This window comes from Anomalospiza imberbis, chromosome 2 (genome assembly GCF_031753505.1).
Source record: "Anomalospiza imberbis isolate Cuckoo-Finch-1a 21T00152 chromosome 2, ASM3175350v1, whole genome shotgun sequence".
Lineage (NCBI taxonomy): Eukaryota > Metazoa > Chordata > Aves > Passeriformes > Viduidae > Anomalospiza > Anomalospiza imberbis.
The window spans coordinates 82,823,758-82,895,846 of record NC_089682.1 but is presented as its reverse complement, the minus strand read 5'-3'; the positions used below and the strand labels follow the sequence as shown (position 1 = coordinate 82,895,846).

At 42.2% G+C, this 72,089-nt stretch overlaps 2 long non-coding RNA genes across 2 annotated transcripts; both read right to left on the bottom strand.

Moving 5' to 3' along the window:
* Positions 1-19,179: 19,179 nt before the first annotated feature.
* On the bottom strand, positions 19,180-19,830 carry LOC137466907 (uncharacterized). Its single transcript, XR_010995332.1, has 2 exons — positions 19,751-19,830; positions 19,180-19,658 (listed from the first exon to the last, which is right to left on the bottom strand). It is a non-coding gene; the product is annotated as an uncharacterized lncRNA (long non-coding RNA).
* A 35,628-nt stretch (positions 19,831-55,458) lies between these two features.
* Positions 55,459-59,309, bottom strand: LOC137466899 (uncharacterized). The gene is made up of 4 exons (XR_010995329.1): positions 58,959-59,309; positions 58,012-58,073; positions 57,436-57,581; positions 55,459-55,994 (listed from the first exon to the last, which is right to left on the bottom strand). It is a non-coding gene; the product is annotated as an uncharacterized lncRNA (long non-coding RNA).
* Between the last annotated feature and the right edge of the window lie 12,780 nt (positions 59,310-72,089).

The following is a 72,089-nucleotide window of genomic DNA, read 5'->3' as shown; positions in this document are numbered from 1 at the left end:
TACAAACTACAGATAGAGGGAAAAGTAAACCAAATCCTGGCTTGAGAAAATCTCAGTGCTTCAGTGTGAGGAGTTCTTATCTTTGGTTGGTAAGATTATTATTTTGTACACGGTTCCCCTTGCTTCTGGATCACGCTATTTAGTGACCTCTGAGGTGGCACACAGTCCCTGCATGGGTGTTCCTGCATCCCTGAATAAAAGAGGGCAGGGAGTAAACCAAGGATCGGGTCTGGCCACCCACACTGCAAAGAACAATCTGGTAACAACTCTCTCTAGGGCTACTCCCTGCCAGACCAGTATTTGGTAAGGTTCCTCCCCACTTCCCATACTATCCATCCCAACCAACACCATCCCTTCAGCACCTGCAGCACCTTCCTCACCTCTGGGCATGCAACACCCTCCATCCACCAGGTCTGTGCTATAGAAGCACCACTCTGCTGGCATTCAGGACAACCCTTGTGTTATCCAGAATCAGTAGTTTTATCTTAGGGCCAGTGGGGCACCAGACAGAGCCCAGGAGAAGCTCATGGCCAAGAACTTGGTGGGGTGGTGACAGGCAAGCTGTTTAGGGGGTAGGGGCTGTTATCAGCCTCTGCATGAGCCAGACTGTGCCCCCTGGCCTGGCAGGAGGCAGAGATGTCCCTCATGAATTTATTAGTATAAGCATAAACTTTCTGTTTGGTCGTAGCTTTCGTCTGTCATTCTTGTGTCTCATTTGAGCTCTCTGGCATGGCTTCTCTCCTATAAAATGAAGATGATACCTGTCATCTGCTGCATAGGCAAAGGCAAACCATAGTTCCATGCATCAGAGAGTTGAATGAGAAAGGAAAGGATTAAAGTTGCTCAAGCAAAGATGAATCTGGCATTTTTGAATTTTACAAGTGAAACACTGTTCTTGTGGTATAAACATTGTTGTCACAAATGCTTTCCCAAGCAAGTGCTGAGTATGAGACCAGGTCATACACTGCTTGACCAAGCAATACTTTGTCTTTGATGAGCAAGTGCTGTTGCTTGAGTCATTCTGAAACAGACAAAGGAAGCAAGAGAGAAATCATGAGGGAGGATGCAAATCAAGGGTATGGGTCACTGCTGTGTTCCCACAGACTCTGTGCTCTTGGGCAAGTGGCTTTGGTTATCCATTTCTAGAAATGTACCTTTCATGCCTGCTGCAGCTTACCTGGGGATTTGGGGCCCAAATAACACTGAAGTGCTCCCTCTTTCCCACAGAAACCATAGTGTGGGAGGGCAGAAGAGATTTGCTGCACACTCCACTCTTGGCCCAGTATAGTGCTAGGATGTAGCTGGGGTATATGTTTGAGTCTGGGAATTGTGGAGAGACACATTTGGTGGAGGGGGAAGAAGGAAGAATAGCCAGCTTGGTTTTGCTGAGTCTCTAGCTGTGGTACAGCAAAACCCAACCTTCCTTAGACAAGTCTAGTGTCAGTGATGGTCACAAACTTGAGAAAATTTACTTTAGTATAAAAAGAACACTAATAGCAATCTGGGCTTTCTGCTTCCTTCCTTTACTGCTTTGTTAAAAGGTCAAGGACAAATGTTAAAGCACTAAAGAGTGTGCAGCAAGTGTTTCCTTTACTCAATTTCACCCCTTCAGTGTGTTAGACCACTTTGTGTTAACCTGAACTACTTGCCAGAAGATGCTGCAGTTTCTGTGAATAATGGGAGACCTGCTAAGAACTGATTTGTGCAAAGATTTTTGGTTTACACTGAACAAATGGAAGTAACATAATTTAGTTTTTTGAGCTTTGACAAAAATAGAAAGCAACATTTACAGTGTTTATTTGGCAAAGAAGTTCTGGGTTTGGACCAAGGGCGCTTAGGTTTTGGCAGTTTTGAGGTTGCAGTTTTTCTGTTCTTGAAACCTTCAGTTTTTCATTGGGAAAGTTGATGTCTTCTGTGCAAATTTTTGTTAAGCTGAAAAATCCCCTTTCCTGGGATAACAATTTCTTGGATGGTCTTCCTCAGAGGGGATCTACTGGCAGGTGCTCTGACAAGAAGCAGGAGGATGGGAAACTCTGAAGGAAGTACTTGTGTGTCAGATGCCAGCAAGTGAAAAAACATCTAAAATATCACAGAATCATAGATTAGTTTGGGTTGGAGGGGACCTCTAAAGATCATTTAGTCCAACCTTCCCTGCAACATGCAGGAACTTCTTCAGTTACATCAGGTACCTCAGAACCCCATCCATCCTGACCTTGAATGCTTCCAGGGATGGGATATTCATAGTCTCTCTGGGAAACATGTTCCAGTGTTCCTCATAATTGAAACTATATCTTTACATCTAGTCTAAACCTACCCCCTTTTATTTAAAAACCATTACCCATTATTCCACAGCAACATGACCTCATAAAAACTTTGTCTCCATCTTTCTTATAAACCCCCATTAAGTATCGAAAAGATGCCCAATGCTTCCATCTTTTCACCTGACAGACAGTATTATTCTTTTCCCTGCTCTTCAGCTGCTCCACCATGGCATGTACTTAAATACAACCTGTTTCAGTGCTTCACCACCCACACAGTAAAGAATTTCTTTCTAACATCTCACCTAAACCTACTCTCTGTCTGTCTAAACCCATTCCCCCTTGTCCTGTCACTATAAAAGTTGTAAGAAGTCTCTCTCCATCTTTCTTGTCAGGTCCCTTCAGGGTGGCTGCAATTAGGTCACTCCAAAGCCTTCTCTTCTTCAGGCTAAAGAATCTCGATTCTCTTACCCTTTCCTCATAGGAGAGGTGTTCCAGCACTGTAATAATCCCAGTGATCCTTCTATGGACTCACTCCAATAGGTCCACGCCATTCCTGTGTTGAGGACCCCAGAGTTGGATGCAGCACTGCAGGTGGGGTCTCACAAGAGCAGAGCAGAGGGGCAGAATCCCCTCCCTTACCCTGCTGGCCCCACTGGTGGGGTGGCAGATTTAGAGAAAGAACTGATAACAATTTTTATCTACACTACACTTTTTCTACTTTCTCTCCCTTTCTTATTTTTCAGTGATTTTCAACATTTTGCTTTATCCCTGGTTTTGTCGGATCATGCATTTACCCTAAAGCCAAGAAGCCGCTTACCAACAGACACGTGTGACATCTGTGTGTCACCCAGTGCCAAACAGGCAGCAATGCAAATCCACTTGCTGCGAGAGGGGCCTCTCCTCACCTGGATGATCACAAGTGCAAGGGAGCATTCTCAGCCAGTACACATTGCTTCTCAGGAGGACTGGGGAACATGTGGTGTTACCTTGTACCTCGTGACAGCTGAGCCATCGTGCATTGTGTTCCCAAGTGCAGCTTGTTAGCCTGTGGAAATGTGCTGTCTTCAAGAGGATTTAGGATAACAGTGGTTACTTCCAGGTACTGGCTATTGCCTCAGATCCTTGATGTGTCTGGGAGCAATAAATTGACTGAATATTTCTGCTGTCTGCTGGATGGCAATCAACTGATACTGCACTTTGATCATATCAGATGTGATCATGTCCACTTGACTTTGTATTTAAAGACACAGGTTTCGTCTCTGCCTGGTGTGGCATTAGCATTTCCAACCTGTCTGATTTTGAGATGGAAATTCTACATGTGTCCTTTAAGTAAGAAAGAGTCTAGGCTTGACTCTCTGTCTTACCATGGAGATAGTCCTGCAGCAGAAAAAATCATGGAGTAAGGTGTAGGGTAGGAAGGAGGATGAGGGCAGCAAGCCCCTATAGTGATTCACAAGGAGGAAATTGAGCCTATGTGCAAAGCAGACAGTGCAAACCTGTGCCGTGCCCTTGAGGACTGTGTAACTGGCTCCTGCCCTTATGCACCTCAGCCTGAAGTTCATGTATTTGCAGCACAGCCTATCTGTCATCACTTCATGCTAAGGCAGCTGCTGTCTTGAATCATCACTTACCATTTAAGATCAATTGAAAGAGTCCATCCAGGGATATGTTTTAAGGAGACTTTGGTACCAGATAAGGATGAGTAGCTTGGCTGCCAGTGTTTACCAGCCACCTTCTGCTACTTAGTCCTGTTGCATGATCTGAAGCACAGAAAATGCATCCACTATGCTGCATGGGGTACATGGAACAGGCATCTCAGATACTATGAAATTTGGGAGGTCTCAAGGGTCTTCAGGTAGCCTCCATTTTCTTCTCTACTCAAGTATTTTGCTCTGCTTGGTTGCTCCTCCAGCACCCATGCCTGGAAAATAATGAGTGTAATTCAACCAAAATGTCTTTCTAGACAACCTTTTTCAGAGGATCCTTTGGGTGCAGTTAATGAGGAGAGAGATATATTATTATGCTAAGTTTTTATTTTTCAGAAAAAACACAGTTGAACTCTAAAAACAGAGAAGAAAACACAGGCTGAATATCACAGGGAGAAAAATACCTGGCCATGAAACTCATCTAATCTTCCAAGGGAAATGGTGGAAACCTTATCACATAGGACATTAAAATAGGCAACACAGAGCACTAGAAAAAATGTTGTTGTGAAAGTCCCTTTACTGGCAAGTAGGTGGACTGTTATTACTTTATGTATCTTTTACATTTATCAATCCTTCTCAGAGCTATCCTCTGCATCCTAAAGAAATATCCTTTGGCTGCTTTGTCTCACAAGTAATTAAGTAGAAATGAGTATATCACTAAGTACATTTCAATATGTGTCCTCAGCTGGCTGGAAGTCAACCCGGGGATTCAGGATCTGCTTGTAATTAACATTCCATAGTAAGACTCCACACCCTCTTTTTGTCTCCCTAATTATGTGTTGGAAATACACATTTCTCCAACCATTAGCGATTTCAGCAGAGAAGTTTTAGCTGGGCTTTAAATTGCCCTCTACCTCAATTTAAATATTCCCTGTTATTTTAGGTTTGTAGACATTACACAAATAAACTTTCTCAAGGCGTCACAGGAAAACAAGCCTCAAACAAGACTCAAAAAAAAAAACAAAAAACAAAACAAAACAAAAAAAAAACACCAACGAAAAAACAAACAAACCAACCCCAAACCCAACTACTGAGCTGCCTTCTGGGTTGAAAATATCACGGATTTAGGCTGTGATCTGTTGGCTCTTGAGGGTTTCAATACTGGTAATTAAAGGTGTCACTCCTAATTAGCATGAGAGCCTGTGGATGTGAAGAGTAATTGTGAATCGGGCTGCTCAGAGATCTTCTTTCTGTGAAACTGTCTTTCCTGCCAGTTCATTAGAGCAACATTTTAATGGCAATACATCTGCTAGGGGTGCTTTTCATCACGAAAGCTTGACTGCATTAGAAAACGGAGGAAAAAATGCTTCAGTTGAGGATGAATGAGGGCTTTAACTTGGGTCAGCCAGCAAGGGACTGAATGGCTGCATCTCCAGGTGTGAGAACAAAGTTGTGCACATTGTGAACTTGTCTTTAACAAATTCACCAGTGATCACACTGCTTGCCTGTTCTTATCCAAAGGCTCATGTTCCCTGAGCCTGCTGTGCCCAAGGTGAGGCACAGCTCTCACATCTGTCTAGGGACAGAGAGCAACAGCATCCAGACTGAACTTAGAAAGAAGCCAGAACATGCAACCCTGGATTTTCAGGGAGATACATCAATCCCTGTGAGGGTTGTAAGAGAGTGCCCACGGATATGTGAGGAAGCTGAAGTGTCAGTCTCCCCTCTGGTAAGTAGGAAATGGATGAGGTCCCCTGGCTGAAGCCCCCTGGCTCTGGTCCCACTGGAGCTCCTCCAGCTGAGTACTGCTGCCATACTGCTTGCAGAGCTGTGCTGGGGTAATGTGTGTCTGAAGGCAACCAAAACAGTTTGTTCCCAGACTCCACAGAGCTTTTAGTGCCCTTGACTGTAATGGTAATTAAAAACAAAAAAATCTGGATGAGTCCTGTGGGGCTGCCAGATCCCACAGAGATATCTCAGCTTTTCCTTTATGTTTTATATGGTAACGGCAGGCCTGGTGGTGAACTCTCTGCTGCTACTAGCAAATGGTGACATATGAGATGTCGCTCTGGAGACAGTGAGTGAAAATGTGGCTCTGCTGGAAGCCAGTGGCAAAACTCCTGTTGACTTCAGTAGAGCCAGAGCATTTTGTGCAGTTATTTTCCATGCATAATTCACACGGGGCAGAGAGGGGATGACCGACATCAACCCTCCCAATACTTCTCTTTTTCTCTAATGATTAATAAGTTAACAGTAAGAAAAAGACTTTTTTTCTGGGATGGCTCATATTTGGGAAATCCAATTCTGACCTACTAAGTCTGCTCTGACTGTTTTAGCCTTAAGGCAAATTTGCAAACTGGCCTAGGGAAGCTGGTACTTGTTATTGTTGCTTCAAAGACTGTCTATGTGGGAGAGGGAATGAGATGTGTTGGGATTAAAATACCCTAGCTGTAAAAAGCAGTAATAATTACTGTCTACATGTGGGCAAGTCAAAAGGGGTTATTACCAAAAGAAATTTAAACTCCTGTTTGCAGAGAAAACTGCCTGAAATCCAACATTATTCATCTGTCCTGTGTGGATTGTTTTTAAACAGTTTTCTTCAAACACCACTTTTGTAAGGCAGAGTTTAAATGGATCAAGACAACGTTAAGAGGCTTGGCATCAGGTATGTGATGGTGTAATGGGAATTACAAAAGACAGGTCTGCTCCCAGGAGCCCTGGGGTCTGGGGGACCAGCAGAGCTGCCTCCCATGAGAGTGCACAGCACACACCCTCCAGTCAGGCTGTGTGCTACTCATCTGGTCTTGCTCTGGCTGCTTAAGAGCATCAGTGTGCTCACAGAGCAGCTGATCTTTTTCATAGAGCATTTTGGTGTACTCTCCTAACACAATTAATAGATTCATAGGTTTGAAAAGCATTATCAAATAATCTAGTGTGATTTTATATAGATACTATGCACTTCCATGTATCTCCTCATGAATTCCAGTAACTTGTGTTACACTAGTTCATACTTTCCCAAAATGCATCTGGCCTTCTTCTGAGAATATTGCTGTTCAGTACATTACATAATTTCATGTTAATTATTTTCACTCAGTCTATTCTCATTTACTTTAATGAAAATCCTCTTCAGACTTGTTCATGAAAATGGGAGGAGAATCAATCCACCCTGATGTCTGTGAGGATAACTTCTAATGGAGAAGCGTTGGCTTGCTGCTCTCTGGTCTTCTGCATGGGCTTTCACAGAAAGGCATAAGAGAGGTCTATAATTTTTGTGGGGTTTGGGCTGCTCTGATTTTTCATAAATTCACCAGTTCAATCCCAATCATGAAGATTGTCCTGTGTTGTTGAGAATACTCATTGAAAATGTTTGGAGTATGAAGAGAAATGCATCTCCATCTGCTATAATTAATAAGAGAGTTTCCCAACTTACAGTTGGATGTGTGAGAAAATTCCTGTGCTGGAAAAATACCGACTGATGATGCCACATGCCGTTCCTTTAGCCTCCAGTTTTGTGTTAGAAGTTCAAAGAGGCAGTGTGTGTGTAATACCACTGCCTCATTATAGCTTCTACTGACAGAAGCTACCATGCCACAATTCTGTCAGCTCCAAGATTAAGATATTTAATAGCGTCATTTGCGTTGTCTTACAGCAAGATTCAATCAGTTTTTCATTGCATACATTGTTGGCTATCATTTGATTGGGCAATGCCTAAATGTACATTCAGTTTGGAAAAGCTGTTGCACAATGCCATATTCCCTGTTGCTTCATGGAAACTTGGACTTCCTCTTAGCTTCACTTTCTGTGAGTTATATGCTGCTGGGGAACTGTCTTTGAATCAGAAACCAGTCATGATGAGAGCATCTGTTTTATTTGTGGTTTTGGGTTTTTTCTCTATTCCAGGTCCACAAATTCAATCCAGTGACACATGGTTTTCATTTATATGGTTATCAAAGCCTATTTCTTCATTCACAAGGCAGAGGCAAGAACATTTTCCTTCCTTAAGGTTCTTGCGTGTAAGTCTGGCGAAAAGCTGCGTTTTATTTTGCTGTTATGCATTCCTTTTTCTTACCATCTGCTAAAGAGATTTAGCTTATATAACAACTGTTTTCGCAATTTTTATCACCACAAATTAAAAATCACCTATAGACACAGGGATTTTCTTGCAGTCTTTATCTATTTCACACCCGCCTGTATATGAAGTGCCTTCAGTACAGGTAATCTTGGCAGCTCATGGATCCAAAACTATCCAGCTGCTTTACCGATCTAATGAGAGCTGTATTTGTAGACATGAAGAAATACTGCCCACAAATTTTGCTAAATTTTCACAGATTCTGCTGATTCACACTGAGACGACCAAAGAGGTTTCACAGAATGGCTGCCCTCCTCACCCTCTCCATCCAGCACTGGGGGATGGATAGATAGTACTCCTGCTCTTCTATTCCCTTGAGTACCACTGCCTTCTCTGCTGCTGTCCGTGAAGAGAAATAGCAGCTTGTGGGTTCAATCTATCATATCCTCACACAGATGACCAAAGACATCCAGACGACTTGCTTGCTAAATTTATCTATTTCCCTACAAGTGATTATAAAGAGATGTTAGGTCACCGCCTCATATTTAGGTGCTTTTGGGGTTGACATATTAAGCAGAGGAGACAAATCCTGCCCAAGCATCTGAGCTCAGTGGACTACAAGTGCCTGTTTATTCTTTATACTACTGCTAGCAAACTCCTGGGTGCCCCTTGTTCTGTGGGACCATGGAGCCTCTGGAGTTCACAGTCTGACTCATAGCAATTGATGAAGAGCAAGGGTGGAACCATGAGGCCAGGAGCATGGAAAGAAGGTAATTTCAAATTGGTGACTGAGGCAGTCTACACTGTGCTGACTCCAAGCCACCCTATAGAGATTTTGCTGAAAGCAAACTAGACAGCTGTCCTCTGAGCTTCTCCTGACCAGGCTCTCATACAGAATCAATTAGGTTGGAAAAGACCTCTGAGAACATCGAGTCCAAGCTTTGACTGAACACCACCATGTCAACAAGACCATGACACGAAGTTCCATGTCCAGTCTTTCCTTAAAAACCTTCAGTGACAGTGACTCCACCACATTCCTGGGCAGTTCATTCCAATACCTAATCTTCCTTTCTGTGAAAAAAATTCTTCCTAATATCCAACCAAAACCTCCACTGTTGCAGCTTAAGACTGTGTCCTTTGTCCTATCACTGGTTTCCTGGGAGAAGAGACTGAGTCCCACCTGGCTACACCTTCCTTTCTGGTAGTTGTAAAGAGCAACAAGGTCTCCCCTGAACCTCCTCCAGGATAAACACCTCCAGGTCCCTCAGCCACACCTCACAGGAAATGTGCTCCAGACTCTTCCCCAGCTCCGTTGCCTTTCTCTGGACTTGCTCCAGGCCCTCAATGTCCTTAGTGAGGGGCACAAGACTGAACACAGGATTCAACATGTGGCCTCACCAGTGCCGAGTACAGAGGGACATTCACTGCCCTGGTCCTGCTGGCCACACTATTGCTGATACAGGCCAGGATGTCATCGGCCTTCTTGACTACCTGGGCACACTGTGACTTCTGTTCAGTTGTTGTCAACCAGCACTCCCAGGTCATTTTCCATCAGGCAGCTCTCCAGCCACTCTGCCTCAGTCTGTAGCAGTGTGTGGGTTTGGTGTGGCCAAAGTGTAGAACCCACCATCTGGTCTTGTTGCACCTCATGCTGTTGGTCTCGGCCCATCAATCTGGCCTGTCCAGATCCCTCTGCAGAGCCTTCCTGCCCTCCAGCAGACTGACACTCTGACCCAACTTGGTGTAGTCTGAAAATTTGTTTCCTCATGTGTTTTGTCTCAAGGTGGCTCTATTTTGCAGTGGGCCCTGCTCTGAATGGCATTGGTCTTCCTCCTCCAGAGACCAGATGGCAGGTTGTGGCAGTCCAGTTGATCTGTAAAATAATGCAGCCATCGGTTTAGCTTTGGGTATAAGCTGTAGGTAGCAGTTCTCTCATATAGCCTTGACCTTCTGAGGCTTTCTTTCCCCTCATGAGTGCCACAGTGTGTGTGAACATGGTGAACTGGGTTTTCTCTTGTCCCAGCATCCTTGTAGGTCTGTCCCTTTTGCAATCTGACTGTACTCTGCAAAGACTTTCCTCTGGTTGTCACTTGCAGTGTCTCTTGTCCGAGTAAGTGATCCCTTACAATACTGGAGAATTGCCAGTAGGTCCTCAAGGGAATTGATGTTTGTGTCATCATCTGAAAATTGCTTAAATGGCCCAGATATCAACACTTGCTGCCAGCTGGTCACTTTGAAATCAGCAGGGCCTTTAAATCAACAAGCATTTACTGTCTCCAGTGTTTGTCCTATGCCATGAACTGAGAAGAAGTTGTTTGTTTTTCCTGCTTTCTTCTCCAGCTTGCATTTGTGCCCTAGCTGTGCACTACAGATGTATGAATTTCTTCACTGTCACAATGTGGCAGCTTTCCTGGGTACGGGTGGCTGTGTGGTGGTTGACAGGTTGGAGAGTACCTCCTGCTGTAGGCAGGAGGCAATTCTGTGAGTAAGGCAGAAGTGAAATATTCCTTGGTGTTAATACGTTCTTCAGTTAGAGAGAAATCTGCTGGGAAGGGGTGATATATATATATATATATATATATGAGATCCTGTACTGGGCTATGGGTATTGTTGGATCAGATGATCTTTCTCTACCTCCTTATGCATTCTGTGGTTCAGTACCATGTTAATGACTATACTATAACTGATCAGGTCTTATTTGATGGTCACTAATTGCTAAAAATAGAGCAGAGATGGAAAAAAACAGCCATTACTTTAATATTCAGCACTTCTTACTTGAAACCTTTGTCTGATGAAAACAAAAGCAGCTCTTGGTCTGCATGTTCTGCAAAGTCAGGGTATCCCTGGCATAGATTGCTGAAGGCCAGGTTGTTTTAGTTAAAAATAAACCCAGAGCAACCGTGACAGGCTTGTAAATTAATGTGGTGTGTTCTCTGAGCACCAGCTCCCATCAGGGTTACTCTGGAGATCTCTCAGTGTCGTCCATCATCAGAGCCCTATCGCTCTAATGATGCATTTCATATTAAAGTGCCTCTAGTTGCTGGGAAGAGATTCTGCATGTTCAAATTGTAAAAAGTATTACTGTTGTTAACCTCAGGTGTTCTCTCTCTTCTTACCTATGGTGCCCTGGAGAATAGGCCAAATAGCTTCCACAGAGAAATCCTATTTCATCCTTTGGCTGCATTCAAAACAAAATGTTTTCCTTCACTGCAGTCTTTAAAACTCAGTCAAGATCTTCTGATGATATTTAACAATGAACTGTTCTATAAAGCTGACATTCCCATCCATATTAACCTTTATTAAAAGGTTTTTAGGCTGGCCTTAAATAATGCAATCTGCCCTTGAGACAGAGGTAACCCTGTGATTGCCTTGGCCAGCAGCACCATGGGAAAAGAGCTCTGACTCAGTCTCACTTCAGTGGCTGGTTCCCCTTTGGTCCAAGGGGAATTCCTATATCTGAACTCTTTCCCAGACATAGGTTACTTCCCTCTTCAAATGGGGTCAGCACTGCTCCCTTGCAGACTTTGCTGTGTTTTCTCCATCTTCCTCTTCTCCTGGGCTCTGTGCTCCTCTGCCCTGGTGTATGAGGCTTTATAACAGTGTAAACTGTTACCACTCCTTTAGACAAAAACATCTCCTCTGTACATGCAGAAGCAGGAAGTCAGACGTCTGAATAATCTTCCCACAAATTTCAAGAATTACTCACATTCATTGCCATCTTCTCTGGGCTGCAGTGCCTGGGGCATCTGTGGGTTCTGACGAGAGCTGGGGTCACACCCATCAACTTGAGGAATGGCTGAAACCTGTTTAACCTAGGGCACACACTTGACACTAGTCATCTGCACACCCCAGATTTTGTCCCTGCCTCCCATGCCCCACGAGGTCCTGAGCATCCTCCCAGCCCACCTTTCACACCTACCTACCACTTTGTGGGGTAAAGGGCCTAAGGGCAGGCTTAGATGTGCTTAAAGGTATTGCCCTTGTGTTTTCTGCCTGCGTGGCTGGAACTGAGTTGGCCACAGCTTGTTTGCCTTCATGGTTTAATTGCATAGCATCCTTCTATGTGCTGGCAAAAACACAGCTCTGCTTTGCCATAGAGGACACGAGGCCATTATCAAAATGGTCATGTGGGACATGAGTCTGTGTTTTTGACCCCTGTAGGCTGACTGCATGGGAAAGCATGGATCCACATATGGGGTAGACATGCTTTTGCTCCTTACCTCCAATGATCCCTCTGTGGGGCTGGTCCCCAGAGCAGGCTTGGATCACCACCTTTGGGTTTTGTGGAATCACTCAACCATGTGGGCTTGACTGTAAACATCTGCCTGCTCTGATCAGTTTGAATCATGCCTGTCCTCTTACCTCTGAATTGGCCAGCAACCTCAATCACCCTCTTCTGAATACACTTGTGATGCTTCAGAAGAAATACCTGGTTCAGTTATTGCAGATCTTCCTGTTGTCTTTGCTGGCTCCTTAGTAGTTGGAATAGGTCCAGCGATGAGGAAATCCTTGGTGGTTGTAGCCTGAGTTTCCACAGTGGTCTGTACCAGAGATTTTGCTAACATGCAGCTGATCATGGTTCTTCATACTAGAGACACATTCCCTAGCATGGGAGCATCATCCTTCAGAGAGAAGGTTAACTTCAGACCTGCTGTGCATAAGGTAGCAAACACGTGTTGAGTAGCTGTGCTGCAGTTCAACAGCAAAGAATCATCAACTGAACATCAGCGTGCCAACTAAATCATAGTACTAAGTGCCATGTCCAGTCATTTCTTGAACACTTCCAGGGATGGCATCTCCACACTTTCTTGAGAACTCTGTTCCAATCCTTGACCATCCCTTCCATGGAGAAATTCCTCCTGATGTCCAACCTGAACTGCTTCTGGGGCAGCTTGAGTCCATTTCCTCTTGTCCTGCTGCTCATTGCCTGGGAGAAGGGGCTGACCCCCACCCTGCTATAACCTCCTTTCAGTCACTCGTGGAGAGCATTAAGTCTCCCCTGAACTTCCTTTCCTCCAGCCTAAACAACTCAGATTCTCTCAGCCACTTGCCATATGTCTTACTCTCCAAGCAGTTTGTCTTATACATTACAGAATTAAGGCCAGAAATTCCTCAGCTCTGTCCTCCAGGCTGCCTTCCTAGAGCATTCCTGTATTTCAGACTTCTGACAAACACAGTGATGGTGGGAGTGGATGGTGGCTTAAGCTGTCTCTGAAGATCCTGCTGTCCTTCTGTTACCTTTTGCATGAGAAGCTGCTATAACATACATTATTTGGAATGCAAGGCATCTTTGTTCCTGTCTGTTGCAACGACCCTACTCAAGGCCAGCACACAGGCACTGACCCATGTTGTTAGAGTAATATAAGTAATAATTATTTGAAGTTTGTGAACCCACGGGATGAAAACCACATACAGTATTTGCTACAAAACTGTTTTGATTTGAGAGATTCAGTTAAATACTGACTCAGTGGTTAAGATATGTAGGCTGGGATTATGGCGATAAACAGTTCAGCATTACATCAGTTAGTCAGAAGCAGCAATGAAAAAGGGCCCACACTATTTGTAATGCCTCCCTGATGTCATTTAATTGGAAGGACCTGGGTTGCCAGAATGCATGTTGCGATGGTCCATGCATAATCTCTGGTGGGTGGGGGGCAGATTTCTACTTTTACGCCATTGTTTTTGCCACAAGTAATGTTTTAAGTGACTCCTTTATCCTTGTCTATCAGTTATGTTTAGCATAATTAAGGCTAATTATTAGGTATGCAAAAATCTGATTCTGGTGGGAATAAGTTGTACTCACCATATTTACTCTCTCCATGACTGACCTTTTCTGTGAAAGGCTTCAGAAAAAAGGTGTGCTTGCCCCTGTGTGGAATGGTTTGTTGTGCAGTCCAACACACTTCCAATTAGTCACTACAGTGTAAAAATCTCCTGTTGACTTCAAGTATTAAAAGAGAAGAAAGATGAAGTTTATACAACGCTCTGAGGCACATGGTGTGATTCTTGGGGTTGTGCAGGGCCAGGAGTTTGACTCCTTTTGTGTCCCTTCCAACTCAAGATGTTCCATGCTTCTATGAAAGAAGACACGTAGTTCTGGTTTACAGGCTGCCCATCACCTCACTGGTTGATACAGAAGAAGGACCTCTAGCTGCCAGCCTAGAAAGCAAGGCTAGTCTGCCAAAGACATTCTAATTGTTCATATGTCTGCTTTCCATTTCCAGCTATTAAACAACATGAAAAGACAACTGTCAACAGTGAAAATATTTCCCTTGTTTAGTGCTGCATGTGGTCTGGGGCTGTTGGCATCAGTGGGATATTATCCCTTCAGAGGGGCTGTGGCTCCTGGAAGAAGCTGGCATAGTGGAAGAGAATTCTTTGTGAGATGTATTTTTTAAAAGACATTCTGACACCTGATGTCTGTGAAAGAAAGTGTAGCTATGAGGGCTACTTCTCACCAATGCATGGCTGCCAGAGTCTGTGGTCAGTCTGGGGCAGCAGCATTTGCCTCTCCATGAGATGAGTCTCTTGGGTGTTAGGCCAGCTCCACTTGGACTCAGAGGGTAAGTGGTACCACATGGCTTACATGTGGCTGTCTATATGGCTAAACTTCTTTGCTGTCAGAAACTGGGTGGTCTCACCCATGTTCCCTATTAGCAAGGATGCTTAGTCTGTGCCTAAATTATGCCCAGACACTGCCTGAGAAATCAAGCCAACTGTAGTAGGGAGGATGGGAGCCTTTAAACTCTTTTGATGATTTCATGCTCATGTTTGAGCTATGCCCTGTCCTGGATCAGCTTCCCAACACAGGTGTAGCCTGTGACCCAGGTGTAGCCTGTGACCCAGGATGGCCTCTTTCCTAATTCCAGCTTGCAGAACATAGCAAGAAGCTGGAAGAAGAGGGTGTTGGGTCTGTTCCACAAGCTAATCATATCTCATGTGACTGGGGCAGGTTTTGGTGGGATGCCCCTCTGGGAAGAAGGTACTCTGTGATGCCTGACCTATTTTTGCCTAGTCACCAAGGGGTGAAGTCTTTGATATACCCTGTTAAAGATGAGAAGTCTGTGTGAAGAGGAGAGGGAATGACCACATGGCTAAGGCTTTAAGCTAACTGCTACAAACATACATATTTTTACAGATTTTGGTCACAGAATATCCCCAAAATGTCTTGAAATAGAGAGTTTGGAGTGAGACAGGAATTTCTGGAACTCTACTGCTTAGTGTTGGCCATTTTTTCTGTACTAGACACCTTTATTTCCTAGTGCTTTCTGAACATGATAAATAACCCTCAGGTGGAAGTGACAGCTGAACCTAGGAAAGATTGAGAAATTCAGATTGGGCAAGCAAACTCCCAGTCTTCTCACCCACTCATTTCACACTGTCTCTGAGGTGTCCTTTTCCCCTCCACATATCCACTCTCATGTGGGTTCTTTGTGTCCTTAAGGATGAGACCCCAGCTGACTTTTGCTCTTTCTGAATTTAAACTGAGGTTCTGTGGTATGAAACTCCAAATTTGCTTAGTCATTGGAGGTGGAAATGCGGAATTTTCTTTCTAAGTGATGGCCTGGTGGGTATGGATGTGTCCAGGAGAGTAGAGACCATCTTATGGCTACTGGGTGAAATCTTGACTGGTCTCAGTGCTTGCTCTGCATGACCTGGGAAGGAGTCTCCTTGCAACCCCTGCACTGTGGTCATGGTTGCATCTGACCTTGCAGCTTTGCCAGCCCCTGAAAGGTCCCAAGGACTGCTGGGGTGTGCCCTGGGGCTGACTGCACTTGTGAAAGTCCTGAAGAGGCAGATCAATGCTCCTCCAGTCTGTTTCGTTTACCATAATGAAGATTACTGAGTAGGAAGAGAAGCAAGCCTCTTGCCTATTCAGGAGTTTCACAAGCGTGGTGCACTCATGTTTCTGGTGATGGGAAAGCCCCAGAATGTGGGTTGGAGTGAAGGGACAGTGCAGGTGATTTTACAAAAGTCCTGTCCCTACCTCTTGGGTAAGCCTAAGTTGCATGAAAATCTATTTTCACTTGAAGGCTTCTATATACAGCATTTAGATATGTGATGACTACAAGGAGTGACTCAGGTCTCTCTAACGACTACCCCACCTGGTATCTGAAAACAGTCTGAACCAGGAGGGGATCCTGGGTACTGTTTCCTGAGAAACATGCCAAAACTAGGTGGGAAATGGGGATGGGCTGGGCTGGGTGAAGTCACAGTGCCAGTGGCAGTGCCATGCAGGCCCTTTATCTTCCTCCCCTCTGCCCACCCATGGCAGTGAGTCTGCTTCTGACATGCACTGACCACATGTGCCAGAGTAAGCCAACAGGGCAGCTGAGAAGAGGCAGGAGCTGGAGAAATAAATATTTAATTTGAACACCTAGATGCTGCATTGCACTGGGCTGTCTAACATTATGACACAGGATACACAATCTGTTACCCAGCCGGAGGAAATCTGTGTACACAGAGCCATGTGTGGAAGCTGTTCCAGCTGATGTGATCAAAATTGCCCATCCCTAGCACAGCCCTCGCTGAGCTGGATTTGGGGCCAGAGGTATTCCCAGAGATTAACATGACAGATGGAAATATCTGAGACTACTATAAATAAAGATCATATTTGATCTAGAGATGTCACTTTCCCTCACCTCCCTCTTTGAACAGTCTGGGGAGAAGGATGACTCTGAGCAGGAGCTGTGCAGAGCTGTAAGGTAATATGAAATTCCTGCCAGAGCTGCCTCTCGCGCTTCTTTGATTACAAGGGAAACTTGTGGAGACTAGCCTTCCCAGGCTAATGTTAGCCTTCGTGATTGTTGCTCTGGGCTCCCTCCGTAGTCATTGAAGAGACACCACAACCCACCCATGAGCTGCTGTTGCATGACCTTTGGAAACTTCATGTCTTTAGGATAGGTATAGAGGGGAATGCTCAGTGAAGGCAACTAAGCAGGATCCTCTAAGTTGGTGGTGTGGATCCTCCCTAAGATCTTTTGTGGTGTCTTTGGATCAGTTTCATTCTGTAGATCATCCTCCAGATTAATTTAAGTGACTAACAGAGCTTTGCATGTCTGTGGACCTTCTGATAGTTTCAGGTCAGTAGAGCATGACAAGATACCACCATGAAGAAGAGTGGTTATATCAAGCAGACTTTGCCTGGATGTATTCTTATTTTAATTTTCAGTGCAGAAGCAAAATTTTGGATCACATCTTCTGGAAGAAAAATCAGAGATGTTCAAGATTCTTTGTCATCCTGACAAGCACAACTCAGCTTTTTCATCAGTCAGGTCAGTTTTCATCCCCTGAGGGATGATTTTAGGCTCCAAAGCATGGAACAGATTGTACTGGCTGTGTGTGTAGGGCAAACTTACTCTCACCCTAGGGGATAGTCTTGGAAGACCTCTGAAGGATTTCCAGGAGGAAATGAGACACTGTCTCTGTCTTGATTCAGCTCACATTCTGGGTCTGAAGGACATGGTACTTGGTGTTATATCTGTGTGCTTTTCCTCCAGATTTGGGAGGCTGGTGTTCTTGCAAGCTGTGAGAACAGCAGTATTCCTGTGTCCTGGAGATCAGCAGGGCCTGATGAAGGACAGGCAAGATTTCATTGGGTGATCCTTCATGCCTTACGTGTATTGAGTCTGATTTCATTACACAGCCTGCCCCATATGTCTCGTGTTTATTTTCTGGTACGGCTCATTCCCAGCAGCCCACGTGCCTGCTTACATACCGCTGCAGAAGGCAGCTCACAGACAACAGAGGAAATAGCTCTGTTGGCATGTCTTTCCTATCTCATTTCCACCCTCAAATTTTTCCCTAGTTTTAATCCCTGTTGTCTGGATTCCTTAAGAGTCTCTAGAAAACCTCACCCTTTGGTACATCCCAAGACTTTTCACCCAGAAGTCCAAGGGTTAATATCCTTGGAGCATTGGGTTGGGAAGCAGCACAAGTCTGTTCATGCAGTTGACAGTGCCCTTTTATTATTGCTTCTATCTCTCCTATCAGATATCTCACTCTTAACAGAGTTGTTATTTAGATAATTAGTTAATGCAGGTTATTTTATTATTGTAGTGTTATTTGGTTTGATTGCATGGTCAGCTGATACATGTCATAAAAGCAACAAAAGCATTAAAAAGTCACGTAATTGGCAAAACTGAACTGTCATTGTTGTGGAGTTCAGAGATTTGCAGAGAGAAGAAATATACAGACTCCATAGAGACACAGGTCCTTCTGTGAACCTTGGATTTCGCTTCCTGGCATTTATTAGTCAGGAAAATGATTGGCATTTCCTCTTCTGTGTTTTAATTTTCTCTGCTTGGGCTGTATTTTCTGATCTTAGCTTTAGCCTGCAGAGGAAGGCACATCAGTCTTGTTTATCTTTGCCAGAGATTCCTTCGTTTTGGGAACCACATAGGAAATAACTTTGAATGAAGGCAGACAAGAGGCTTTAAAAAGCATCTATCAAGTAATCAAGTGGGTCCATGTGTCATATTTCCTGACAATCTATTGCCTTGGTATCTGCCATTGGCACACATCCCAGTGCTGTCAGAGTAGTACAATCCTATTTTTATTTACGTCCAGTGGTCCTCTATTAAAATACTTTATCCAGCTTTGTCAATGCAAAATCCTAGCAAATTTCATCTTCTTAAGCTTTTGAGATTTCCTTGTGCACCCTCCTGACACATAAGCTTGTGAAAAATGTTTCTTTCTTCATCCCTGGTCTGAAAAGCTGCTTTTCAGCCCATCCTAGCAAGACTTCTTCTGAGACCTGTACAGTGTTGTCTTTGTTTGTGTTGTTCTTCTCTAGGCTCGGGTTGAAGCTGTGAGTGGAATATTCCCCAGGGTTCTAAATTCTGCCCAATTTGCAGCCATGTCGACCTGCAAATATTTCCTCCAGTTTGAGATTTTTGGCATCCCAAATTTCCTGGATGTGCTTACATCATCCCTGTGCGGAGGAGGACTTGGCTGTATGGCTTAGAATGTGCTCTGTGTAATTGAACAAGTTCCCTCAAAAATACCCCAGCAATTTTACCAGTTCTTGTGTGGGGTTATGAGCTATGTGATGTAGCCCTGGGGCAGGAAAGGAAAAAGCCCTCCCAGGAGGCTGCTCCTGAGCTTGACTTGATAACTTTGGGGTTTGCCACAGTTTGAGATAGTGGGGAAAGAAAAATATAAAGCAAGAAACAAGGTGTTAAAGCAGAGACATGCACAGACATATAATAAATGATAAATCTAGATTTTTTAGAATGTGGCTAGAGGAAGTCAATCCCTAATGCAGTAAACAAGCTCCAGTGGGTTACCAGCAGACAACATCCAGAGTAACTCTATTCCAAACATGGGCACTGCTGCAGTCTGAATTTGACCTCGGAAATTTTGTATTGCAGTTGCTGCTCAAAAAGAGGGATTTTAGAAACAAGCCCAGCTGCATGCAAAGAACGCTTGAAAGTTCCTTCACACACACTGCCTTTTCAAGGTGCACTGCTAAAGCTCAAAGCACTGAAGAGGAAGGCTCCTGACAGCTTTCCAAGGCTCTGAACTTTGAACATAATGTTTTTAGGTCATTGCTTACAAGCGAAGAGCACCAAGCAAGGCAGACAAAGGCGTATTAGCTGGACCTCTTCTCAGTCTCCTGGGAGGGACAATGGGTGCAGTTCACAAGCAGAGGCACACAGCTGCAGCTTGCTGGTTGGGATGCTGCACACAGAGGAGAGATCAGAATTCAGAGCAATTAAGCACGTCGCCTGATTGTTACTGACAGATTAAAAAAACCCCTCTGCCAGCTTTACACATTTGAGGCCTCTTGTCTTTGTGAGTCAGGAGGCAGTTCCCATCGTGAGACACGCTCTGTAGTACAGGATGATTTTTGGCAAAGTCTGGATGATTGTGAGCCAGGCGGGGCGGGGACAGCATTCCAGTTTTATAACACAATTCCATAATAGGAGACAGCATTCTTTTCATATTAATGTTCATACAATAGGAATTTTAAACTCCAGCTTTTGGGTTATATGGGGGTAAAAAGCCTCTTTTAATTGCCACAACAACTTTATTCTATAATTCAATGAACAGGGCTGCTGGTGGACCAACCACAGAGAGTGCAGTGGGTATTTTGAAGGATGCATTCATTCCAAGAAACAGCAAGCTGAAAAGCACTGATGTAGTTATGCACTAGCTGATGTCACCCTGACCTCCTCTTTGGATGGGTTACAGGCCTTCAGTTTACCTGCTCTGACCCCAGGGGAAATTCATGTCACCACTCTGCACACTCCTTGTGAGCACAGTGAAGTACCTAGCACTGCTTCTCTAGAGTTATCAGACCAAAAGATGTGTAGGCATTTCCATGCCTTTTAGTAGCAAAGGTTTTGCAGAGTGCAATGTGGGGCTGCTCCAGGACCATCCTTGCCATGCATTCCACCAGGGACATTTTCTGCCTTGCCTGTTCTGGTGGTGCAGAGAGGAAGCTGAGGCTTTCAAGATGTTACTCATCTCCTGACTTACATCTTGCAGTGTCTTGCTGAACAGCTAGAAGTTTTAAAGATAAATTTCTCCTGCTGGGGTTTTGACTGGTCTTTACATGTATTGAGGATTTACATGTATTGGGGTTGAAATGACCCTTGGAAGAATGGCAGAGTGGCATTTGAAAACAGGAGATGGAAAACCTCATTAAGCACACACAGGAAAATCTGGTGAATGCCAAGAGTGGTCTGGTATGTGTGTCCCCACACAATGCCAGTGTGAAAGGGGATGTTCAGTAGTGACCATTTTATAATGCTGGGTTGATATTTGGATACTGCCAAATGATAGAGAAAATGGAAATTCTAGGGATATATGTGCATGCAGGAGAGTGCAGCAGTAAAGCAGATTTTGGTTTTGAGGCTTGGTGCTTTGGGTATCTGCAGTTTTTATGTGTGTTAATAGAGAGGCTGACCTGCACACATGTTCTTGACTCAGCCTTAGTCAGCTCAGGAGAACTTCTTCTTAAAGAAGAGCTTGCAGAGCAAGGGCTGTGTGAAAATATTTCTTTCTGACAGCTTGGCTGTGTTCTTCAGAGCAAGCCTGGCCGTGGTGGCACTGAGCCTCTCTGAAGGCAGTGCATTCTCTGAGTTGAGGGTGGCAGCCCTGGCTCAGGGTGAACTGGAGATGGCCAGCTGGGGAAAGGGGTGGATCAAGGCTTGACGTGCGTACAACCCAATCTTTAACAAAGAGACTTCCTGCCTGAGTTGAAACGTCTTGCTGGATTTCCCTGCCTTCAAACAAGAGCTGTGTGCACCTGACGTCACTTCCCCTGGCTGCTCAGTGGATAACAGGATGAACCTGCACTGGCTCTGAAGCAGACATTCCACTGTGTCACTGGTTATTGTGCTCTTCCATGGGGCAGGAGATTCTACTGCCACAGTTGTTTTTGAGGTTTATGCTCCACACACACTTTTCCCCTCTGCTCCCCAGCAGTTTGAAAGGAAGCAACGTAGGAACTTGTGTGATGTGCTTGCAGGCACACAGCAGCAATGTGACTCATCAATAGACCAGGCTTTGGGAGCTGGTGCCTGTTACAGCGTGAAGCCAGCCTGCTTCTTCACAGAGCTCCAAAAGGCAGCTGGCTATGTCAAAAGGGCAGAGAATAAAGAGTGTAGTGTAAAATGGAGACACAATTAGGCAAAGATAAAAAGGAAAAAAAAAAAACAACCCTATAACATTTTTCATCTCTTTACTGAAAGTTCCCTCGGGTGGTGTTTGCTGAAACAAATAGTTCTACAGTTTGCTGGTATAAAAATGGAACATAGATTTTGCAATAATGCTAGGTTATTTTTAAACATCTGAATGAACAGTCATAAAACATCTACCTTGGTATGGACCAAGTTCATCATAGGATATGTCTTTATCACTTTGTAGCACTAAGGAAATGGCATTTAAGTGATATCTCTATGAACCTGTTCCCTTTAAACCTTCAAGTGTTTCAGCCTCATTTCATGTCTTGTACTAAACATTAGTCAGTGAGGAGGGAGAGGCTAATTTATTGCAAGTCATTAATCAGGAACCTTGATACAGTTATGTATGTTTCAGAGCATTTTAAAAGGAACCTGGTTTAGCACTGTCTGCATATTGGACCTGGGAAAATTTAGGCACTTCTTTGAAAAGATCAGTAAATATTTGGTGCCTCCATTTGATTTCATAAAAACACAGAAAAGATGCAAAACTTGGACAATGACACCATTGCTTCTGCTTATCTAGCAGGTGATGCTGCTCTAAGTCCCAGTAATTAGGTTACTTTGGGTGGTACAGCTGTGCCTGTAGCTGTGGGTTGCTTTTCTATCACTGGAAATCTGTGCTGTTTCCACTCAACAATGGAACTTGGAAGACGTGGAGAAAAGTGTATATCAGACATTTGAAAACAAATACTGTCCTCTGCTTTGACATTGCTTTAAACATTACTATTATTCTGAAAGGACCACAAGAGTCAGCAAGATGTAGATGTTGACATTTCTGATTTCACTGTATTCAGAGGTTTTTGCAAATACGATTGCATTATTTGATTTCTCTGCATTTCTTTTCATTTCTACAAAGAAGGCAAATTCATGAAATGAGTGCCCTTATTCGGTTCCTAGTATTTACCTGTGCTGCCCACAGCTGTGTTCACATAACATGGGATGGCAAGGTCAAGTTGTAAACACAATTGATACTCTTGCCCAGGGTTATCACCACTTGGTTATCATTCAAGGTCATAATCTGCTTATCATTTATCATGCAACAATACCAAGAAAATAGTCACTGTAAGCATAAATAAGAATAACATTAATACTAATAATTCACAATACTGAAGATCCCATTGCATATTTTTCCACATTTCCTAGCATTCATTAAAAAGAACCCAAAAAAACCCTGTTTCTGTTCACTTCAAAGCACAAGTGTCAGGCTGCTCTGTTTCTGGACATCCTAGACAGTTTGCAAGACCAGTGCCTTAGTGTGGTTACTGGTCCTGTGCCTTTGGTATTGGCATTCAGTAGAGAAAACTCTTCAAAGTATCCATAAATATTTTGTTGTAAGCTATGCTGTCTTGGCACTACCACATAATAAAAAGAGTTAGTCAGCTGCTAGGAGAAAATCTTACTCATGAGTAGTTAGTTACCTGATATGACAAATGACAAGGTTTGAAACAGATTAGTCAACCAGTCATGATCTTGGTTTCTCCTTATGACAGTTTTCAGAGTGTTTCTGTGATTATCTAACATTATATTTTTTCCTAAGCAATATTTGGTTGATACTGGTAGTCTCAGGACTTTTTCCCTCCTTTTGTTCTTTAGAACACAGTTAATTTTCAGTCCATGTTCACGATGGAGGTCATATCCTTTGAATAAGCCTATTTATCTTTTATGTACTTCACAGCTTCTACTTCTTTTTTATCTTCCTTGAAGGATAACTTTTTTTTTTCAATATCTGTTTATCACTGGAACTGGAGAAAATTTACATTGACAAGATCTCTAATATTCCACTGGTAAGCAACTTAAACCTAGATGCTTTCCCTGGAGTGAGTGAAATGGTGTGGTTATACTGTATATTTGTGTAGCCTTGTGATTTATCTCCTTTTAGTCTGCTGTTCCCTCTAGTTCCCTTGAGATAACTTAATGTTACCCACGAAGGAGCATGTCCCAGCCCATCTGCTTGTGGGGTGTGACAATGATATGCATCTGAATGATGAGTTCAGTGAAATGGGGCCCAAGGAGTCACTGTAACCCTTACACTCTTGGTATTTATTCCAGATTAATCTATGTCAGACCTATGTTGATTAGTTGCCTTACCAATGAAGGACAGGAGGAGACATTCCTGAACTTGTGAATTTTCTGAGGATATTCAGAATGGACTGCAGAAAGAAATTAAGATCTCATTTACAATAATGAAGTCCTCAAAACATTTGAAAGGACAGGAGCAGTATGTTTTCCTTGGGTAGGTATTTTCCTTTAATTATCATGTAATTTGTTTAGACAATTTATTAAGGACGTGTTGGAAGGCAAGTTAGAAGTGAAATTATCTTCCTAGTTTAAAAACAGCTTGTTTAACATTTATTCATGCAGGGCTGGGCCTCCAGATGGTATAAATTGGCATAGATCCATTTAATTTAGTGGATCTATGCCAATTTCCAGCAGCTGAGAATCTTGTCCAGTAAGTCACTTTTAGTCCCATGACTTATGTTCAGTGCTAGAAAGATGGAAAGATTCAGTCCCTGGGGTGATGGCCAAAAATTCTTAACTTTAGCAAAATGAAACATTCTTTATCAGTGATCATCGCAGAGCTGAGTGAGCACATGCCCAGTCTACTCCGAACAGACAAAATGCCCTTTTTTCCCACCTGCCTTTCATTACTGGTGATGTTATCGCTAGAGGCGAGCTTCACCTTAGCCTTAGAGGTCAACATGATACGTTTTACTATAATAGCAGGGCCCTGTATGGTGAGCCTGGGGGCACAGAGGTTGTGAATTGTTCTCCCAGAAGTACTTAAATTGGAAGTTACCAATGGAGTTATGCCGCTTAGTCCATATGTGGATCTGGCCCATACAATATATTTGCTTTGGGAACTCATCCAACCATCAGAGCAATTGTTACTTCATCATCTCATCTATTATTGTACATAACTTTAGACACTGGTTGTGTTGTAGAGATCTGTTATCAAGACAATGACATTCAGACCACAAATGTCAGACTTCTCTATGATAAAACTGGGACCCAGCACAACACTGGCATCTGAAACAAAACTCTGAGAGAGCAGAAGAGACAAAAGTCTCAACTGCTTTAGAATAATCAATAAAATAACACTTAGATTTTTGGAATAATGTGTTTCCTCACTAAAACTTACTCTTGTTGAATGTGTGGTGGGTGACCCTGGGTGGCAGCTAAATATCCACCCTGCTGCTCCCTCAGTCTCCCCAAGTGGGATGGGGGAAAGAAAATAGGAAGAAGAGAAGCAAGAAAACTCATGGATCTAAATAAAGACACTGATTTGGGTATTGAAAAGCAAAGATGTCAAACATTCAAACACTTAAGGAAAGCACCTCCCCACTCTCCTTCCTATAATTTTGCTATTGATATTACCACAGATTACACTCAGTTCCTGTGGCAAAGCACAGGCAGCACAGGACATTAATGTCAAGGGTATAGTGGTTTCTTTCTGCCACTCCTTGTTCCTTACTCTTTTCTTCTGTTCCTCCTTCCTTCTTACTCTTTTTCTGTGCTCTGGTGTGGGTCCCCCATGGGCTACAGCCTGCTCATGGAATTCCTGCTGTGGCATGAGTCCTCCAGGAGCTGCAGTCCCTTTCAGTGACTGTTGTGGAGTCAGCTAGAGCTGACTGGGACTGGCACAGGGCAGCCCTTTACCTTCTGCCATAGAGGTCACCCCTGCAGCACTGCCTTCCTCCTCCACCCTGCTACCAAGATCTTGCCAAAGACATCCAGTACAATCTATAAGCTTCCTTCTTAGTTGAGCAGAACCCTTAAGACAGGTCATTGTGTGGTAGGAATAACACGATACACTTCATTTATGCACTGCACTAAAAGCCTGTGGTAGGGTATCTAAAGAGACAGGATATGGGGCCACTGTATCCATGTCTGACTCTGTATGTTATGATCATTTACCTAATGCCATGTTGCCCTACTTTGTTTCAGTCTTTCACTGAAGATTATGGGGATTCCAGAGGTTGTGCAGAAACAAGCAGAGGAACATACAGCTGTCTTTGGAAGTGGAGAGGCATGGTCCCCTCCTGGGACCATGGAGGTGGTAATGTTCAAACCAAACACCTCCAGGGTAAGGCTATAGCAACACATTATTTTCATTTGTTAACCATAATGCTGGAATGAAAAAAATCTTAAAACCTATTTCCATCTTCATCCCCATGACCAAAAATCGCCACCATTTCAATAACATTAATCTAATTGGTTATTAAGCTGTTGAATGAGTAGATTTTATTTCTCTCAGCTTATTTTCTACTCCTCTTCTAGCTTTAATAGCTATCTGTTTAATATGAGACTTGTTCCATTTCATTACCTTCCTCCTGTTTTTTTTCTTGAGGTGGAACTAATGCAATGCAAATTGTGATGCCTGTCTCTGATTTTTTTATTAAGCAACTTAGGATTCTGTACAGCCTGTGTTGTTGACTGCAGAGCTAGAAATATATTTGAATTTATGATGAAATCCTGGAGTTTGCAGTATATCAAGTTTGGTGGATTTTTTTTTTTCAAACAAGTAATAATATTCAATGATATTCAAGTCTTTGATGGAGGCCTTTTCTGCAAAGTATGTTATACACATATTTTAGTTCTTTTATTTCCACCTGATGCAATTCCATAGCAGCTGCCATATAAAATTTATGACATGGAGCTAAGCACAGTACAAGCTCAGCTGGGCACTAAAGCTGCAACAGTGCAACGTGAAGAACTTCACAGACACTGCTGAACTTCTGTCTGGGGTTGGCAAAACCAAAAGTAGGAAATGAGTTGTATCATACCAGAAGCACTGGGAAGGTAACTCTTGGCACATATTGCTGCCTGGAGAGCTAGAGTTGCTTTTGCAATAAGAGCAATTTCTTCTTCAAGTAAAGAGGAAATAATTTTTGGATTAAGCTCTGCAACTTGTGTGTATGCTCTTCTGAGTACATAGTCTGGTGCTGGAGATTCTGCAAATTGCTGCTTTTGAAAACTATGAATGAGCTATGGTGTGCATGCCCACTAAGGCTTTGGATGTATTTGTTCCTCACATTTGCTTTTATTTCAGTGTATGAAATTCAAAGGAATTTTCTAGCCTGTTTTGTTCAATGCCCTGATCAGTCGTATCCTTTCACCTATGTCTTAAAGACAGAGCTTCTTTATCCTAGTATTTTGAAAGAGGTCATGTTTGCAATCTTATTTTTTTTGATGGTTAAAGACTTTATTCCCAAGTGACATTTTCAATGTATGTATAGCCAGACTCTCTCAATTTATAAATCAGTTATTGTTTCCCTGCAGCAAATGCAAGAATATAAGATGTTTTCCCTTGAGAAGTTTCCTGCAGAAACTTTTTGCAGAAAGCAATACTGCCCCTAGTCCACTTTTGCTTTAATGCTGGGCCAAACTCTGCCCAATCTACAGTAGTGGTGATCTTCCTGGAAGCAATAGAAGAGACTGATGTAGTTCTATGGTCACATCTGGGCTGTCTTCTCCTAAATGAAGCATCAGCTGACTTCTTTTAGTTTTGCAGTTTTAATCTTTTCTGCTGCTTAGCTCATCTATAACTTGGCAATTCCTATCCTTCCCCCGTACTCTGTCTGCTTAAAATTTGCTTTGCTGATTGGTCATTTTTCTTTTGTATTCCCTGTACCCTTCTCCTTATATGTTACAGGGGAATGGATTCACCAGTTAAGATGTCTAATCCTCTCCTTAAAGCTGATTTCCTTCCTTGGAATATGGGCATCATCACCTGGATTAATCCTTAACTCCTTTACTAGAATGTTCCCCTCATCCTTACCTAGAGATGACTGTTGGAAATGAGAAGAAGTCACCATTTAAGGAAAGGGAATCTCTAAGAAGGTTTGGAAATACAGAAGAAACAAAATGTGTAAAATACAGGAATTTGCAATGCAGCAACAAACATTATTCAGGTTACTATTTCCAGGAAGTAAGTTTTTGGGCTTTGCAGCAAGGCCTGTAGGAAATCCTACAGAAGTGTTAGACTTTGAACATATTTGGTAACCGTGTCTGAAAGGAAACCCTCAGGGCAAACCTGACTTGTGAATATTCTGTGACACTGAAGAGAACCTTAAATAACCCTCATGATTCAGGAAATATCAGAGGATACAGATGTGGCATGAATGAATTTGTCTAGCGTATGGAAGGAGGATAAGCCTGATTCTTGAATGGGACAATCCACTTCATCAGAAGAGAAATAATGATGAGAAAAACCCTAAAGAAAATATATCTATTCTTGTGCTGAGTTCAGGGAAAAAAATATAATCAATATCTCTATATATCTTGATTTAAAAGGTCACACTATTATATGTCAATGACATAGTCAACTTCCAGAGAAACTCAAAGACATTTTATAGGAACTGAGATGGTCAAACTCATCATCTTCAAACAGTAACACAGTGTAATTCTTTTCTTAAAACATCGTGTGTGGAGGCTTTTGTTAGAGTAAATGAATGGGTGGTCTGGGAAAGCTGAATTTATTTCGTCCTGGAGTTGTGTTAGAGATCACTGCATGCTTCCTTGTTGTAAGGATGAAAAGGCTGTGCAATATATGGAATTCAAGGCTCTGTGAGCAGATAAATCACAAGAGGAAAAGTATCAGCAGACTATTTTCCTATTTGGATTATGTATTTCTTCTATCCCATTTCAACACTTAAAAGATGATTCAGATGCAATCTTTGGCTGAGAAATTTCATATACAGACTGATGTTGAGAGGCTTTCTATTTTCAAGCAGTTTGTTTACTCTTTCTCCTAATGTCCACCACTGGCTATTCTCAGAAGATGTTTGCCAAATTCACTCTTTGTCTGGCCAAGTGCAGCTGTTCTGATACTGCATTCTCAACATTCTTCGAGGATGGATGTCTGCAGACTTGGTCTGTGTGAGGCGTTATAAGGTCTCTTAGAAGGAGCATTTTCAGCATCTGCAGAAAGTCAGCTCAGGCATGAATTGTACTGCCTATGGGTCCCAAACAGCAGGATTACATTTTGGAAGTGAAGCTTGCAAGATAGGAATGTGGAAGCCCTTCTACAGAGTCCAAACCTAAGACTCAGACAGCTTTTAAGGGACAATGGGAGGAAATAAAAAGCGCTCTAAGGAGAGCTGGAGAAATGCACCTGATGTCTTACAAGCCTCATGACCCAGATCTCAGGACTTACTTGTCCTGAAAGAATATGTAACACCAGAGTTTTAGACCAGTACCATATACTGTGGCAATTGGTGTAGAAAGCTAATTTTGTGCATGAATGATTAGTTTGACAAGTTCTGACTCATGTTGAAACCACTAGGAATACTTGGAGAAGTAACAGGTTGCTAGCATGGACAAAGATTTTGAAATTTGCATCTACTGCCCCCTAACTTTGTGCTTGTTTAGGATAATTTTTATGAGTCATTGCTAGTTTTACCCCTCATGAATACTGTGATTCCCCCCCAAACTCCTGCAATTTAATTGTTATGGTAATAATTTGTAATTCAGATATCACATATATATGTGTGTGTATATATATATATATGATCAACTACAACATGTGGTTAAGACAGATGTTTAAAATAAATTACTGAGGCATACTGAGCTACATAAAAAAACCCAAAACTCTAGCATTTTTGCTAGTTTCCCACATATTTAATTATTTTAGTAATTTTTGAATGGATTTCTGATCCATATTGATTGAAAAACTTGTGAGCAAAGTAGGTCAAATCCTTGCTGAAATATTGTCAGGGCAAAGCATGTAAGGTATTGAATTCTACTAAAATTCACAATGTGTTTTTAACCGTCTTTGATAGAGTGGGGATTTTTTTCATAGCTGACCCATAGGGATGTCAGTGATGCTATATACCTGACTTGGAAGTCAGGCACCAGATACCTGACAACAGTGCTCTGACTGTCCAGCACAAGTATCTCATTGATGTTTCCCCTTAGTTTGGAATAAAGCTGGTATTAAAAATCTGGCTGTGGTATGAAAATTATCCTATTTGATGCTTGATGTTGAAAGAACATAATCAAGCCTGCCAATTCACACTACAGTGAAAAAATAGAGATTATTTGAAGTACAAAACAATGGAGATAAAACTATGGTTCCTATGTTGATGTTTCCATGACTTTTGACCTGAACAATGGGTGACACCCTGTAAGAAATGCCAGGACAATATTACAGTCCTAATTAAATGCTGATGTTTTACTTTGAGAGAAATTTTATATTATTATTTAATTTTAAAAAATACAGATAGAGGAAATTGCTCGAGGAAGGTCATGATTTTAATAATGTAGGGAATATATATTTGTACCTTAGTATGACCAAGTGACAACACAACAAAAAAATCATGTTATAGATACTCTGCTGACTGAAGATGCTACAATAGTATTGTAGTGCTGGTTCCTTGTCCTTGTCTGAAGTGGAGGTGCGCTGCTGTACAGAGAGATCTCAAACCCAAGTCTTTAAAGCTCAAGTGACATGCTTTCCATTAAAACAATCCTTGACTTGAGAGGGCATTAAGCCACCTGAGGATCTCCGAGAATTTACACCCAAGTGACCTATCCAAAGTCACAAAGGAAAGCAGAGGCAAAGCAAAGGCCTCTCACATCACTGTTTTGTGCTCTAAGAAGCACTCACTCTCTTGTTCAGTTACAAGATCATTTCCACTCAGGAATTCAGTCCCAGCATCATGAAGGACTTGACAAGTAAGCTGTTTGACGGGAACAAACAATCCTAAAATAAAGATCAGAAATAAGCAAAAATGCAGAGCATAAGGGTAAATGTAAATTCATTTGTAAGGCCAGTAATCTTAGTGAAAAATCATGGGTCATTACAGTTTTCTCAGCTGCTCTTTTTTGAACCTGTTAACTTATAGTATCATCACACAGAAGAGAGAAGTAATCATTGCTCTTGCTCTTCATTATAATTTTTGCCTCTACCTTTTCTGCCAAAAAAGAAAGAACTGAAGAAGTTGTGTCTCATAGGTATGATCAGCTTGGTTTCAAACTGCAGACCCTCATTCTTATTCTGACTTTCTCTGCTTACAAGTTCTCTGTCTGGTATTGTCTTTTCCTAAATGTGCTTACACACCAACAAAATCACCTCTCAGTCTACATTTAGAGAAGCTAAACAAGTAAATCTTGCTAGGACTTTTACTGTAAGGCACTTTCTCCAGTACTTGAATAATTTTTGTAGTTCTCTCATCAATGTCATCTACAAATTTTGCCAGAAGCAGTTCTGTATTAGACCTTAGATTGTTGGAATGCTGCAGAACATTTTATCTGTCATCCACCTGTTCAGAAACATTTATTCAATGACCAGCATCCATCTCTATTCAAGATTGCTTCAGATATTCCCTCCACTAATCCTTTCCTCATTTATCATCACTTTGTTCATATTACCATAGAATCATTTAGCTTGGAAGAGATCTCTGGAGATATCTAATCTAACCCGTACTCAAAACAAGGCCAGCTTTAAAGTTAGAGCCAGCTATTGTGCAGTGCTGCTCTTAAAAGAGTGTGTTGTACTAAGTCAAACGCATTATGCTCTACTCCATTTTACCTTCACCAACCAAACAATGCTTCAGTGAGGATATGAAGTCTCAAGTTCCTTCCATACCTATTTTCCTGTGTTTCTAATAACCTGAAAATTGTTTGACAAAACCTATTCTACATCATCTAGTGGACTGAAATTTATTGTATTTCCCATTAACTGAACCCCATAGCAAGAAGTAAACAGGAAAATATTTGGTGGGAAAATTTGCACTCATTTAGAAACAAAGGAGTTTTTGCTCTGCCTCACTCTTCTCTTGTTTCCCTACCTTTTCCATGCTAATTGTGATTTTTCTATTAGTTTCTCAGCATTTCCTTCCCCTTGTAACTCTTAAACTTCTTACTGTTTGTATTTCTTCAGCGCTCTCCTTGGAGATCTCAGGAGTGAACTTACATAAATTGACTAGTGTTCACAATGCACAGTCTATGCTATGCATTAGCTCTAGAGCCACAGGTGTTTTAGCTATATCTGTATAACAGATATGTATGCATAACACATACTGGTATATACTGCACTTTCTGTTTTCAAGAAATTACATTTCGTTTTGTGGGGAAACCAGTGCAGAATCATCTTCATGATCAGAGTCCAAGCAATGTCACAAAGTGAGATGTGCTGATGAAAATGTTTGCTCCATGCACCTGGGTGTATTAATTTTTGTGCCCATAAACACTGTTTTCAGACTTCAGGCTTTTTCTGAATGTGTGTAAACTGAACTTAAGTTTAATAGATCAGATGACTACTACTGTTATGACCTACAGTGAGGGAGACTCCAAAAGGGTGGAAATGAGTGGGAGCCCTGCAGAGCTACACCTGAGCAAAGACTCAACACATGGTCCTTCATCTAGAAACAGCCTGTATGATCTGACTTAGAACAGCTACAGTGAGCAAAGTTCCACAAAGTGGAAGGAAAGGCAACAAAGATGTAAGAAAGAACCACAATTCTGCAGGGACTCTGCCTGAAGACTTTGGTTTATGCTTGTGCCAACAAATTCCACGGGACTAGGCCCTGTTCTCTGGCCAGGCCAAGTGGCACAGCATGGCTTACCTCTCCTCAACTCCCTTCTTTCCATCTGGGAAGAGTCTGGTCTTATCACTACTGCCCAGTGGGCACAGAAGCAGTTCCCTAGTCCTACATTTCTGTCTGACTAAAATATTAATTAGCAACAATTATGTGGTCCCCCTTATGGGCTAACAAGACGTTACCCTGATTCTTATGTTCTTTACCGTCTGCCTTTAGAGCTGGAAATGCCATCCTTTCCACCCCACAGATTTGTGATCCAGCTGAGGTGTGAACTTCTGTGGCCATTTGGTTCAGAAATCTTCACTTAGGAGAATGTCCTTTATGGAATGTGTATGAAGGACCCGTGAATGTATTAAGTGGCTTAATTTATACAAGTACACATGCAACCTATGCATCCTATAAAAGGCTTATTTTGCCCTTTCTACTTCTGTTTCTAGTCTGCAACAAAGCAGATTGATTCTTTTTCACATACCTTTTCTAAAAGGCCCCTTCCTTTTGCAATCCTCCCCATCTTCTTTAATTCCAGATGATCAGTGAGAAAAAATCCCAGATAATTGCCCGACTTTCAAGTTAGGCAATTGTAAGTATCATTCTCTTCAATAATATTCTTAAATTACATTAAGTGTACTCAGAGAAAAGGATGGCGGTAGATGAGTTTGGAGCAGAGAGGCCAAGAAGATGAAAAGCTGGAGCTGTTCTTTGATGACCATTGCAGTTCCAGCTTTCTTTCCAATCATTATTGCACATTTTAAGTGCTAGGTTTGACCTGTGCTATTCAGTTGATTCAGGGAATATAGAAAAGATTGAGTAGATTCTCATAAGCTGTTGGTTCTGACAGTAAGCAGCTTGTTTAACATCCCAAAATTTTCCAGCAGTGTTAGTAGAGATTAGTCAGATGTCAGCTTATGTTTTTTACTTTGCAATAGGGTCCAAAATGTTCTTACAGTCTTGAATATCTGTGGTAAGGACAAAAGCTTGTCATCATGGTACACCAATGGAAGCAGCTGATAGATTCTGTGCTTGGTAATGATCAGAAAAAAACTGTAATTATACAGCTAAAGGGGAAAAATGGTTGTTGCTCAGAAGTGGTAGCAGAATTTCTATTAGCACATCACTGTTCATTTGTTACCTCCAAAAGCAAGAGCAAGCAAGTTTAGACTTGAATTTCTCTCATTTTACATAGGCCAGAGGCATAGTATTACTGAAAGCTTTTTTAGTGCTACATGTGCCACAAGGATGTGAGGCATGAGAAAGGGTGTGTTTTGGAAGACTGTAGCTGAGCTGGGTAAGGGCCACTGGCCAGCTTCCTTTTCACACCAAAAGTGCAGCTGGCTTGTCATACAGACCTAAGGCCAGCTACAGATTCAATCTGCTAATAATATGTTATTTTTCTCCTTCAGGCCCCTTTACAGCTTTAATTAAACTGTACTTGCATTTGCAAAATTTCACTTCCCGGCATGTGCAGTTTTGTCTGTTCAAATGTTTTTATGCCAGTAGAAAAATTACGGATCTGCCTTACTACACTTGTTAAGGCATGGGCCCAAAGCTCGTCTCAGGCAACTCTCTTGGAGTTAGCTCAACCATAGAAGTCTTAAACCCAGAGATGGTTTGCCCAAAAGAAAAAGATGGGAAGGACAAAAAAGTGGGGAAAGGAGACTGAGGTTTCTATAATTTCTATTTCAGCCCAGGTTCACAAAAGAAAGGAATAACAGACCACAAGTGACAGGATTAATGGACCATCTATCGCAATACTGTTCAGTCTCCGTGCAATCACAGTCTACACCACAGAGCTTCTAAAAACTTTGACCTCTGTCAAAATACCTTTATCTCTTACAGAAATGATGCTGAGTTTCCACTTACATGATCATTCAAACCTTGGTCACAGAGTAAAGCGACCAAGTTGTTTACCTTTGGATGCACACAGAGCACAATTGGATTGCAATGAATTTCAGGAACTGGCAACTAGAGTGTATTTGAGGTGAGTGACCTAGAAACAAACTTGTTATCTCATTACTGTAAGCCATCCAGTATGATTTACTTAGTGGGACAATTTGTGGCACATCCTGCTTTCAGAAACTGCCAAATTCTAATGGTTTTTGACACTGACCTGTGAAATGTTTAGCTGACACTTTAAATGAGGAACATGACTAAAGTAACGGAGAAAGCTTTAATTATATGGGATTATTCTTAACATGTACTATATTTTCCATAACCTCAGACTTTAGGACTCAGCATTTCTGATTTCAGTAATTTGCAGTCAGATAATATGATGTCTGTGAGCAGGAGGGATAAATTTAGATCTGAAATGAATGACATACATTGTAATGAGGTGCAGGCAAGGTAAGGGATCATCAGCAATGAGTTATTTAGATGGACATGAACTGAAGTTTATCCAGGAAAGATGAGGCAAAACAGTGTGTTTGAGGATAGATATTCCCGTCACTTAGGGAAATCACAAACAGGTGTCTATTCCAGATAATGTTGCAAATGGCTGGTAAGCCACTTTCAAAACATCATTGTGTAAGTGGCAAGGATATGGCAGAGCTAAACACGTGGAATTAAGGAACCTGGCAGCTCCATGTTGAAGGAAGACATGACAAAGAAAGAAATTTACTTTGCAGGTCTGTAAGGATATTTTAATAGAAGAACTATGCAAATATGCTTCCAGATAGGATTAATCATTTAAAAAAATTATTAGGTTTTTCTCTGGGCCCCCCAAAAAATGACTATTGAGAATCAAATGGCTGGTGCTCCAAAGAGACAGACAAGTCACTTTTAATCATGAGATAACTGTTGTGTTCTTGAGTGCTGAAGAAAGGGAAGAAAAAAGTCCTAAATTTTAATAATTTTTTGGAATAGATTTCATATTCACTTATTTTTTCTACTTCTGTTTGGTATGATTATCAATTGTCTTAATACTCCTAAATTTCAGTTCTTTTAGCTTAGTCTTGTGAGCATTATGCATGTATCATATTATGTGACATTACTAATCTGGTCAAGAATCTACATTGTCTCCTACCAGATGAATTTTCAAATAGTATGGAGGCAATCATTATTAATAAATCTGAGACAAAACGTCATGTCAAAAATATCATTCTTCAGAGAATTAATAATTTGAGAACTTCTGTAAAGACTGCTGTCTCAGTTGAGTAACAAAGCTGTAAACTGAGCCGCCAACCTCTCCCTTCCTTCTGTGCTGGGTGGTGCCATTAGCTGATTTTCAGTACTGACACAGAAAGTGAAGAACCACCTATCTACTATCAGGAGGTTTTCCCTGCAAGGGCTCATGCAGAAAGCACTCCGGGTGACTATTTGATGATTCACCGGTTATCGCTATCTGAGTCATGCATCCCACTGAGTGGGTGAGGCTATGAACTTCTTTGTCTTCTGACATGCTGATTTGCCACAATGAAAATTTACGGTGCGGCACCCAGAGTTGTCACAAATCTGTGTGAGGAAGGGATGTGGCAGAAACTCTGAGGAACAAAGTTCATCATGGATGTTCTACTGTTTAAAGGCAGAGACCTGGAGGTGAATCTGTGCTTTGTGGGAGCTGACTGGCCATTTGCCTGCAAGGCTCAATGCCTTTGGCACACTTGGCTGTGGTGGTGGTAGTGAGGAGCCTGGTACAGGTGTGACTCTGAGAACAACTGATGGAGAGCTACTTACAGCTAAACACAACACAACCAAGTTTTATTCTCAAAAAATGAAGTTGAGCTGCCTCTGTTTTTCCTGAAAATGGCGGGGGGGGGGGGGGTGCGGGGGGGGGGAAGGGGAGGAGTGGGCTTTTGCAATATAATGTGTGGGCCACAGGAGGACTTCTGAGACATAAAATTGAATATAAGGAGCAACAACAGGTATTAGCCCAATGGCAGAGACAGGGAAATATTTATTATCCAAGCTAGCCTGCAATGCTCAGGTTCTTGACCTGTGCCATTAGACATGTGTCAGAGTGGAGGAAAAGCTTGCTGAACAGCCTGTAGAGTTCAGGAATGGTGCAATGATCACAGAGGTGAGGTAGACATTAATTATATTAGAAATTCTGGAGAAACAGCAGGCTTTACTGTGTATGTTGCTTTCCTGCTCACATTTGGGCTGACCCAAAGCTCCCACCTGCCAACGGTCAAGAGCTCCTTTCAGAAGGAAATGCACTTCCTATAGATGTGATGTCAGGAAGAGCAACACTGTTCCAGACATTAACTCCTGCAAATACGTGCTGGCAGAAGAACCAGAGCTGCAAACCTTTGCTTAACATCAATTTGCTCTGTAGTCACTTACTAAAACTGGGGGGAAAAATCAAACTGCAGCATGTATCATGAACAATGGACCAACAGCATCCTTCACCTGCAGTAGCTGTCTGGGAGGGGAAGTGAGATTTTCCATGAAGATGCTATAAATTTCTTTTTTGTTGGGTTTTTGTTTCTGAGCTTGGGTTTTTTGGGGAGGGTGTCTGGGGAGGGATGGGGTGAGTATAGTGCTGTTTGTCAATTTTGCTAAAATAAACATTCGTAATTTATATCAAACTTTCCAGCCATATTTTGTGGCTCCACTGAGGTCTTCAGAGTCACAGTATCTGGCATCTTTTGGCTAAACTAAGTCTTCTGCCACTGAGGTTTCATCTTCTCTAAACTTGGAGAATGCAACAAGATATGTAGGTTTGTTTGCATCAGTTTGTAACTATTTTGATGGTTTCTATGTGGTAACAATTTGAAATATTATTGCTCTTCTCCATATAAGTTGCCTGTAATATAGCAGCTAAATATATCCTTTCTCAACAACATAATGGAAAGTTGCAACTACTGCAAAAGTTGTCAGTCCATGGAAGAGTTCTGGGATGATTATCCTGCCTCACAGAGCATTTTACATGCAGCCTATGTTTTATTATTTTTGTGAGAGGCCAGATGCGTAGGGAGAAGTAATGGCTTGTATTAAGTGATTGATGTGCTAGGGAAAATGACACATTTCCAGGCACGTACATCCTTAACTTTCAATGTGACTAATGAGTACTAGATACAATATCAAAAGAAATGAATGACCAAACACTGAAGGTTGAAAGCAAGGAGTTTTAAACTTGACTTTTTTTTTTTCCTTTATTCTAGAAATTTGCTGTAATTACCTGGTTGGGGTGATACTGCATGCACAGAGACAAAAGTTGATTAATGTTAATTTCAGAGCAAACAGAGAAAGGAAAGGCCAATGTGCTCCACAGCTAAAAATACACTTTCACTGAGGGACATGACATCTGTGGATTTACAACCCCAAAATTATTTGTGAATAATGATTAGCTGCCCTCATATAATTAACTTGCTTCAGCAGTGACTGGTTATCCTTAATGGTACCACTTGCTGTTGACTTTCAGACCAGAGAAGCTAATCTAAAACCATCTATAAGTCCAGGTGAGTCTTCTTTCCTCTTAGGACATAGGACTAGAATTGTGCAATAAAGCAAGGGTATTTTCAAATAACTATCACAGAGATGCAAACACCTATTTTTGTCTCCCCCAAAATTAAGTTTTATTAGAGACACTTGGATTTTTCTTTTGACAAATTGTCTCCTCAGTTATTTTATGCTTTGTCTATACTCATTGCTCTGAGGGGTATCATCTTATACACAGAATACCACCATACATGAGATAGAGCTAAAAGCTGAGATGGATTGCTTCAGACATCTGGTCTGATCTCCATAATCTGGGGTTTGTGATAATGCTAATGCATTCTGTACCACCTTCAGATTTTGCTATAGAGCTACAGCACATCCCTTAGTCTGGGCTTTTCATATGAGGCACAACCCACCATGCCCTTCATTAAGATTTTTCCAAACCCTCCTATCTCCTCAAATTGGCATGTATAATAAAATCAACTCCAGACTCCTTTTGGTTAAATCAAATGCATGGGAGGAAAGTGTAGTCACTTGGGATGAGATGTATCTTCTGCTACCTAAACATGAGAAACATCTAGCCTAAGGTAGTTTTCTCCAGTCCTCATGCAGTCAATGAAGAAAGATGACTCATTCACAAGACTCATCCAACTTGTTTCAGACACCTCTCTTAGAGTGGGATGAATCATTCTCTGGAGACACCTATCTGCCTCCATGGATTGCACTTCTATTTTGGACTAAGCATCTATCTCTTTGGTGGCTGAAATTAGATGAGATGACTCTCACCATCACTATTATGCAGAACATTAGCTCCCTTCTCTAGTTGTACCATCTTTTTTTTTTTTTTTTTTTTTTAATATGTGTACCAAAACTGAATAGAATTTGTAAATGTCTCTCTAGCACTATAAAACCCTGTTGAAACTGCTTCCCCACTTCTGCATCACTTACCCTAGCTTATAAACCCAAAGACAAAATTAGGTCCTTTAGGTACTGCATTGTGTGAAAAGCTCACATTCTGCTAAACACCGGCAAAGATTGCTGGCTCCATGTTTCAGTCGTCAGTCTCAAAAAAATGTTGATGTGTTATATATCCTCCATTTATATTGAGGACTAAGCATGCAAAAATAAAAAAGCCTACACTTTTGAAGGTGAAAGAGAAGCAGTGTGACCTTTAAAGAAAAAGAATATTATTTACCTTCACCTTCTGCATAAAATACACCATGCATCTTATCAATTTCTCTGTCTAATATAAAAGTCTACCACAAGTTAGGATATGCTTTTGAAATACATCTGATGCAACAATTCCTAGTGCTCTTTGAATCAAGAAACTTGTGAGGAAGAGAAGTTTTTTTTGTTCCCGCTTTCAGGTAGTACATAACTGGCCTGGTGGCTTGAAAGAGTCTCAGAATTAGAGCTCATCCACACTATTGTTTTTCAACATCTTATCCTTCCTGTTTGGAAAAACCAGATTTTTTTTGTCCCTGTTGTAATCAAGTGCAAAACAATACATACAAGATGGCAAAGGTATGAATGGCCAAGTAGACTCAGCAGGAGCAAGAATCAAACATGGTAGAGAATACAAAGTAAGTAAGTAAAAAGTAGGTTTAACTAAGAAAATACTAGTAAGCACTCATTAAACCTGTTCAAACTGAACAAATTTAATATCTGACTTTTAATCTTCATCTGCCATTTATATAACTTGAAATAATTTCTCTTTCCTGGTTGGGTAAGATTAATAGCATGAGAATGAATACTGAATGGTAATTTCTTTAACGTGGAGACTAATTCCTTAGTTTACTGAAAATACTGATATACAGCTAGTCCCAAAAAAGAAATGTAACACTAAAACCTGATTTCTGTTGTAATCTGAAATCACACCTAAAAATTCTCTGCAGTGAGTGTCTATATGAAATTGGTGAAGTTGCTGCATCTTTTTTCATTTTGAAGCCAATGTTGTCTAAACCTTAATCACTTAAAGACAAAGAACACTCACTATGGCCTGTTCACAAATGTTTTATTTGCAGAGAAATGGCTCCAGTTGTCAAGTCCTAATTACCAGTGTAATAGAAAATAAAAAAATCTGTGGCATTTTTTGCAAGGGTCTGAGCTGGGCAGCTGGATGAAGGAAGATAGGGTTACTTGCCTTCAGAAAGTCAAAATTTTATCCTGCTCTCTAACTTGTGTTCCTCTAAGGAAGGAATTTGCATGTTTGCATCTGCTCTGTTCACCATCAGCCTTGTAGTCCTTTGGTGCACTCAGACATGAGCACAGTCCTTGGACACTCGTGGTGTCAGGGAAATTGGTGGAGAAAGGAAGCCAGTGGAGCTGGAAACTAAATGACAAACCTCTGCCTATCAAAAATCTTCAGGGGAAGACCTTTGCCTAGGATCGAGGTCCTGCTATCTGACCCTTCTCAGCTGTGAAATTAGCTTTAGCATGTGTACTTTTACTTCTGATTTTTTTTTTAACTGCTCGCCCCAGGAAGAACAGAGCCAGTATTTTAGATTGAGAACACTAGGCTCTTTCTTCCACTTCTGTTTTTCCTACTGTCAGATGTCAGCCCTTACAGCTGAAGTCACCTGGTTAATCATTCCTGCCTGGCCAAACGCTACCCACTCTGCTCGACCTGTTGGGGTGCAGGACATATAGCAGAGAAATCAATTGATTGAAGCACCTGTGATGCATATCACAGAAGTGATCAAAGCAAAAGCTGCTATTTCTAAAGATATATTGCTGTTTGATTTTTCAATGAGTTGTTTCCCCTGGTTTAGCATTCTCAAGTGCAGTACCCATATCCTGTGGTTTGGTTTTGTGCTGTTGGCTTTGGCTGATTTTTTATGGTACAGTCACTTCATTTTTCCTGCAGCTGCTCCTTAAAGCCAATCTCCAGGCAAGTGACTAAAACCCCCTCTCCAGCCTGTGTGCCAAAAAACAAAGTCCAAAAGCACATGGGGTTTGTGTTGCTGCAGCTAGCTGTCAGTAACTCTACAGGACCTGGGCATCTGTGTGTCAGGCCCACTCTGCACTCAGTGTGCAGAAATGATCTGGCTAGTGATACTTCTTTTCCTTATCTTAGGATATCCTTCAGAGAACGTAACACTGAAAGACAAAAAGTGCCTGAAGCAATTTGCAGCACAGTGAGTCTGATTTTTTTGGCTTCATATACAAAGGAAAAATCTGTGCGAATTGCCCTCTGTGGAGGGGATGTTAACTCTGATGGCTCCTGCCCCAGCACCCAGGCAAGGAGGATGCAGTCCAGCACCCTTCCACAGTGCTGTACTGGGTGTTTCCTCCTGCCCTGTGACCCCAGGCTCCCTGCACAGCTGGCTGGGGGACACTGATCTGCCATCCATGCTGTGGGGCAAGACCACCCACAGCAAGAGCCTGGGAAAGTAGCCAGGACAATTACTCATGGCCTGTATAATAGCTAAGCATGCGGAGGCCCTTGCAGCTCCTTTACAGCAAGTGTCACACTCTATTGCCCAGCACTCTCCTGTGCCACACCAGCATCTTCTTTGCCTTCCTCTTCTAGTCTGAGTTGGTAATTTTGTCATTCTTCCTGAGGTTCCTAAGAGAAATAGATTATTGTAAGACAAAATTTGCCTCACCATAATGAAGGCCACATATTTTACACCCTATAAGTGCATATTGTTCTCTACTGCCTGTGAAGAAAACTGATTTTGTTTTAGATACCTACAGCTGGCCCAGGTGAGTTCTACCTGGTTTGGTTACTCGGAATTTTCCTCCGCAAATGTTTCTGTGGTGGTTTTACTGCGTAGGCTATGCTTTGGGAGGTTGCTAAGACACTGAGGTGAAAATTTGCAGTTCTTACGGAAAACTCTCCAAGTAAGATAAAGATGCCCATTTATATCCAAAAGCTAAATATTTAGCTCAAATCTCCAGATATAGTCTGGTGGTGTTTTAAAAGTTCACTCTTATTTTCCAAGAACTTGATGCTGGCCTGTTACCATCAGCCCTGGTGGCTCAGAGGAAGCATTTTAAAAACACCTTCACACTTCTGGACCAGAGGTACATTTCTGGGCTGTGAAAGGAGCCAAGGGCTACAACACAGAAGCACTTGTAGGGCCTGGAAGACTGCACAGTGGAATTATGGAGATAAGAGATGGTAGCCAACTGGCAATATAAACAATTCTCTAACTCTGATCCTAACTAATGAGTAGACAAACCTATTAACTCCTGGATGAACAGGTTATCATGCTGGGAAATGCTGATAGCTGGAGGGACCTGAGACTCACACCTCATTAGACAGTGCAGATGTCAGTGATCTTGGGGGTGCCAGAGCTCATGTCCTTCTCATTTGCTTCTGCAACACGGATGGGGTGTTATGCATGTGGAAAGAGTTTGGTGTGAACGGAGATTTGGGGTTTGTCCCTGTGTAGGTGTTAGCAGAGATAGGAGATGGAGCTGAATGCAATATGGCAGAGGAGTTCTGTTGCTGAAGACATCTAAAAGACAAGAGGGCCAAATTGAAAGTTTATGGGTCACACAGAGAGAGGGAAAAAGCAAGATTTTTTTAGCATCATCTCATCACTCATCTCTGATCACCTGTTTCTGAGAACTCAGCGGGGGAAATAGGATAATTTTGTAAAAGCTGTAATGAAAATCAAAAACTGTTTTAGGACAGATCATTCCATTTGTTAAGGAGGCAGTTAAAGATGTGGAAGCCTGTACAAAGGAGGAAGAAGAAAATGGGTGTGTAACAGGGCATCTTTGGAATGGCATATCCAGACAATATTCTTATACCAGAGATAAGGCTAAAGGTTGAGATGAAGGAATTATTGTGCTATGTAGTCAGCAGGGCAAAATAATTAAAGGCTGGACAGAAGGAATATGAGAGGGGATGAGAGTGCAAGAGCTTTGAGGTGTCCAGATAGTTCTAATTGTTGACATTTAGCTCTCAGAGAAGATGCAGTCTAGTTATTACTTGGACACAAGAATGGCATTGAGATTTTGGAAGCTGTGTGAACTTCAGGTGTGACACATGGCAATCTGCTATGGACATGAACAACAAACCCATCTGAAATTGTATTGCTAGCAGATTCTCTAATTTACAGTACTCTTGAATAGATGTGACTCTAAGCTGCCTTTCTTCCAGTCTGTCAAGTCCACAACATGCACTTAAATGTCTGTGTATAATTACTCTTGGTTTTCTTGAGCTGAAGCCAGGCTAAATAGACTTGTTTCTGAGAAAAGTTTCTCACAGTCCTGCTTGCAGGCTGCTTATGACTCGGGTGGTTTGGCACTATAGGAAACAGGACTTGTCATGTGTTACATCTGAAGTGTTTGTAGAGTTTCTTGACTGAGACTGAGAGGATTTTTATGTGAAGAGGGGAATCATCTGCGCATGCAGGAGTATGTGTGCAAATGAGGGTTTCTGTGTTCACGGGCACATGTGCACAAGACACCTTGTGTAATTCTTCCCAGAACTCTGCTGCTCATCTGCTCTGTGCAGACATGGCTGCACAGAGGGCTTTTATTGTGCTTTATAAATACGCGCCCTTGTTGTCCTATCCCCTTGTTGTCTTATTGGTTCAGTTTCCAAGAACAGGATGGATAACAAACCGCCTATTCTCTCTTTATCTCTTTTTCCCTGCTTCTTGGATCTCTTGAGGTCTTTTTCTCTTCTTCAGTTTTCCAAAGAATCTAAAGAATTTTTGTGGTTCTCTCTGTAATGACACCATGTCTAGAGTGCCGGCAAACCACAAGATATAATATGCGCACACAACTGGAGTATTTGCTATAACATCACGAAAAAATTTAGTAACATTTAACTAAATTAAAGCCATTTTTCCCAAGATGATGTCCTATGTCAACAACTTCTTCAGCTGAAATATCTACAATATGGCCAAGCCAAGAGCCATCCCAACGCTACCTGCTATGTTGTAACCTACACATAATCATCATGTTTCTTGCTGCCTTCCCAACAATTTGATGACCAACCATTTAACAGCTATTCCAAAATAAATGTATAAATAGCATCAGCTTAGGCTTATGATTTTTTTCCCCATGCAATCAATATTGTTAGCTGAGAACTACAGATCCTGCGCTTGAAAAACAGAATGGCATTGGAAGTTTCCATTAAGTAATTGGTCTTCACCAGTTCTTTATGTCACTTCTCCCTTAATGAAAATACTCATCAACTACAGGGTCCATGAGCTTATATCCTAGTGCCTGTTCATGGTTCAGCCTTGCACCAAGCCCTGGTTCAGCACCTGCTGCACTGCCAGGCTCTGATATCCAAACAACTTCTGATTCTTTGGAACAGGAGCAGTAAAGAATGGACAATCTGTGAGCTTGGTTCCAGGACACTGCGATGTACTTGGACACTGCAAAGGTATGCAACCAAGTTCACAGATCCTCAAAGCCTAGATGTGTTGCTTCAGTTCTCCCTGGGGCTGCTATCTCACAAACCACCACAGAAAGCACATGTCTGATGAGTCAGAGGAATTTTCTTACACAGAAGGAACTTGAATCCAGCTCTTTTGTGTCCCAGGGTGGTGCCTTAGCAACAGCAGCTTACTTTTCCTTTCTCTTTTTGCTTAACAGGTTTTAACATTCTTCTGGTTGTCCAAAAAGTCAGTTGCATCTGTGCCTATATAGTCTTTCCCCCTCACCAGTTTGTCAGTGTTCTGCCTTATAACCAGACCTGCCTCAACAGATGATCTTAGAATAAGGTATGACATGCAAATCCCCTTGTTAGAAGGGAGAAAGATGTGGAGAGAAAAAAAAAGACAAAAAAAATAGAAAGCTATGATTATCTAAGTATCTCATTTTAGCTTTGATACGATAGTACATGCATGCAATCATCTAAATTACAATTTATTCATGTATTACAGTTGAATTATATTAATCAGGAAGCAGCATATTTTTAAGCAGAGTCTTGTAATGCAGCTTCATAGATATTTTTCTTTTGTGCTATTTAAGTGGTCTTGTGTAAGTCTTGCAGAGGAGTTCACTTTGCTCTTGATGCAGTTCAGATAAGTTTAACAAAGAGAAAAATAACTCTCCTTTGTGTTTCAATGGATGAAAATGAACTAATTTCTCCTAATTTCTGAGAAGGCTAAAAAAAAAATTGTCAAACTTTCAAGAATCAAAGGAAATGAATGAAAATGGTAGGAGGAATTTAATTTTAAGCTGGTTGAAAACAGGACTCTTTAGGAAGCTGATAGAATTTTGTAGCCTCAAAAAGCCTATTTAAAACAAGTACAAAAGTGCTACCAGCCCCCTTAAAGTTTATTTCAGTATGAAAATCTTTCTAGTAAATAGATATACCCAAGTACTGAAATTTAGGAAGATATATGTAATTCTATATAAATTTCAGATAACCTCTAAAATGGGATCTACTTTCCTGAACTCCTAAGACACTTGTAGGAGATCCCTGAAAGGTTCTATGGCCTGTTCTGCTTTGTGATTAGCTTGTCTGAATGCTTGTTATCCATCCAGTAATGCATATTCAGTGAAATTTATGGGATACCCCTGCTGAGATAACAGAGAAAAAGTAACAATTTCTGGGAGGTTTCCAGGTAGTTACCAGTCACAAAAGGATGTGAAGAATATTGTCAGCTCCTGCAAGCATCTTCTGATGTGAATTCTGGTGTCCCAAACTTAGGCTGACTCTCCTGGTGGAAAAAGCCTTCTAGAAGAAATGCTCTAGCCAGCCACTGACCAAGTTCTCCCGTTTCTGGATAGGAGTCCTTGCCCAGGTATGCCCAGAACTTCTCCACAATCAGTGTCAACCTTCCTGTAGTTTTTAAAAATACGTTTGTATTATCACTTGAAATATTGTTTTCATTTGGAACTGAGAAGGTAAGAAAGAATGCTGAAAGGAAATCATACACCACCAGTACCTGAACAAAGCTTTCCACTGAAAATTACAAACTTTTCCATTAGAGAGAACTAAAGACTTCTGCAAATTTTAATTTTCAATAGACATAATTTTACGGAATCATAAGCATACTGTGGAACAATGAGAAGTTTAAAGGAAAAAAATTTAGTTACTGCCTGAATTGTGTATATAGCTTGCTGAACTAAAGCCATGGGTAGAGAGACAATGTACAACACTTGGGAGTGACTTCTTCCACAATGATAATGAAATAAAATAAAATAAAATAACATAAAATAAAATAAAATAAAATAAAATAAAATAAAATAAAATAAATCAACCTCCTGAGAAAACAAAGTTTGTCAATTTCTTCATCCAAAGATTGGCCAGAAGTTGCAGGAAGTGTTTGGGCAGCAGCAAATTAGTAATAGCCACAGAGTTGTTATCTACACCATTAGAGGAAAGAGGGTCAGGGACTGATCCTGGCCCCAAAGCCAAATGATATGTGCTGGTCTACATCTGTATCAGCCAGGGCCAGCCTTCTCCATGGCAAATGTGCCTTGGGGAGAACTAGCTGAAACTGCCCAAAGCAAAGCCAGGGAAAGCAGACAGCTGAACAGTATGGCAAATGACTGACACTTAAAAAAATATAGTATTACAAATATACCCAGAAAACAACTGGCTTTTTGTTTTTAATTTAGAGTAAGTGATGTATCCAAGGAAATCAGTTTCCTTGTAATTTAGATTCAGACACTCAATCACTGAGGCATTAATGTACCACAAACATGGTAAAGAAATGTCTCTGTAGCTCAGGTTGCATTCCTCTCAATAGAACAGTCTATCTTTCATCTGTGGATGAAGTTCTTTATGGTATGTGAACTCTGACAGAGTTCTCCATGTGTTTGATCTTCCTTCATGAAGGGGGTATCCACAAGCTTTCCAAGAAGGCTGATGTTATAGCTGAACAGCCATAGTCACTTGGTAGAGAGTGCTGGTTCCTTCTCTAAAAACCTGTGCCGAAGGACATCTTCATATGCCCATTCCTCCATTCAATGTGGAACAATGTATTTAAAACATACAGTGTTACAATAGTTAATTAGTGTTTATGGCATTTTCATGAAAAGCAAGAAATTATGATAAATACATGAATAATGACCTGGGAGCGGATCAACTGTTTTATCATAAATGAATGTCAATGAAGTGCAATTTTCTGCTTTAGGAGGATTCCTGCACCTGGTAATATCCTTAATAAACATTAATTAAAAGGTTAATCTGTTGTAGAAATTGCTTTTCTCTGAAGCCACCTGAAATCAATTTGAACCCAATTACAAGCAGTTATCTATTGTTTATGTGGTTAAAGATTAGAGAATACATTTCTGCTTGGCAGGAGCCATCAGAGCGGGTTTTGAATGTCATGATCAGAGGTGATTCTGAATATTTGAATGCACTTTAATGAGCATAGAAAAACCATTAGAAAATGTAATCAGTCATATTTGATGATGACTTGACCTTGGAACTTTGATAACAAGGGATCTAATCATTTCTGTCTTAAGTACCAACAGGATTTGCTCTTGAAATCAATTGACCATTGCTTGCTTACTGAGAGGGTTATCTTCCTTGGCAAAAAAAGTATAAATTGCAGAAATAAAGCAACTTATATAAGTAGGTTGAGAAAAAAACTATCCCTCACAGACTTGTGAAATATGAGATGTAGCTGAAAAGTGATCAAAGATAGTACTCTTCAAAGACATTTGGAGACAAGCATCACTTAGTAATTCAGAAAGTTCTACTCTGCACATCTACTGAAAACTGAGCTGCAAACCCTCCTGCAACAGCAAGGGTGTGTGTGTTGCCTTATTTACATGGAAAAGTGTTTGAGGTTGCATCCATTTGCATCCCATGTTGATTGAAAGTTGTTCTTCCTGCTGGACAGGAAGACCTGCACTTTCACACATAACACATCTGGGTACAGAAGCCAGTTGAAGAAATAAAGGACCAAGATCTTACTGCCTTTTCCCACAAAGGATGGGAAGAAACTTGTGCCTCTCACTTTAAAGTTATGTCTACATTTCTCATTGTAGGTTTTCACAGAATTACTTACCCTTTAGGGCCTTCACTGCTCTTTTCTGGACTTGTTCCAGCACCTCAATATTCTTCCCGAATTGAGGGGCCCAGAACTGGACACAGTATTCCTGGTGTGGCCTCACCAGTGCTGAGTACAGGGGAAAAATCACTTCCAGAACAAGTGGGTGCTTGAGCTTGGCTGTAGTTTCACCCAGATGAGTAAACAGGCTGAAGCCAGTGTATCCACATCTTAAAGCACAGAACTTATTCCAAGTGACTTTGGGCGTTGAAGATTTAGGCATCTCTTCCATCATCAATGGAGGGAGGGGGCGGGGTGAGGGAGAGAGAGAGAGAGAGTTACAACTTGAGAAAACACTTCTCTTACCCAAAGATAGGCATTAAATAAAACTGGAAGCAATTTCCCTCTGGAAGGATTGAATGTTCTCTTCATTAACAACAAAAAGAATCTAGAGGAAAGAGCTTAGATTTGGCTGACTATGGGTGAGATTTTTAGCACTTAGATTCATATACATAGCAAATTCCAGCCTTTCTGTATTCACTGAATTCTATATTTAGGGTGATGATTTTTGAGAAGCCAACAGAATTAATTTAGGCATATGAACTTAAGCAATAGATCATCTCAGGTATTTCCACCAGGTTGTCCTATCATAATGAAAGAGTCTCAAAATAAATGACTGCTCACTTGTATGGAACAATGACACTTCTGTATGTAATCAGCAACAATATACTCAAGCATATGCATTAGAACTCTTGTAATGACCTGGTGTAGTTAGTGGCAAAATGCAGGCATGTCAGGAGAGCTAAAACACACTTTCATCACATTTGTGATAAGGTGAAGAGGAGTGCAAAAGTAAAATCTAATTTTTAAATCCCCTCATCCAGCCTTAAAAGCTCTTCTCCCAAGCCTCTGACCACATAGAAAGGCAATTTTCTTTGTAGACATCATCATGCATTTCTTGGCTATATTTTGTGTCATTTGATAACATTGGTAATTCTTAACAAAAGAAATTATGATTGGTAGTTTCAGAGTACGTGAAAATTGGCAAAATCATTATCAGTTTGTTTAGGGTAAAATTTTCCATTCTGTGATCCAAAATGCTGAATTTCCATCAAATCAGGCTGTATAAAACTTCCAACATAGGTAGTAGAAGGCTGGAATAGAATGAAATAATTATGAATGACCTGGGTTATTTTATTTATTTATATTTAACATGGGGATGTCCTTTGAAGCAAGCAGTCTGACAGACAACCTCAATGAGTACATTTCAACAACAAAAATAAGTACAGACTGTACTATGTTCAAGCTGGGCAAGCACCAACAGCACCTGAGAGGATGGGGTGGGGGGGAAACCTGAACATTCATTTCTCACAGTGAATTTCCAGTTCAAAGTGCCTGAGAGATATGCAGTGATTTTGTGGAAAAGTATTGTAATTCTGTTTGCACAATTCTCTGTAGGTGTAAAATGTTGGCTGTACAGTCCATTGACAGTTACAAGAGAAACTTACCCTCTGGCCCGTGCTTGTTCCTGGGAGCCACAGTGGTGGTATGTCCCTGGCTGTGGTCCAGCACAAGGGCTGGGGGAACTGGTTGCTCTGGATGTTCAGGGTTTTGGTGAGAAAAGTGTCTTTTTTGGATAAAACTTCAGCAAATTATGTAAAGAATGAAAATGAAATCTAGGGAGGATTTACCTGCTCTCTTTGTCAATGTACCAACAGATCCATCCATCAAGATCCATCCCATTTTAGATCTTGGTGCTGTCATGTGCAACTCCCAGTTTCAGTTTCACCTAATGCCTTTTAGTTTAGTATGAATTAAATTGGTATTATCTTGTGTATTGATACCTTGATATGATTACCCAGCTGCCCTCACACTGCACATTATAATGCAGGTTTTTATTTGATTTTACTACATCACTGGGTTGTGAAAGATCAAGTTGACATTTCCCATGTCAAGTGTCTGTCTGTGACATTGCTACCCTGTTCCAAAGACTTCTGAGATTTTAAGAGAATATTCTGTATTACACATTGGTGAACTTTTTCTTTCTGAAGTTCTTGCATTCCCACAAGACATGAATAAAAGGCTTGAAATGTGTCAGAAGGGGGCCCCTGAAGCAGAAATATACTTTTGCTGTGCCCAGGATAATCTGCAACAAGTTTGGCCAAGTTGTAAACCTTTGAAAAATGATTTGTAGACTGCTGGCAGCAAAGGACTCTGACCACGTAGAGCATGTCTCCCGATGGAAGGAGGGACAGAACACACACTTCCCTGCAGTTATGGGCACAGGATGTGCTAGGCTCATCATAGATCTCTCTGGGTGTTTCCTGCCTTCTTTCACTGTGCACCATACTCCTCTCCATTTGCTGACTCTGAGGAATAGAGGGAAAGGTGTGTGTGGAGGGGAGGGCCAAAGGAAGCCGAGATGAACAAGGGAGAAAATCAGCATGTTGGCTGAGGGCTGAAAGAAATCAGCAGGGAGGAGAAGACAAGCCTGAAACAGTGACAGGCTAAAGGTGATGGGGAAAGACAAAAAGAAACAAGACTGAAGAGAGTCAGGCAGAAGACTGCTGCTTTGTAGTGGTGTTGGGAAGAGACCCCTAAACCCTTGGTACCACCATTCTCCTGCAATCAGCCATGCTCTGCAGAACACACCAGCCTCTCCAACATGCTGTTGCCTCTCATGCTGTTGCCAACTCATGCTGTTGCCTCTCCAACAACATGAATTCTTGTAGGGCATAGCAACCTTCCATGGCATCCTTCTGGCATTCAAGGCAGGGCTCTGGATGGGAAAGCAAGAGGTCTCACTCACCCCAGCCAACATGGACAGAGGGTGCTCTAGGCTGCCATTTGCCTGTTCTGTCCCGCTTCTGCCCTTCTTAACTGGGGAATACTGACACACAAAATGCCCTGAAAGAGCATTTATTCAGGCCACAAAGTCAAGCATTTCAGTGGTATAAAATGCTGCAAACACAGTTGCTGAGCAACTATAGGCCTGAACCTTAATTAGTGCACACACCTTAGGAGCCAACCATTAATTACATGATCACATGCCATTTTTTTCTCCCCACAAGTTACAAAAGATTAATTGGCTGAGCAGTCCTGAGCATGTTTTATACAGATTCCTTGGACCTCAGCCCAGCTGTTACCCAAGAGAGGTATGCACAGAGCACTCGGCTATGGACTTGTTCTAGCAGACCAACCTGTGCAGAGCACACAGGGGAAAGTTTATCCCACCACACACATTTCAGTGCCAGTCACATAGTTTCTGCTAAAATGCAGTGCTGTATAAGAAGTTGTCTTTTGTAAAGTTTTCTGAGGGATCCATGAGGTCCTAAGTAGATTTGTTGTCACAATGAAGCCCTCTGAAAACAGTGTGTGGTTCTCTTGCCAAAAGAAGACCCTGAAGCTTTAGCTGGGAGCTAATTGGCTGACGTCCCTTGCTGCTCCTCCTGCCATACCAGCAGAGGTAAGGCTTTGGTCAGAAGTGGGGCTGATCCTGTGGTATTTCACTAAATCTTCAGCCAAGGGTTTGCCAGCAGCAGCTGGGTGAACTCGGTGTGACCTTAAGGGATGTCTGCAGAGCCAGGGGCACTGTCACACCCATGGTTCAGTATGTACTGAAGATCATCGGCACAGTACTTAGCACCCATCTAGGTCAATGTACACAGTGCACTTAGAGGTGAATGAAAGACTGGAACTGGCAGATAAGAAGCTAAGATCTGATGTGCAGGGGTCCTTCCCCATGGATACTAATCTAACTTGGGTTCTCTAATGTTTGCATAATTAACCACAGTGACTTAATCCAGGTTTCCCTGAATCTTCAGAAAGCCTTTTCTGCTTTCCCTTTTGCTGTGTAAGAAACCCCAGTCTTACTTGCTCATGGGTGAGAAGGGCTTGTTAAAAGATAGCATCCCTGTGTGAATGCAAGCAGCGTCACCAGATCCTGCTCCCTCAACAGGGATAAATTCTGTGAAGATGCCAAAGCATCAGCTCTCAGTTCGTGGGTTTTCCATTAGTCACGTGCCCAGGTGTCAGCCAGATTAAAATAAAAAAACACATATCCTCACTTGCACCTCTCCTACAATCTCAGCCAGGCCCTGAGATTCATATTTCAACCCATCCTCACATTACTCTTGTTCCTATTTCGTGGGAGGTAAACCTTACTCTGCCCTTTCTCCCAGGAGCTGCTTTACCCATGTGTTCTGCTTCCTACTGCTGCTGCCTCATCACTTACAAATCTTGTTACTGACACTTATCTTGGCCACAGGCTGCATCCCATTTCCTTCCCTCTTTTTAGCCTCACATTTAAAAGCAGGAGAAGAAGGATAGCCAGTGCTGCTCTCCATTCCAGGTCTTAACCTGACCTCCCACGTTCCTCTGCTCTTTCCTTAATCTACTGCTGAGGTAAATGCTGTACAAGAGATAAGAGTCTTCCCTTTTGTTGAGGAAGTAAGAAAAAATGTTTTCAACAGCTCAGCCTGGGGATGTCTTCTCTTTGACTCCCTTGGTAGCTTCTTTGGTGATTGACTGGTTTCATGCAAGCTTGGCAGTGGGACAGCCACAAAGACAATTATCTTCCCACATGAGTCAGCCCTCCCCACTCCCCCATAGTTGGGGACAAGAGTGACCACACTTCAAATACCTGAAAGTTTTTTTACACCTGTTTGCTCCTTACAGCTTATTTCTTTACCATTGAATGGAATAACAAGCAGTTTGCTGTTATTAAACAAGGAGAAGGAGAAAGACTCCATGGAGGAAGGGAGAATTTTGTACATGCACGTGAAGGAAACAGAAAAGCTTCATATAAAATAATTTTAAGCCCTTCTGACACATAAACCCCTAAGCACTGCATTCTTCATTGTTTACCTGGTGATATTTCTGGATGGAAAGAACCTGCGTCTTTATTATCAGTGATGAGACAGATCATCACAAGTTTTTAAAACAAATCTCTCTCTCTCTCTCTGTCACATTCTTCTGAAATGGTGCATATCCTTGAAGCATTTGTTTCTCTGAGAACATGAGGTACCGCCAGAAAACTACTCAGATCATTTATTACTCCTGAATATTTAGAAATCGTTAACCTTTACACTCTTCACCCAAGGAAACACTGGGAGAGGCTGTAGCATTTTTTTAACTCTTTCACTTCTGCTCCTCCTTTCAACCTCTCATTTTGTGGCATATCTGCTTATGACCAGGCAGCTTTATTTATGTTTTATGATCTGGGTGATTCAGCAGAGATATAAGGATATGGAAGACACAGTTTTGCTTAGAGGCAGAGAGAGAACAGATTTGAAGGCTGTTTCCATTCTTTACGGCATTAATATATTCAGATGTTACCAGAAATGGTGAATAGGTTCAGTTAAAATGCACAACAGATGGGATCTTTGCCGTAGAGTCTTTTAGGGTCAAAAGCCAAATCTATTCCCCGTTCTACTATTTCATGTGCAATTAGAAATGGAAATAATAAAACAAAGCAAGAGGCTCTTTTCCCTCTATTTCTTATAGACAAAGCCCCTAGACAGATTTTAAGCCTGAAAAACCCTGTATACAGTTAAATTTTCCCACTGGCTGATAATCAGTGAAAGACAAAAGTGGACTAGGTGAATAGCCCCTTATTTCCTGGACTTAAGTTTGAAGATCATTTCCAGATGCATCCAGTTCCCGGCACCACACAGCTGGATCCCACTTGCCTCATGCCCAGTGTGAAGTGGCACTTTGGCCAGCTCAGCCACAGGATCCCAGCTGCAGACTGCAGAGACCAGTGATAGAGATTGACATTTGCTCTTTCACTCTGCCTTCAGGGCACATTAAGGACCACACCAAAAGCAAGACCCCTTCTTTCTTTCAATCCCTGCATGAGTTATTATGAAGAGAAGACCAGTGCATTCTTGAGATTAACGTGGTTTTGAAAGGGCATTGGTATTAAGAATATTGTTGGCAAAATAGCATTATTTTGCCAAACTTTTTCAGCACGTGAGTTCAAATAATAGGTAAGTGGGGCCAGGTGAAATTCTTGGGATACTGGTTCGCATAATGTAAAACTTTTTGTGAATTAAGCCTGAAATCTAGCAAAGAGTTTCAGCCAAAGACAAAGAGGGTAATTCTGAGAAATTGCAGTCAATGCAGCATGATGATTTCAAAGGGAAACAGCTCAACTTTTCAGTTTGAAACATTTGTTTTTGTTTTGAGGTTTTCCTGCCTGCAATAAATAAAAAGGGGTGAAAAGTTTAAACACAAAAATGAAGTGTTTTGTTTCAGGTCGAACCAAACACTTTGCTTGATCCAAATTGCAATTTTTGGGTTTTATTGTTTTACCAAGAAAATACAATTGAATTTCCTGTCAACCCAAAACATTTTTTGTAATTGTAGCCTTTCTGTGCTGAATTCAAAAGCCAGTTATTCCTACTGCTCTTTAGGAAAAAAAAAAATTGAGAATTAATTTTTTCTGGGAAATGAGGTGAAGTTACACAGAACAGTACATGTGTGGGGGAGAAGGTGATGAGGGACCAGAGCTGGCAATGAAAACTAGCAATTGATGAAGGTCCAACTAGTGCTGTAAGGAAGGGGTTATGGCTGACCAGATCTTGGAGCCACCCTGAATAGTTATTGTTTTACAGCAGGACAGCAGCTATGGGGCTGGGCTCCTTTGGCACAGCCCAGCTGTTGGCCAGCTGAGAACTGCTGCTCTCTCACTGTGCCCTGTATGCAGGAAGCTGCTGCTGCTGCTGCTTGTGGCCCTGTGTCCCTGACCCATTCACAAGTCCCCTGAAGAGGAAGTGCCACAATCTCTCCCCAAAAGTGGTCAGTTGAGTAAAGGTATTGGTGGCACCAACTGGATCTTCTGGAGAGCTGCGGACAAACGCCATTAAGTAAAAACCTGGCTGTGAGACTGCATTGCAGCTCAAATGTGTCTCAGAGCTCGCTTTCAACTGATGAAGTATTTGGGATTATGCATCACCCTGTAGGGCACAGAGAATGCCATACTCCTCGAGTGAATTCAGCCAGTGGCATTGTAATTACACTAATTACACTCTAGCCTTCAGTCAGGGTAACAAGTTGCTGCTACACTTGCTCGCATTATGCAGCACTGTAATACATGTCATGGTATTTCTGTGTGTGCATAACTCTTGCTATACTTTGATATGATGGTCCAAAGGTAGGAATATTACTACCTCCATACACTCCTCATTTATTTTACTTCTGCTAAACTATCAGATGGACCTGGGAAGAAAAGGGACAGTTTCTGAAGCGTTTCCTCTAGTAGCCTTTCCTTTGTGTGTGTGTGTGTGTGTGTGTGTGTGTGTGTTTTGCACAAGGGCCTATCTACCAGAGGAGCTGCGGTCATAATTCCCCACAGTCTCTGTCCTCACTGCATTAACCAAGAGGAACCTTTCCCCCTGCTGAGCACAGGGCTTAGCTTGTCTTAACTGGTAACCAGACTGGCTATCTCACAAATTACTGTGTTAAAGAAATCCTTACAAAGTGAGGTGTTGGTAAACAAGAGCTGCTGCTCTTATGATTCACTGCCTTCTTACGCACCTTAAGAACAGATTTCTCCACCCTCTTATGGCTGTGGGGAGCCGCAGACACAGTGGAACCAGTGCCCTCCTCTAAGTGTCCCCCCAAAGCATGAGAGGCTGCAAACAGCATTTTGTATGGCAGCAGAGGCTAGGGGAAAAACACGTGTGACAGTTAGTCAAGGCAGGAAAGGGATCCTCAGAAAGGCCTGAGCAGGGTCCAAATCACGTTTGGTACTGCCCTGTGAGAGCCTTGCAGGAGTAGCCACGGCTGCGGCGGAGGCAAGGGAAGGCAGCCAAGCACCGCTGGGCAGGCGGGCAGGGCGGGTGTGGGCAGGGAAGGGCGAGGCAGGCAGGCTGGGCTATGAGACAAGACTGGCTGTGGGCTCCCTCGGGGAACTCCAGCCAGCCTCTCATGTTCCAAGTACTCTGGCCTTCCTCTCCAGCAAAGGAGAACATCTAGTGCTCTTTCTTTCACTGTGGGTGTCAGGAAGCTTCAATCCATAGAGGTCCTGCTATAAAACCCTTTACTACACACATGGACACAGAGTGATGTGCAATTGGCTCTTACAAGCTCAGTGGGCTCATTCTGGAGAGGGAAGGCCGGTGAATCGCGCTCTGTCCAGCTTCACATGGCATCACCATGCTGAAGTGAGCTGCACATGATGCTTGCTGGTTCTTGAAAGTGGTATAGTCACATCAGTGTGGCACTGAGCCTAGCTAATTAGCCCTTTTTGGCAGGTCTAATTAAGGCTGGGCACAGAGCCATGCTGATAGAGTTGTACTTTCGTGGGTTCCAGCTCTTGCTTGCTCCTAGTCAGTGCCTGATCTCCGCACCATGGTGCAGATGTCCCACGAACTTTTCCCATGAGCCCAGGACCCTGGCAGCAAAATCTGTGGAGAGGCCAGCTGAGGACTGAAGAGAATAGCTGGATCTGGAGAGCTGGAATGCTTTTTCTTGTTTCTAAGAAAAAATTTTGGAAGAAAACAGAAAATAAAAAAACAATACAGATTTTTTGCTGCTTTTTTGACTTGCGGCAATGTTTTTTAAAACAAACCCACACCCTGGGGTCCCAGATGAGGTCAGACACTTATGCTCAGCTAAAACCCTTTGTGAGATGGAGGCAGTGTCTCTGAGGTCAGGGTCTCTCGGGTACTTGCAATCCTAATAATAAAGTCAGTCTGTGCATTCCCTTCACATCCCTTGCTATAGCCTTTGTCCATTTTTTGCACTGATGGTTAGATGGGTCTCAGTTTATTAACAGCTGAGGACTAGTCTTCATTTGTCTGTAACCACTGCCATGGCACAGAGCCGTGGTAGTCTCTGTGTGATCCTTGTGGTTAGTCTAACCTGAGGAGGACAAAAAGCAAGGATGAGAAATGAAAGCTGGGTCCCCCCAGCTGTGACAAGACCCAACATGGGGATGGAGGAAAACTTAGCAGAATTGGTTGACAGGGAGATGAAGATGGGGTGAAGATGGAGTTGCCAGCGGAGGCAGGGATCCAGATGGCCACCCTGCTAGATCAACATTGCAGACATGAGAACTGAAAGGAGAAACTGTCACAAAAGTAAACAGCATAAGAGAGAGGGCTATAATGTAATGCTTGGACTGGCCGTTGTCCAGGTGTCCACCCTCTTATCACCACAACACATTGTGGTCAGACACAGGAGCAGGTCCTGAGCATCTGCACCCAAAGCACCTAATGAGTGTTTGCAGGACGAGCTGAGAGGGAGGCTATGGTCGTGCAGGGCAGAGGGGTGGGAAGCAGGCTTTCAAGCACGTGGCAGGCTGCCTGGCCAACACAGCATGCAGCAGGGAGGAAAGACATGAAACAAAAGCATTCCTGCAGAAGCAGAGAGAAAAGACCCACTGCTGACAGAAATGAAACAACACAGCCCGCTGCGCAGGCCAGCGCTGCTGGGGAAGGCTGGGCCAATAGTTGTAAAAACAGTTTTGAAGTAGGAAATGTAACATGACTACAAATTGCCTCTCTTCCCCGCTCCGAGGCTCCCACCACATGTAACAGGACACGGAGCAGCACGGCAGGGAGTTGGCAGAGGTACAGGCAGGTCCTGCCTGCACTGGCACAGGGCACTCACTGGACAGCTTGGCACCCCACGCCTCCATCTCTTCCCAAAACATGTAACTGCTCCAAATAGAAATATTCCCAACACCAGCATTGCCCCCTCCCTAGTAGTGGGGAAGCTGGTTTTGTTTGGAGACTATCCGCCAAAACCAACAATAATACAGTACTGTCAGTTCCCACAGGGGCCCTACTCACAATGGCAAAACTGGACAGATAATTTACAACTAATGTATCTGTTATGGAGACAGGACACAGGCATTTTTACCAACAGGTCATCTAAGCTCCAAAGCAGAGTCAAAACACATGGTGAAAAATACATTTTCCTCCTGTTTCCATGCTGGCTGTGACACAGCTTTTGGCTGGGCAGCATGATGGTGAAGGACTGCAACTTCTGTAGTTGCAGCTCTGGATGTTGCCTAATCTTTGTCTTCTGTTTCAGTAGGTCTTTTTAACAAAATATTTGCTGTGAATGGGAAGCAATGGAAAAAATAAAAGTTGACTGGAAAGGGTTTCTCCTGCACTGTTTACAAATGTTGTGCTTTCTTCAGAGCCACAGAAGTTAGAGATGGAAAAGCCATAATAAGTCATAGAGGATGAACTTTTCCGAGGCTTTAAAATCACTTATCATGCTGACAAATGACCTCCAGGGAAACTCTGTGTGGCAATTCCAGATATTGCTGCCCACCAAAGTCTTTTCCATGCCATCACCACAGCAGCTAGAGTTAAGAAATCAGGCAATAAACTGCGACTAAAGCAAAGTCAGTCTCCTGCTGACTGCTCTGGGAAGAAGCAAGTGCTGAAAGAAGGAAACATACAAGTGGGAATAACTTAGGTTGATCTTTTCTGCATCTGTCAAAGCTCTTTGAAGCTTTAATGTCCATGTAAAAAGTGACCTGTGGTGTGGTGAAGGGTTATCAAAGTTCTGATTCTATGCTGAAACCGCTCAAGGTCAGGTCTGCAAGGAAATTGCATGCATACATAAGCAGGTATGAATTGAGGAAGACTTGTAAAAATGCTAATCAGGCTGGACACTCAACTGTAATTAAAATGCAGAGGAGGCAGACACAGGAAAGCAAAAGCAATGCAGTTTGTATTTTCTACAGTAGAAAAATTTTCAAGCTGTTTAGCAGTTTCTTCTCATTTTCTCCTTCCTCTTAAATTTATCTTTATTCTTCTTCATGCCCTCTTTCCTGTGATTTCCTCTTCCTCAAAGACCCCTTCTATTTTTTTCACAGCACTTTGTTTCAACATGGAAGTTCACTGCTGAATAGAACAAAGACAGTGTTGACTGAATCTCACCTTGTATTTCTTACATCACCATCATAGAAAGAAAAGTGATGCTGCACAGCTGATGAGATTGAGCTGTATTTGTTCATCTCATGAGCTGTTTAGATACTATCTAAAACCACAAAGATACAGTCAGCCCTGTAAGAGTCTTGGAAAAGACTATCCTGGTAATCTTTCAGCTAAAGTGTGAGTTAGTCAGCTAACATGGGATGTCTTACGTGGCCATGGGAATCAGTGACACACTGAGGCTAGGCTGGAAGTTCTATTTCAGTGGAGTTATCTATCTCTACAGGTAACTCCATAGGACAGTTTGTACCATGTATTTTATACTTCTTTGACAACTTGAATTTCCTTCTTCAGAGAAAACATACCTTTCAATTCAGTCCCTTTTTTTATATTTAGCTTTTATATATCAAAAAGCACATGAGGAACAAATACACTTAAAGAAGGTGAAGTATGCTGTTACTACTGAAAGGAGACAGTGTAAAGATCCTCAAACTACACCTACGTGGAAACTGATATTTTCTACCTAATGCCTGTATGGGTAAGTCACCTGTGGCATGTAGCTCTCTTGTAGCATCTGGTCCCTCTGAAACCTGGGAAGGAACAAGTCATGGAACTGGCAGTCTTGTCTTACTGCTGGGACAGAAGAACCTGAACCCAGACTTAACAAGCAAGCAAGGGATGGTGTTATGACTGCACAACCCTTCAGTGTTCCATGTTATGAAGGACAATAATAATTCCTAGAGAATGTGGCATCTTTTTTCTCATCTTGCTCTTGCTATAGAGGGCAAAACACTGGCCCAGCAGTGTTGCCACCAAATACCAAAAAATTATTTCCCTCTGCCCCTGCTCCATCTGCACTACCAGTTGCTTGAGCAGTGTGAGAGGCGAGAAGCCACTGCCCTCACTCTGTCCCAAACTTCTTTTTGCCATCAGCTTGTTTGCATGAAACCCTACATGAGGGCCCTAGAGGAAAATATTTTTTCTGATTTTTTTCTGGTTTAGCAGGTCAGAGAAATGACTGTGGTGGGATAGAGAGCACCGAAAGAAGAGTGGGAGAGAAAGGGCAAGTGGGTACAAATTATTTCATTATGAACTTTCCATGAAATAGCAAGACATATAGACAATAAAAGAGCTGGGGACAGGAGGATGTTAATTTATGGCAGAATGTTGTTATTGCAGCCCTTCTTCAACCAGTCATGTTACAGGAAGATAAATAAAGCCTAAGCCAAATCTTCCCCTGGGCTAAGCCAGCTAGCTTGGAGATTTATGTGCAAGTTATATCCAGCCTGATAATTCCACTGTGTGACTGACCGAAGGTCTCCACTTGCAGGGTAGGATGTTGTTAAAGGCACCAGTACTCGGAACTGGAGCACAGCAGGACACTGCCTGATGAGGTCCTCAGTAAATTTTAGTGGCCAAGAGCAACTTGTTGATCTCTGTGAATCGTTGCTTGTGGCGCTGGATACGGGGCTATCTCACAGCACAGCAAACATGAGACATTTTTTTGTCAGTGACCAGAAAAGCCAGGCTCTGTTTGTTCGGCTAGAAAGTGCTTACACTAGCTTATTTTTTTTCCCTTGAAACTCAATTCTCCTAATTCTGTATGGGAGGGCTTTTTTTCCAGGCTTTTTAAAGTAATATCAGTATTATGGCTAATGAGGCAGTGGAAAGCAAGCTGGTCCATTCGCTGTAGCTAATGACTCCATTCCCATGAGCCTAATCAAAGATTTGTACATTTAATTGCTGTCAAGTCAGCTCCAGCCACCTGCCATTTCTGCCACACCTGATCTCCCTTCTTCGTGGCCCGCAATTCTAAATGAATCCATCTCTTTTGCTGAGGGAAGGAAAACAGAGCTGCCAAGCAACCCTGAAATGGTGCTTTACCCTTAGAGCAAAGATCAAACAGTCTGCTTTGCCACTGAGAAATATATGTGTTAACTGACTGTGGCACAGATTTTTCAAAAATTTATTAGTCTCATATTGGAGATCAGGGATGTGAGAAATACACCCTTGTCAGTACATGTCCTGGACTTGAGACAGACCTCTGTCAGAGGCAAAAGTGATTTTTGTTGGCTCATCACTGAACAAAGTTGAACTACATTTATTTTTGGTTTTCTCTAAAAAATGGAAAAATATCACTGAAACCATTATTCCATTTCTGCAGTGGACTGATGCAGTATTTTGACCAACCTTTGTCTTTAACATCACGATTCCTAAACATCCTGCCTTCTCCATAGGGAATTAATGCAGGAAATGTTTTGGGGCCTTGTTCCCTTGAATGTAAGAGATAACTCCTGTTCATTGTTCCAGGGGAAAAAAAATAAAAGGGAAAAAAATCCAGTTGCTGTTAACATATTGTGAAAAGAAAATGTAAACCCAAGACTGGGCTTTGATGAACTCTTTTTTTAGCCCCATTTCCTAGTGAAATGAGAATTATGGGATCATGTGGTGTGATCATTCTGTAGGATCATCCCTCAATAATTGTTTTTCTGTTCTTGGCCAAGTTGAACCCTAGATAAAAAAGGAAAACAAATGTAAACCAGCAACATTACTGTTTCAAGAATGTAAGTACATAGGTTGAGGTGTAAAAGTCCACAAATACGTCCTATGAATGGCTCAAGTAGAGGAAGTGTGGCAAATGAATTCATATGTTGTCAGCAAAAGAAGAAAGACCATACAGGTGGCCCAGCCAGAGAAATAAGTTTGGTTGGAGATTACCGTAAGCCACAATACAGAGGTCTGTGGAATATGAGGCATCACTGATATCCATTCTCACAGAGCTACTTCATTTCACTTCTCAACACATCACAAAAAGCAAAGATGCTTTCAAGATATAAAAAAATCTTTAACTGGATAAAATGAGATTTTTGCAAGTGGCTTTGATCCAAATGCAAGCTGACACTCCCCCCCCCCCCCCCATCGTAACAATGTGGAATGGCTTTAAATTTGATTTTAATACAATTTACACCAATGTTAGGAGCTCTTCCTCTGCCAGAGGAGTTTAATTGGCCATGAAGTCCTGTGAGTTTTTGCATGGTGAGTTGACAGATGCATAGAATAATTTACCAGGAAACCCAAATAATAAGTTAAAGGGTCTGAAAACAATTAAAGGATCTGCAGCTATTTGTACCAGACTTAGAGCTTTAAGCTAAAGTCTGATGCTCATTTTATCACAGGGCTAACCATTTCTGTACCTTACTGTAATGTAAACCTAAAGAGAACTTAACATATTAACCATTTCTGGATAATGTGTTTAAAGCTTCTAATCAGAATTTCCTATAATGTCTTCAGGAAAAAAACCCAAATCTGCCATATGGGAAGGCACCTCTTTCCTCTGAGCTGTCAGATAACAGAGTCACATGCACACTGAGGGGAAACAGATGCAAAGGTCAACTGGGATGCTGCCATGCTAAATTCTGTAATGCCTGATACCTTGTTTAGCCATGTGAGCCACCTCATAAAGATAAAAACCTGGGTTTCTATGCTTTCCTGTATTACTGAAACAGACCAGGAAAGGAAGAGGACAGCTACTCTTTCCACCAATGGCTGAAGCATCTTACTAGACATAGGAGAGCTGTGTTGTGCAAGTGCAAGTCTGCACACTACCCAAAAATGTTTCTAAAGATGTCTTATTTTCTAAAGAGAATAATAAACATAGGGCTGGGGATTCTTGCACTTCAGCTCAGTCATCCATTCCTTTACACACAGTATACTTAAAGCAGTCCTGAATACATGAAAACTTGATGGTTTAAGCCTTTCTTTGCAAAGGAGGAATTGAAGATTCAATTTACTTTTGCTTGCCTACATTCAGGGTGAGATTTCTATCTAGTTAACTAAAGTATATAAGAAAAGGATGAGGTAAGCAGTGCATTCCCTTCAGTGGCATTCTCAGAAGCTGTCACTGAATCATGCATGGGTTCCAGCTTGGTCAATCTGTGGGGAAGATGTCCAGAGTGTGCCTCACTAGGTCAGCAATCCTGGGGTAACAGCCAAGGAAGCTCTAGCTCTTGGCAGCCAGCTGGGTTTAGCTGAGTGAGGTGTCGAGATGGAGCAGCTTTGCTTTTGCCTATACCTCTTTGGGGTTTGCCTCCATGTAGCCACATGCTGACCAAGCAAAAGCTGGAGTCTCTGCTGCTGATCCAATGGTTCACAGGAATTCTACCAAAGGTGGAGCTGGGCCATGACAGGAAACACTAAAGTTCCTCCCAGTGTGTGCAAGGCCATAGTGTTTGCAATGCTACTGCAATGTAATAATGACAGCATTTATGAGGAGGCACATTTTCACTTACTTAGTTGCAAGACAGAGGTCTTTGACCTTTCTCAGAACTGTCTTGCAAAACCTGTTGCCACAAGATCTTTGTGGGATTCATGGAAGGGCTCTTCAGGGATATTGTGTAACTGGGAGCCCTCTAGTCTGTTTCTCTTGGTCTGTTTGCGCAGTGCATAGGTGTGGAGCTATTCAGGGCTTTGGGATGAGTGAGGTAATGCTCACAGGAGAAGCTTCCCAAATTACAGAGGGTGCACACAAAGATGAACAGAGACCGTAAGTAGATTCAGGGCCTCCTCCATTTCCACAAATCACATCAACTCCAGCCATTAATTAATGTACTAAAATCAGAACACATCTCCCTGTGGCTTCTCTGGGAAGGCCCGAGAACTGGGAAAGAGGTCATGCCATCAGGACCTGGAGTATGGGTGAGGATGTTATTTTCTACTGCAAACCTGTCCCTAGAGTCTCATTCTTGCTTGCCTTTATCTTCATAAGGAGATCATAAATGAGAATACAGATTATGTAAATATCCTCAGATAGCAGTGAAGAAGACCTTCATGGAAGGAAAATATGAGAGGGCCTAAATGAACTTCTGCCTTGCTTATTTGGGAGATAACAGTCTCTGGATGCAGGTTCCTTTTAGGGGTGGGTTACTGGACTAAAGAAACCAGAGGTGCCTCAAATCACTGACTCAGAGGTGCCACAAATCCTCCCAGGTGTGGAGAGAAGTCTCAGAAGCTGATTAGGGCATTCAGGACAAGTAGGGGTGGACTTCTTCCCCTGCTGTGTCCCTGGTGAGTGGGACACATTCTCTTCTGCTTGTCCAAAGCAGTGTAGGACCAACTGCAGAAGGACATAATAGAGGCCCAGCAGGTCCACTGAGCCAGGAGAGTGTCAGTAGTGACTTGTGACAATGGGGAAAGTCAGAAGCAAACAACAATGACAGCATGGGCTAGGCCTTGTCCTCACTTGGACACTGATACACCACTTGGCAAATCTTTTCCCATTGCAACCTGCAGATCTGGGGATTTTTGTGCTGAATAATTAGCAGGTCTTTTAAAAAATTATATATACTGGCTCAGTTCTTTGTAAGTACTTTTGTTATTCCTTTTGCTGCTCTGGCTGTGTTTGTCTTTCACTTGACACCATTGTCAGTGCTGAAGACAAATATGCATTTGTTTTAATTTCCTCCTTAGTGTACATATAACTTACAATGGGAAAGCCTGGAAAGTCTGCAGGATAACCTCATAGATAGCTAAATCCATTCTAAATGGCAATGCAAACACAATCTCCTAATCAGGAGGGAGAGTGTACCTTTAAACGTGGTCCAAAAATGCTTTCTTGGATAGTAATACAGTAACATGGTTTTTGTTCAACTCTCAGCCAGGGGTTCAGATTTCTCCCAGGGGTCCAGAAGTTGAAAGTCACAAGGCACTTGGCATAATTTCATAAAGACCTCAAAGTATAGTTCCCTTCTCTCTAACTACAGGAACATATCCTCACAGTCAGCTGTTCCTGAATCACTACCTAAAACACTGCAGGAAATCGATGAGGGAACAACAGGACAACCAGCTAGTGCATGGCAAAAACAGAGATCATAATCCTGGAGATGATTGGAACCACAGCTTTCCTTAACTTGAGTTGAAAAGAATGTATTTTTAAGAGAGAGGATCCTTGGAACATAAAGGCAACATTATTAGCTCTTCTACAGCAGCATTCAAATGGTAATTTAACCTTTGCCTGAGCGAGTAGATTAAAGGAAGAACTCAGAGCAGTCTTTATTTTCTTCAGTTACTCCTTGCTCACTTGCATATCTGTCTCTGACTGCACAGAAGCAGAGCTATGAAAATTGAAGCCTCCAGGAGGTTCAATTCCACTCTTCCTCCTTTTCCCCTGTAATTTAGGCACCTGCTTTCCTCCTAGGAAAAGGGAAAATTTTCTTCTCGGGCTGGCAAATGCTGCCACAGAAAGGAATAAGGAGGGAGCCATGGTGGATGGAAGAGCCAGGGCATGTGACAGTCCAGGCCCATTCCCTGGAGCTTTCCAGTGTACTGTCAGTATGACAAATAGCTCTTGCCCATGTGGAAAACTTTCACTGAAATTGTAGTTTCTACAAAATCAAAATTTTCCATAACACTCTTCTTTTTCTATATTTGCTCTTCAGGAAAATTGACCTCTGTTTTGTTTTGGTATTTTATTAGAAATGTTCCATTAAACTGTCTGTGCATTCTGAGAGGTGTAGCCTGTACTAAGGGAACTTCTGCAGACACATTATGGGAAGTACAGGTTGTCTAGGAAGTTCAATCCAATGGGGAAAATCAACAACAAAAGGCAGTGACCAAGATCTTACTGAGGCATTGAGTGTAACTTTAAACTGAATGGACCTTGAGTGAAATGCATTGGCATGCAGAATGAAATATTTCAATTTGGAAATAGTCAAACACTTTCTTTAGTTGATAATATTGAAATATCTTTGTATTGCATTTAGGAAATAATGGGGAATAATTTGAGGGTGAACTTGAGATTCTTCACATAATGTTAATGCATTAACCTGCATTTTGATTAGAGACAAAACAAATAAGGAGAAAATAATTTGAATTTATCTTAATTCCTTGAGTCCTTTGTTTGACTTTCACTTGTATAAGAACATTTAAAACTCATAAAAACTTGATAGAGATCCCCAAGTCTCCACAGGAAACAACACAGAGACAGTGTGGTACTGGCCAAGAAGAGATACTGTCCATCTTCAGCCCATATTTCCGTACTGCCACCAAAAGACAGTTTGCCTGTGGTTAGTAAGAGAGCGGAATTTATGACACGCTGTCTCTGGCACAGCATTTGGTGGAGTACACTCATACAGAGAAATTAATTTCCTTTCAAACCTAACACAATGTTGCAGGGGAAAAACAAAGTATTTCCCTGTAGGTTAAACAATCCTAGAATCTTTTAGGTTGGAAAAGGCCTTTAAGATCATTGAGCCCAACCAGACTAAGTCCAAACAGACACTATGGCCAGCTCAAAGTGGATCAGTTTGGCTGGGTGCACCCAACAAGCTCTTATCCAGCCAGTTCTTACTGATGAACACCCATTTCCTAAATATTGGCAGAATTAAGTGCTGAGTCCTTTGAGGGCAGTCCAGCAAAGAAGCTAAATGTGGGATAAACATAGATTTGCCAGAGGGATTTCTGAAGGGATGGCATTGGACAGCCTCTGCCTTGCTTCTCCTAGATCCAATATAAACGACAAGTTGAGGCACTCTTTGGAGGAGGGTTCAGTCAGCTTGAGACAGACACTGGGCATTTGCAAGTCCAACTATAAAGTGGACAGCATTTTACTGGGGGAGGGGGAAGTCTTAATAAGACAGACTGAACAACTTTAACAATTATTGCACCTACCCCACATCGCCAAGTCTTTCAATCACCATTTACACATGGAAGAATGCAAACACATATTGTAGAGTTAGTGTAGTAAAGGCAGTACAGGTATATAATTGAGTGAAGAGTTGTGGTGTCCTTTAAAAGAGAACCATTAGAATGGGAGAAATGGACAAACTTTATGTATATGCATCCTTCCCAAGTGCATCAAAAATCTTTCCCAATGAGAAGGAAGCATTTCACCTCAGGATTGATTTCAAAGCAATTTGCTATCATTTTTATTCTGGCAATAAATCCCTTCAGTGTCTCACTCTATACACTTCTTCCGAAAAGAATGGTCTTATTTCATTACTATTGGTTATTATTGTTATTAGTGCTATGCTGAGGAGTGCTGATAGGCATCAATTCTTCCAAACATGATTTTGCAGTGTCAGCTGCATAACAGCTGGGTTCTAAAAAGCAATGTAGATACATGTAGGATGACCTTTCACAGCCTAGGTTTGTAGCAGCAAACCCTGGAGAGCTTGCAAACCTCCACCCCCACATATGTTCTCTGACCATGTCATCCCATCCTCTCGGAGCAGGGCTCAAGTGAGCACACTGGCACCTCTCCCCTCCATCAATCCTGGTGCCCCAGGACTCTGCAATAGCACCAAGCACAGGTTAGAAAAAATCATTGAGGCCTGGGGGTTCCACTTCCCATCACACTCAACCAAACTTCCTATTTATCTCTCATATGTCAGAAATCTTGAAAATGTGCTGCACACAAATAAAACCAGAAGTGGGATTTAGGGCACAATATAATGAATATTGCAAACCATTTTTTATCTTTGGACCTTGCCACTGAAAGCTGACCTATCAATACCATCATATTAATCTTGCTTAACCTAGCTACTCCCAGATTTATCTGACACAGCTATTACTAAGTGTGTGTGCATGTATGCCCAAGAAACCTCAGTTGAAAGTAAATTATTGCCATTTTCTACCAAGTGCAATGCCTGCTCAGTCTTTGATTGGCCATCCTTTGGAGAAATTTCTGACTCAAGGATTCTTTGGCATTCAAAATGAATATAAGTGTGGAAACTGTAGGGAAACACACAGTGAGGTGATAGAGTATAAAATTCATAGAAATGCCAGGAGAATTTAGAGAAGGAATTTACAAGTATAAATTTGGGGTGACACAGAATGACATATGAATGACACAGAATTATAAGGCACACTCATTGCCCTATTAATACAGTATCTTACACTGACCTATTTTGAATGAGTTTTGTTATTAAATTATTTTTTTTCTATGTAATCTGCTGATATATAGAAAAAAAAATCTCAGCCTTGAAACCTGACTGTGACACCTTTTTTGTAGATGAGTAACACTGCTGTCTGCATGCCTTGAATATGGCTAACAGTCTGCATCAGGGTGGTAGTGTCTGGTCATACAAAATAATATAATCAGGTTTTGTTTTACCAGGTCAGTGACAGTACTTCGCTGAGAAATTTTTACTTTGCATGTCCCTGGTTTTCAGAGGACCAGCAAGATACTCAATTTCATTTCCCTGGAAACATACAGTGACAGAGGCAGCCAATATCGCTCCAAAGCAGGTTACTGCTATGTGGGGGGCAAGGCTTTAAGATCTGTGGCTAGAGCCACAAGAAGGTTTAGATGCTGTATGCAGAAATATGACTCTCATATGCTCAAAGGTGCTGCCACTGAACCCTGGTGGCACCTGCCATCCCAGTGACCTTTGTGCTCAAGTAAATTTCCACAGATTCATCAGGATCTGCCTCTCCACAACAACCACTTCAAACTTTCAAGAACACTTTGTTCAGCAAGAGGAGAAAGAGGTCTTGGGGAAGGGACACAAGGGAAGAAACATGAAGAGAAGCTGCAGGACATGGGGCAGCATCATCCATCTATGAATCTGACTGGGTAGAGCAAAATGAGCTGCCTCCTGAAACAAAGGCTAATGATGTAGTCAAAGAGAAAAGAGCAGAAAGAAAGAATGAGGCACTGAATCAGGTTGTAATAGGCAGTTTGGGTTTTATCTCTGATTTCAGCCATTATTTAGTCAAATGGGACCAACCTATCTCCAGCACAGCTCTGTTTGCATATATTTAGAAAGGAATCTGCCTTGACTACAGTGGTATCTCCTCAGGATCTGCCTTGTCTGTCCTCTCTAGTACTGTTGTGTTGTCTGACTTCCAGCCCAGCTTGGCAGTGAGAGCAGCAAAATTTACTAGAGTGATGAGGGGTCAGCAAAACCAGTTGTTGATGGCAGGTTTGTGACTTACAGCTCTCCCCTCCTTGTCAGTCCTTCAGATCAGTCCTGTCCGGGCCTGGGGGGCATGGGCTTCGTTGTCTCCACTGTGTGAGGAATAGAGGTATTTAGTTGTGCTCTAAATGTTGAGCTAATGGACAGGAGGATGTGAACCCCATCTTCTTTGGAAGATGTTCTTTGGGAGAGATTTTAAAGGGCTTGAATGACGAGCTCCAGAAAAAAAAGTAATAGAACTGTGGTTTCTAAGTAAAAGGAAACATCCCCTTTTCAGACAAAAATAAAGTACTCAAGTCCTTGCCAGAAACAGGATTTAAGACCCAGCTTTCTATGTGGCATATCCTATTAGTAAGGTAAGGTGTCTCCCCATGCAACTTGCTGGCAATTGTCCTTTTACCCCCATTCACTTTACAGGCACTCTTAGCATCAAACTCATTATGTGGGTCTGGTCTACAGCAACAGAAGAGCTGTCCTAGAGACAAGCCTTTCCCCTACTTTCTGTAGTAGTGAAGAGACTCCTGAGACCAGCCTGTGGTTCCTGGAAGGTATCCTTTTGTTTGCAACATACAGAAGAAAGATTAATTAAAGCACCTTCTAAATGTCTACTCTGGCTGCAATAAAAATGGCATTTATGATGCAGTAGAACTGCCAGTGTTTACATGTGTGATGCACATACATGTCTACAGATAACCATGATAAAACCAGAGTCAGAGCCAAAGAGACCTTAGCCAAAGGAGAGAAAGCATGCAGGAAAACAAGGAAGATTGTTGCAGAAAGAGTCCTTGAATTAACTTCTCAGATTGTTACCTGCATATGTTTATAACCCATGCTGGTGAGGAATCGCGGGGGCTTTATAGACACCCACAGCCCCTGGATACAAAACATAGCAGCTAGTGGGTGCACTGCAGAATCTCCCAACTGGCCAGGCTCAATACAAACTGAAGAACACAGGAGAAGATGCAGGGTTAGATCACAGAGTTTCAGTCTGCAATGTCACAGCAAATGGAGTGAGATGCTCCAGTTACAAACAAAGAGAAGTCACTTTTACAAGTCAGTGAGAGGTAGACATTTCTGAATGCCAGAATATCTACATGGTCAGAGTCTGCATGGATTGCCCAGCAATACTCAGGTGTCTCAAAAGCGCTTTATTACCTTTGTGGTTCTTGCTGCAATTAATACCTCGAGTAAATGTCCTAAGATAAATGGAATTGCAGTGGGGCTGCCCTGGCTGGGTGACTGCCCAGTGGTGCTCCACCCAGCCCTGCATGCTTAGCCTGTTACTCATGCTGAGCCTTGGGACTCTGGAGGCTTGCAGCCTCCTAACTCTGCCTCTGCTCGTCTCTTCTCCACATCTTTTTGGTGGGTTCAGATCTCCGACCCTTGTGCAGGCCTCTTCTCCCCCTGTGCCCTGGTTTGTCTCCCGCCTCTGCTGTCTTGTTTTCTTGGCCTGCATGGTAGTTCTGTGGTCATGGGCAGCTGTAGCTGCAGCTTCATGCACAGTCTGCTTCTGCTCTGTGCTGAAGAGTCCTCGGTGCAATTATGTTCTTGCTATTTCCTTGCTGTCCTGCAAAATAGCAAAATTGCCATGCTCAGATCTAAGGACTAGTGATACTTAGTAGCCTCTGGCTTTGCGTCTTCTGATCCTGTGTAATCATCATACCAATTGTCATGCATTTTGCAGGAAGCCTACACATCCTTCAAGTTCCAAATAATCCTCCTCCGCAAGACCTATATTTACTAATTAGGAGTAATCCCTGTTAATTATGAGGAAATACAGTTCTGCATGTCTGCACAGAATATTTCACTAAGTATATAACATTTGGCACCAGAGATCTGTTTTTGGGAGAATTAGATATGAGAACAAAATTGTTTAAGCCTTGAGTCTCCAGGATGTCCATCAAGATAAAAGTCGCTTTTCAAGGTCATCTCAGACGTTGTGACCTTTAGGCCCACTCCAGAATTTGAAGACTTCCTGGTTAAATAAGGTTTATCATTGTTTGAAAGAATTTGGCCTCTGGCAAGTAAAGGTGAAAAGTCATCTATGTTTGAATGTTTTCTGTATACAAGCTTGGCGGCTGCCCATGATTTTAAAGTTGTCTACTGTACTTATAGCCTGAAGAAAGCTGTGAAAGTCATAGGGACTCTAGCACAATTAGAAAGTCATCAAATGTGGCATTAAAAAACCAAAGGGACAGATTCAGCCTCTCTCTATACAAGGGTATGTTGGGAATTGCTTTGTTGAAGCCTATGAGGTTTCTCTGGATCTAGCTCTGAAAATGAAGGTTGGAGAGCCTGGAGAGGGGAGCAGGCTGTGCCACATTTACATCCCTGCTGACACATCTGTACAGTGGCATATGTGAAGCTGATTTTGGAGGCAAGTGCTGCTAATTTATCCTGTCACCTCTTGTTGTCAGCAGTGTGCTCAGCAGCCGACCTTTGTTCACATGTAAACCCAGCAAAGACTGAAGTAGCAAGAGGTCAGCTACTGCTGTCAGTAATACCAGTACAATACCTTGGGGTAAGCAAGGCAGATTCTGAGAACAGTTGCGCAATTCTCCCACCGAAATCACACTGCTACCTGCAGAGGTGTGAGAGCCAAGAGTCACAGCGGTGTGACTGAAGTCAGCATCTGACACATGAGGGTTTCTCTGACTCATCCAAGGCAATGCTGATTCTTCAGGTTCACCTTAGTGCATTTCCAAATCAAAATTCATTGAAACGAGCTTAAATAGACACAATCCTGTGTGTGGAGTGACTCCATCTGTTTAAGGAAAGGGACAAGTCAGGTCTATGGATTAATTTTTTTTATTTCCTTGTAGGTTCACTGTGTCTCTATCCCCTGGGTTAACTCCTATTAGCACAACTAGCAGGAGAGCCAAAAGATATCCTGATGTTTCCAAATCTGTCTGGATCTTCTTGTGATAACAGCACGCAGGTGAGACGAGCATGGAGTAGAGCTCTGCCTGGTTTCCCTGTGTTCTTAAAGGAAGGAGTGGTACAGGTGTTCCACAGTGTAAATCCTGATGGGATCTGAAACACAAACTATTTCCCTGAAGTGGATTGCCATGGGGCCAATAGCCCTGTACTCCTTCATGCCAGCACTTTCTGTTGATATCATGTTGAATGTGCTACCAGAAGGCACTGGAAACATGGTAATATTTGGATTCTGCCTGTCCGCCCCAGCTCTTGCTCCCCTCAGCCCATGACGGAGCTTTTCTCTCTGAGATCTGGCTGGCAGCACTCAGAGGCCTTTGCCACGTGCAAAGCAGTACCAGGGAGAGGGCAATGTGCCTGCTGAACCCATGCTTGGAGCAGCCCAGGACTGCAAAGTTCACTTGTGGGACCAATCTGCAGTGGGTAGGTCTGTGTGGGGAGAACATGCACTGGAAATGTGTAATTACTGGATTGGGGTTTAACTTCAACGAAGGAGAAGGTTTTCACCAAGGGATTGCTCTATATATTGCAAAGAAAGACCGGATTTTTTTTTTTTTTTTTTTTTTTTTTTTTTTTTTTTTTTGAGGGAGCCCTTTGTTAAAATCTTGGCAGCACATCTCTGCTGCCGGGAAGACAGAAGTGCTCTGTACTGGAGCGGTGTTGGCACCTCTTGCCAGGGCGTGCAAAGGCGGCGGGGAAGGCTGCCATCTCATGGCGAGCCTCGCACGGCTCCTGCTCTCTCAGCTCACCTTCCCTGTTACCGGTTTCCAGGCCAGGTTGCACCTGGGGGGACTTTTCTCAGCAAGTCTGCAGCTGCAGAAGCAGCC